Source organism: Orcinus orca, chromosome 17 (genome assembly GCF_937001465.1).
Source record: "Orcinus orca chromosome 17, mOrcOrc1.1, whole genome shotgun sequence".
NCBI classification, from domain to species: Eukaryota; Metazoa; Chordata; class Mammalia; order Artiodactyla; family Delphinidae; genus Orcinus; species Orcinus orca.
This window is the reverse complement of record NC_064575.1, coordinates 19,987,448-20,059,536: the sequence shown is the minus strand read 5'-3', so window position 1 is coordinate 20,059,536 and position 72,089 is coordinate 19,987,448.

Genomic DNA, 72,089 nt, shown 5'->3' with positions numbered 1-72,089 from the left:
ATCTCTCCCTCCGCCAATATATCTATCTTTCAAACTGCCATCAAAGTTAACTTCCTAAGAAACAAATCTGATGGTGTCACTCTCCTGTTTATGATTCTTGTGGGTTCCCCATTACCTAAAAGACAAAGGCCAAACTTATTCGCTGTCAGAATTTCACTCACCTTAGCATCTGTTGCCTTTCTTCCCTTATATAACTCAAATGTCAGTCACAATGAGCTTTTCAATAGTCTCAATGCAAGACACGTCTTGTCGCGATTTGGGAATTTTTACATTTGATTTTTTTTTCAGGAATATCCTTATCTTCTTTTATATCTAGAAAAATACTATTCATCCTTTAAGACTCAGCTAAAGGTCATTTTTCTTTCTGTAAAATTTTCTTGATTTTCTTAATCAGGGTGAGTTGATCTTTCTTCCCTGGAATACTCAATCTATGCTATTATTAAAGGACTTGCCAATTAATGTTACAATCATTTATTAACATGTTCCTCTTTCTTTTGATTATGACTTCCTTCGGTACAGGAACCCTATATTATTTAAGATACAATTAAGTTGCTATAACAAAAAAAATGAAAAGAAATAAAGTGGTTTAAACAAGATAGGCTTTCTCTCGTCTATCTGATCTTAAGCAATTCACGATTGACATGGCAACTCCACAATGTCGGGTCACATGCTTTACCACTTCTAGCCTCCAAATATCACTTCCATCCTGTCAACTAAGAGAGTTGATCTAGCTTCTGCAATTACATCTACACTTCAGACATAGAGTGAAAAGGAGAAATTTGAAGAGGAGGTGCAAGACCCAGAATTTGACTATCTATCAATACATCACTTCTAGTAACATTGGTTTGGAGGCTTGGAGATGGAGTCTTAGATTGACTGTCAACTTCGCCCATTCAAAATACTACAAAATCACAAAATACTGCAATAGCTGGTATGGTGCAAAGCTCATTAGCAAAAAATCTTTTTAAAGCAGTAAAATTACCCTGACAAATCTAAGGGATCTTTAATAGAAGAGTAAGCTTTTTAAAAGGGAGATTACATCTCTGTAGTATTGCACTGAAAGCCTTTCTGTAATATGCTCCTTTATCTCCAAAGAGGTCAGTGGGAAATCAGAACAAAATTAAGAAAGTTTCTGGGCTTCCCTGGTGGCGCAGTGGTTGGGAGTCCGCCTGCCGATGTAAGGGGATACGGGTTCGTGACCCGGTCCGCGACGATACCACGTGCTGCGGAGCGGCTAGGCCTGTGAGCCATGGCCGCTGAGCCTGCGCGTCCAGAGCCTGTGCTCCGCAACAGGAGAGGCCACAACAGTGAGAAGCCCACGTACCGCAAAAAAAAAAAAAAAAAAAAAGCAAGTTTGGACTGAATCTCTATAATGACGTAATTTTTTTCTTAAATGTAATACAAGTACATGACACAAAATTGATAAGGTACGAAATGATAGCTCAAATGTTAAATGCTCTTCCCTCTGCAGCCATCCAATTTCCTTCCTTGGGGGAACCAGTGTTACCAGTTTCTTATGTATCATTCCAGAATATTCTATACATGTAAAGATGGATGATGGCATGCAGTTTTGCATCTTGCTTTTTTTCACTTCATTTATTTTGGAGATCTGATAAGGCATATTTTAAATAAGAAAAGGCATAAATGTGGAAATATGGTCTTATTTTATGTAACAAAATCTTTCTTAATTTAAAAGACAATCTTCAGGGCTTCCCTGGTGGCGCGGTGGTTGAGAGTCCGCCAGCCGATGCAGGGGACACGTGTTCGTGTCCCGGTCCGGGAGGATCCCACAATGCCGTGAAGCGGCTGGGCCTATGAGTCATGGCCGCTGAGCCTGCGCGTCCGGAGCCTGTGCTCTGCAACGGGAGAGGCCACAACAGTGAGAGGCCCGCGTACCGCGAAAACAAACAAACAAACAAAAAGACAATCTTCAAAATATACTACGTTTTCTTCAAACAGTCCTGAGGTTTGTCTTTCCACCTGTAGCTATCACCCCATTTTTTTGTCTGTGCTCTTGATACTTTCTGCTGGTTCCAAGAGCAGGCCAGGCCCTTCACAACTTTCCTCTTTCCTCTTCCTGTTTTTCTGCCTTGAACTTATGTCCCTGGCAATCTGCATGGGAAACTCCTCATTTTTCAGGCTTCAGCTTAAATGTTGACTCTTCAGAAAGGCCTTCCAGACCATTCTCTGTAGCTCACAGTTCACCCTGAGCCCCTTTTGCTATTTCTGCGAGCATGTTGGGTATATACTTCATTGTACTCACCCAATGTGTAGTTGTGTTGTTTGTTTACTTGTTTACTGCCTTAAGCACTCCTCTGAGATACAATCTCTGTATATTCATGCCTCCTCTGTTGAAAATTAATTGACCATATGTACATGGGTTCATTTCTGGGCTCCCCACTGATCCATGTGTCTGCTTTTAGTTTTTATGCCAGTAGCATGCTGTTTTGATAACTAGAGCTTTTTAATATAGTTTGAAATCAAGAAGTATGATACCTCCCAGCTTTATTTTTTCTCAATATTACTTTGGCTATTTGGGATTTTTTGTGATTTTATACAAATTTTAGCAGTATTTTTTTCTCTTTTGTACCAGAAGAAAATACTAAGAATAGTATTTGGAAGTTGGATCACTAGCTGGTCAGTTGACAATGAAGACTGTATCAGTGGTGCTAGGGTGGAGTGTTGAGATTCCCTGACATGCTATAGTAAAGCACCTGCTAAGACTTTCTTTCATCAGTGCTGAATTGGAATAGCATAAAAGAGAAAGGGAATGCACTGGCATGTGTAATATTTCTAGTGTTTGAGAGTGTTGAGAAATATACTTCTAATATTTGGGGGAAGTAGCAATAAGAACTATGTACTTGGTTGGTATTAATGAATTCCACTGATGCTTTGAAGAGAGAAAATGACAGGTGCGGGGCAATCTATCACCAATTAAAACCCACAAGTGAAAGTCAGATGAGACGAGAGGGTCAAATTGGTAGCATTAAAAAAATCTTTCATCTCCTGAAGCTGGAGATCAGGCCAAACTGAAAATCAGCCTCAGGATCTAACTGTAAAGAGACTGAAGTCAGTTCCAACAAATCCTTTATGTTAGAGTCTTAACAAGGTAAGAGCTGTATTCTGAGACTTTGGATAAGAATATCTGGGATATCTGGTTTGAGAAGCTTGAACCACAGACAGCCTGGAACACTCTGAATCTACAGCATTGACCTACTCTCCTGTTTTTGAGGATAACAGTCGTCTTTTGCTTGAAAATTATGTAATGTAGCAAATAAAGTAGGTTTCTTATAAGACAATAATTGTCCTCTATGAAACTTGCCTACACCTCCCCTCCTAGCCATCAGGTCAATAATAAGCAGGACATGACTGGGGAAGTGCTATACTCTCCAAGGTGGAAGAGGGATTATATGCCCAAAGAATACTAGAATGTATATACTTCATAAGAAAACCTACTGGTTAATCTTCAGGATGACATGGAGGACACTTTGTTTAACAAAGCAATAACAAGTGCATTGGTTAAGGGGCACAAAAAATATCTAATACTCAGTAGTGGCTTTCCTCTGTAGACTTGGGTTGCAGGGGAGGTACTTTATAGATCTGGGATTCTAGTAGGAATTGGGATGATAGGATAATACAATAGCAAATGCAACACTTGACCATAAGAACTAAGGTGAACAAAATTACTGTAATGGGTAACAGAGTGAGAATAGCAACCATGGGGTATAACTGATATGAAAAGGACTATTATAACATGGTGTCCTAGCAGAATGACAGATGAGCAGCTAACAAAGTGATGGCTTACTAGATATAATCAAGAGTTAAGAAATGAATAAGTAAAAGGCTGAGATTAATTACTCCAATGGATATTCATGAATCCTTGTCTAGTTTCCAAACCTGAGTCAATTCTCAGACCCAGAGATTATAGCTATTTACTTAGGTAACCATATACTAAGGGAAGGGAAAGGCTTATATCTTTCAAGAGTTGTTAGATTCTAGGTTCAAATTGTCTCTGGTACCTGGGGACCCAAAGTACAAGTGTAGACCCCTGTTAGAGTAGGGTCACATGTGAATCAGGTAACAAATGGAGTGCTCATTCAGGTACAGCTCACAGTGGGAAATTTGGTGGCCATTTCCAATTTCCCAAATGCACCATTGAAATAGATACTCTTATCAGTTGTCAAAATTCTCATACTGGTTCTTTGACTTAGGAGTAAGAAGTATGCAATAGAGTAAAAGATATTATGGTAGGAAAGGCCAAATAAAAGTCCCTGAAACTTCCCTAACCCTCTCAGCCAAGAAGGTAAGTCAAAGAAAGTATCATCCCCTTGGGGAAATGACAGAGTTTAACGCTACCCTCAAAGATGCTGGAGTGTTTCTCCCCATCATATTCTGACTTAATTTACCAGTTTGGCTCCTGAAAAAATAAGATGGATCACTTCACATGACAATGGACTACTATGGACTTAATGAATTAGCCTCAGTTTCAGCTACTGTGCTAGATGTTGTATCTTTACTAGAGAAGGTCAACATAGCCTATGATATGTGGTAAGTGAGTTAGCAATCACGTTAATGTGTTCTTTTTAATACCTATCAAGAATTTATCAGAAACAGCTCATATTCACAGAAGTTCTTCATGGTCTTACCCAAAGGGACTTGAACTGTATTTAAACATTCTGCAGAGTAATACATTTGTGTCATCAATGACAATACATCAACTGGAGAAGATAAGCAAGAAGTGGCAAGTACTCTAGATGCTACACTGTAGTTACTTGTGTGGCCGAGAGAGAGGTGGATAGTGGAAATCTTGTCAATGCATCAAATTGCAGATGGGGCATCTACTTTGTGTGAAGAGAGAAGTGACCTGAGGCAAGGATATTCATAGACTCACGGGAAAGAGCAAATAACTTAGTTAATCAGGGGCCTTGATAAAGATGAAAGGAAGTCTGGGAAAGTGGTATCTAAGTAGACCTATGGAAATGAGCAAACTGTCTTTTAATTTTATTAGAGCAGAGAGAATCCACTGTGGAGGAGACACTAACAGCCAAGTGATCAGGATGAAACCAACAGTTCTAGCTGGAGGGAAGGGAATCTCTAATGGGTGGGGTAGGAAAGACATAATGACTATCAGTTTGGCCTCAGGACCAACTACAATAATGGTAGCCAGAGTTTGCCCAACTAACCCTCCTCTCATAAATTCCCCCCAAATTTTGAACAATCAGAAATTATTCCATGTTCCAAGTCCTATAAATGTGTAAAGTGCACACAAAATTACTATGGTATATTATAAACTACTACTATATGTTCATTCAGGTTCTATGCTAAATACAAAAGACATGACATGATTAATGGTCAATCATTTTGTTTACCTTCTTGAATTTTATATGCATTTGGAGGGATAATTTACTGGACTAGTTTTTAAAAATCATACTTTGCCAATTTTCAAATACGATATGAGGTAGCTTTATAAAATAGAAACATACTTAGAAGAAGATATTTGAAATAAAGATTGGCCACTATGTTTCTTTCTGAAAGTGTGACATTCCTGACAATTAGGCCCTAGAGGGAAATAAAATAATGAGGAAATTTTATGATACCAGAAATCACACATTTGTTTGAAATCTTAAAAATGTATCTCTTAAACCATATTCTTTAGGAAGAGTTCATTATGATAATTATATAGGGAACACTGAGCAAACATAATGGAGTTTGTCTTAAGTTTCAGATCTAGGGGGGCGAGGATAGACCTAATTTTTATTGAATGATTAGTATTTTTTAAGCATGTTTTATAAGTGATCCTACAGAGATTTAGAGGGATTACATAATTTATCCAAGGTTATATAAGTAATATGCTGTGGTCAGAACTTGAATTCAGTCTGTCTTCCAAAGCTCACGTGTGTTCTTTCTACTATATTAAGCTGTAGAATACAGATCATGTTCTTGACATGACCCCACTGTATATTGATTCTTTATTAAAAATGGCATCCATAATTTAAAATTTGTAATATAACAAAGACATACTTGGTGTATTTTAAACTAATGTAGACTAAGTATAACACCCTTTAGATCTAAGTTGATGTAGGTTGTACTACATGAAATTGTCAATATCGATCATTTTTGATGCACATAAACGGTTATACCATGTTTCAAGCTAATAGAAGGATAGAGCTCTGAAAAGGAGAAAAGCAATCCCTAATAGCCAGGCTTAATATATCTGCCTTGAGGTTGCTAGGAGCTGGCCTGGCACTTACATGTTGGCTACGGAGTTTATCTGTGGAACATAAACTATCTTAAAGATCACCAACATCAGACAAGGTTGCTCTGTGGACATGGTGAATTGAGACAAAAACAAGCCTACTTTTGTATTTGAGCACAAACAAATACCAGGTTGCTGTGCAAACCTCAAAAATTACCAAATATCTCCCTCTACCAGCTAACAGGACAGAACGCCGCTTCCTCACTAGTCACAGCTTCATCACTGCTATATTCCTCTCTCTTCCTGATAAAAATTCTTAAGATACCTAATCACAGTATTGTCCCCTTTCTGAGAGCACCCAATCTAGAAGCAAACACCTGCTTCCTTGAACACTCCCCCAAAATCACCTAATGTGAGCCCAAACCCTCGGAGTCCCTTCCAACTCAGGCTTACAGGGACATCCTGCTGTTCCCCGGTAGTGTGTTGTTTCTATTGTTCAGAGGAGGGAATACATCTAACTTTGTCTGACTTGCGCGTGTTGTTGGCAGTCTTAGGCTGCAGGATGTTGGCAGAAGTAGAGGTTCCTGAGATTTGCTGCTTTGGGCCAGGTTCCCGACTGAGCAATGGCGTACATATCTGAGACTCCTTGGATCTCTAGCTGTTTGGGGCACCTCTCTGTTCCTGATGATTTCATCTTGATTACTGGTCATCATTAGCTCAGAGAATCTGGAAAAAGATTTTCTCTCAAATAGGCTATTTCCCTCATCCTTCTGCTGTATTTTGCTTAATTCAAAGCTGACCTCTTTGACAAATGCCTCAAATCATGCTTTCAAGTTGAATACCGGAAGATCCTATACTTTAAAACCAACGTAAATAGGTGCCAAGATGACATTTGGTGTTAAAATTAGGGAGCCTGAGACATTCAAGCTGAGGCCGAGGGCCATCCCACCCCCATAGGAATATAGGCTGTGGGTATATGTGTGGACAGACCCAAACTGAGGAAGTATAATTTTCTTATCTACGGGGACACATATATAAATGAAATGCTGATGTACTGCCTTAAAAAGCATGGAATATTTTATTTCGGCTCACACATAATTTAAAGGTGGATATTATTAACTAGCCATTTGACCATAAGATGATTTCATTATGAAATATTTAAAACATTAGATTTGGAATATATGTCCTCAATAGCTGTGAAAGCAGCTGAAAGCAGTGAATTATTACGACTGCTTTAGCATCTGATAATAATTTGAAATATTCTAAAACGGGGACCTTATTTTTTTTTATAATTTGTTATAAAGCATCTCAAACATAACAGAGAAGTAGGAAGAATGGTATATTGAACCCCCCAAAAGCGGTAGCTATCACTCAACTTCAGCATTTTGCCATCTTGTTTTATCTATTCTCCCATCCTTTTTTCCCTCCCTGATGGATTAATTTAACACAAATCCAAGGCATAATATAACTTTAGCTTTACTTCTGAGGTGGATTATGTGAAGATATCTCTGAAGATAATTAGCTAAATGTCTCCATGTCTTTTCAGGATGCTTATTGCCGTATGTTACTAAAACGATTTCATTAGTCTAGAAAATGCTTTTATGTTTTTCCCTATGCCTCTCTGTTAGGGCAGGCAGTTAGACAGTCAAGTTATTTAGGTATAAACTTTAGAAGAAGTAATTATGTTATTTTTCTGTTTATATTATTTCTTACTTAATTTACAAAAAAACAAAAAGTTTTACCTGGGTAAGTAGCAATATGACACAGGGTTTGAAAAAAAAATTAAAACTCTTGAATTGATTCCCTAATATATAGCTTGGCCCCATAGGTATTGTCTGACTAAATAATCAAAGACTGATAATAGGTCAATAAGCAGTTAGTCACAACCTTTTCTTTTCCTAAAAATTTTACATGTTCATTTAAATTTATTTGGTAAGTAAATAAGAAAAAATTACATAAGCAATTTATATATAGGCATTTTGGAGTATTTCCATTCATGATAAAATCTACTTTGGGCAACCTCTTTAAAATTCCACCTCACAGACCATCCCACCTCCCCACCCCACCCCTTGGTGACATTTCCAGTTTTCTGGCCATGCTCTTCTATCCCACAGCATTTCTCTCTTTTAACTGACTTTTATTTTTTTAATCTTCGCACCTAGCCACCTCCAGCTCTATATTTAAAGCTGAATGAGGGCAGAGAATTTGTAGATTATTTCTATCCCCTACTCTGTTATTTACAGTGATAAACATAAAATAAAATAAATAATAATGATGATCAGAAAAAAAACAAACAAAATAAATGATTACATCACATTATCTATATGTATATATGCATATATATATAATTATGCACTCATTATATATACATATTATACCTATTATACAGTGCTGGAGGTATCTGTCATAGATAGAATGACATGTGGAGTCCCCATCATACCCCAATAGAAGAGTCACAAGACAACTGCTATGGCTCTGGAGCAAGGTCATGCCTTCTGAAGAAGAGAACTATTTGCCATTTGGCATGCCTTGTAGCATGACATTGGGCCCCCGTAGAGACCTGACCATGGGACAGTGGGCTGTCCATCATGAACTGAGTATTATCATATTCTCTGAGTCAAAAATTTGGGTAGGCACAGAAACAAGTCACTGTATGAAGGAAATGGCATGTTAAGGAATGGATCCATGCAGATCAAAGAAGGCACTAATAAGCTACATGAATGCATTGCCAGATTGACATGTCATCTACCTCTGTTGCACTGATGCCTCTCTTCAAAATTACACAAATGAATTCATGGGGTAGGTAGTATACTGGACTGACAATATCACAGTTCAACATAAAGTACTGAGGACTACCAGTAGAAGACGATTTTGCTTGTCTCTAATGGGGGAACTCAGGGGGTCAACTGGTGTGATTTTTGTGTTTCTATGTTTAGTGACAACTATAAGTGGGCAATTGCAGCAAACTTGGTGTAACAAGGTAAAAGAACTAAGGGCTCCAACTCCTTTGGAGATGAAAGTCTGTCATATCACCGAGCAAGCCCAATCTGGACCTGCTAATGTGCTGGTCAAGAGTATGAGAAATCTAGGACACATGGTGAAGGATGCAGATTATGAGTATTAATTATAACCTCAAGACCAGTTGTGATAACAAAGGCTATGACTCATTCTACCAACCATCTTATATTAAATCTTTTGTAGATATTGAGGCTAGCCACTGCCTTGATGTTTCTGTGACAACTTGGACTTAATAAATGCCATGAACAGTCTAAAACCTACTAGTGGTTGACCATATTGAATGACTCTTGAGGCCCACCTCTCAACCTGTACATTACTCTAGCCCGTAGGTTCTCAAAACATGATCCCTGGACCAGCAGCATCAACGTCACTCTCCCTTCTCTGGATGATTCTATTGTATTCTCAAGTCTGAGAACCACTACTCTAGCCATTTCTGAGGCAACAAGTATCAAGCAAGTATAATCTGCCAGCACTTTACTCAAGTCATTAAGTGTCCATTTGGGGTTCCCAAGGGCAGTTCACGTACACTGATTTGGTGGAAGGATCTGTGGCAGCCTCTACCTTATCTGGAACTCCCTATTTATGGGGGCTCTCTAATGATGTAGGAACAGAATAAAATGGCTTTCAAGGCTTAAGTAACGTGTAGATACGTACAATAATCTCAGGTATTTGGGGCATGAAAATGGGGTATTTTTCAAGTTTACTTTTTCTGGTGGAAGCTAGAGCCCAGCATACTTCTGGAGTAGAGAGGTGAAATCTAACATTCCCACCAGGCATTTTGTACCGTTTGAGCAGTCTACCTTAACCTTTATTCAATAGAAACAAAAACCCAGCACAATGTCTGATCACCTGTGCCATTTGAAAAACAAAAATTTATCTGGATAAACAGGTCTTTTTTTTCATGCATGACCACTTTCTGGTATTAATTAGCAGGAAATAATTCTATGGTAACCCTTAAGATGGAGGCAGTGACTTTGCTACAAAATAATGGTCATAACATAAAGCACAGTAAAATCGAGACGTAATAGAAAATAATTGACATGTATTTTAATAACCTTCAAGTCCAGAAGACAGTAATAGAATTTTTCCTTTTCTCAATTCTCAAGTTGAATACTAGGTACATGACATTCCAGGCAGTCACTCTCCCCATATAAAGTGATGATGACCCCAAAGATGTGTGTCTCTCTTGAGAAGATCTCTGGGCAGCCTGAGAATTCTCAGTAGGGTCTACATTAGAGAATGTCAGTTATTATATTAGTTAAAGCTACATGTAAAGAACAACCTTAGCTAATTAGGTTAAGTGTATTCCAAGATCTGCTTTCACTAAAGGAAAGGTTTCATCTGGGATCTTCACAAGGTTGTTTTAATGCCCCACCTATTTGTTTAGGTACGTACAGGGAAGAATAAGATGTGTGATGACATTCACCTCTCATTTTGAAAAACAAAAGGATTTATTGAACATCAGTTTTGCCCTGAATTTCCCTTGGACAAAATTGGTATACTCACTTATTATTTGCTATCATTCTCTTCCACATAAGACAATCACTTATTTTCATATGCAGTGTAATTAGTGATAATTTCTTTTAAAGTTACTTATACTAGTTATATTCCTCACAGTTTCTAGTGAAAACATATGACAGGCTAAGGAAAGAATTTTGGAAGTTCTGAGTTCAATTCAGTTTAGGCTCATGATTTTTAAGAAAAATATAAAGTTGACTATTTTAAGAGGTTAAAAATTACAGAATTGTTTCTTTTTAGGAAAAAAATGAATGGAATTATAATTATAGTGTTAGAGGGAAATTTATATCTTTTTGAGTCTATAAGGGAAGGAAGATGATAGTTGGTAATCTCAAAATTGAGGAACTTATATATAGCACAGCGCAATAGAAGTGGGTTAGATATAAAGACTGATATTATATTCCCCTGTATTATTTTATTTTATTTTGTGGTACGCGGGTCTCTCACTGTTGTGGCCTCTCCCGTTGTGGAGCACAGGCTCTGGACACACAGGCCCAGCAGCCATGGCTCACGGGCCCAGCCGCTCTGCGGCATGTGGGATTTTCCCGCACCGGGGCACGAACCCGTGTCCCCTGCATCGGCAGGTGGATTCTCAACCACTGCACCACCAGGGAAGCCCTTGTGTATGTTTTATACGTAACACTTAAATTGTGATACTTTTTGTGTATCTGAGTGTGTAGATCAAGACTCCTCTACAATTAGGGAATGAGGCAATTAGGAGTCAGTAGTGTAGTTTCAGTAGGGCAGTGAGGAATTATATCGAAGTGTATTAAATAGAGAATAGGAAGTAAGAAAGCTTGAGAAAAGAAAGAACAAATTTGTATCGGAGCTAATAAGTAGAAGAGGCTTGATTATGTTTATTGGTTTAGAAAAGGAACCAACAGAGAGAGGGAAACAGATGCACAGGAACATCTCTATATAAGCAAATTCTATATTATGTAGACAACACTGCTTTCCCCCCTATTTGAAGCCCCCTCACATCGAGGATACATACATCTCTAACTGGGCTTCGAAAGGATATAACCTAAAATTCCTCCACTGCTGGACTTCCTTTGTTGTTACAAGGCCAGTCAACCCTAACCTGTTCTCTTTCTCTCTGTCCTCAGGCTTTTCTCCAAAGATATAAGGTCAATTTAATTCAATTTAACTGATTTGACCTGTTGCTGTTTATTGATTGCTCGGCTACTGATTTAGCACTTCACCATCCTACCTGCTCTACCTCCTAATCATGTGCGGCTTCTTCTCTCCGAGTTGGAAAGAATCACTCTCTGGCCATTCAGGTCTCCAGGTCAGTAGGGAGATCTCTCCTTTGATGGAACCGTGCGTGAACCATAGTTTTTACACTGCCCTTATGAAGGGAGCCCCAGTTCATCATTTTCCATGTATGAATCTTGCAAAGACATCATATCTATGGTATCAAGTCAGAACTGATTTCAGTTTATGACTTATTTGCCAATGAAAGATAAAGATTTTGCTAAAGGCAATACATTTTATTTCGTGGAGGGGGACAGGTCTAAATATCCTGCTGAAACATAGCATCATTTCTGCGTTTTTAATTTAGATGAGTATATTTTCCCTTTTTCTGCTGAGATTATACACAGTTACTGAAATTCGATGGCTTTGGCTCTTTCTTCTAGATTTGTGAGGGGGAAGGGCACATGTCATCTCCAGCCAGAAGAGCTGAGCTGGGAGATTCCTTTCCGTGTGCACAAGAAACAGAAGTTTGGCCCATCTGCTGATACATCCCTGCTCTGGCACTTACTGTGACTCAAGTGTGCCACTGAACTGCAATTTTTAAAGTACATCTAAAATGGAGTGACTAATGCTATTTTGAAGATTTATTAATATAGGCAGAATACCGAGTCTGGTATTTGCATGCTGAAGGAAAAATAACTAGTCTCACTAATATTATTTATCGGGGAGCCACTGAAATGGTGTCTTCAGACACTAGCTATGGCAAGAAAGAGAAAGGGGCAGCTTTGAGAGATTTTGGAGAATGAATTAATAGTAAGAAAGTTATATTTTAATTGAACATTTGCTGTGCTCCAGGTCACATGCTTTATCAGTGTCCACAGACACTTCAGAGGGAGAGGGCGAAGGGTAGAGATATTTCCCATTATCTCTATGATCTACCCCAGATATGCATTCCCACTATGTTTACTCAGTTTAATAAAAAAACAAAAAAACTACCTTGCCAATTAAATCTAAACTCCATTCACTTATTCATTCATTTGCTCATTGAGCAAACGCTAACATTTTAGTAAGTTGCAGGCTAGCTGAGCGTGGCGTGGGGAGGTCAGGAGCCTTCTCAGGGGTCAGGGAGCATTTTAAACATCGGGTTTATCTTGAACACTCGGCTCAGAAGTTTCAAATCCCTTAGGAAAGATTTCTGAAACCTTCCACACACTCACCCCCTCCAGTTCATTGTTTCTTCCTCACTGCTACTCCCATACGTTGTTCTTGCACTGACCCACTGTGTTCCCTTAATTGTTTAGATGCCTGTCTGTCCTTTTACATAATGAGCCTTCAGACCCTGTCCTTGAGCCCTGGGAGGATGCTCAATAATTGAGTGAATGAACTCATAAATAAATGGCATTCTGAATAAATTAAGTAATGACAATCGGGAGGTCCAGAATGGGAATGAAACTGTAGCCTCGTTTCAGTAGAGCAGGAAGCTGACATCCTTGCCTTCAAAGGGACAGCTTGAAGGCAGGCGTGCATGCTTTTAGGTGTTATCTAGAACAACTATTTCACTGGGGACCAAAAACAAAAAGATGGGCCTTAGGGGGACTGGGCTGTTTTAGAGCCCTCTCTTCCTCCACTCCACCCCCATCTCTATTCACCCAACACTCTCCAGCTGAGCATTGTTGCTCAGTGCTGTGAGTGATCTGGTGACTGTAGCAGAGGCTGGGAAGAAAACCCACAGGGCTGCAATACAAAGAAGACCATGAAGTTGGCCAGCGGAGTAATCCTATCCTGTTAAAACAAGCCTGCCCCAGGGGATCTACTCAGTGAAAAGATATCACAGACCTCAAAGCTCCATGTACAAAATAATCGAATTTTTTTCTGGATTAGAATAATATAACGATCCTTTAGGATGAAACTAGGAGTAGCTATGGCAAGAAAGAAAGGAGCAGTTTTGAGAGATTTTGGAGAATGAATTAATAGTAAGGAAGTTATATTTTAATTGAACATTCGCTGTGCTCCAGGTTACATGCTTTATCAGTTTTTATCTTACGCTTAAACTCTGTGATGTAGGTGTCCTCGTGTCCATTTAACAAGTGGAAACTCGGAGGTGTTAAACAGCCTGCCTACTTTCCCAGAGGTTAGAAGCCACAAAGGGGGGCTTCAAACCGGCATCAGTCTGATGTCTATGTCCCGGTTCTTAAAACATTTTACATTACCTCACCATGTGGCAGTGGTCCCCAACCTTTTTGGCACCAGAGACCAGTTTCATGGAAGACAATTTTTCCATGGCGGGGGAATGGTTCAGGCAGTAATACGAGCCATAGGGAGAGATGGGGAGAGATGAGGAGTCCTGTGCAGTCGTTCCTAACAGACCATATGGGGTGAAGGGAGACTAAAGATCACTCCACGGTTTGAGTCATTATATCTCAAGATGATGGACTTTTAAGAGCTCTGGTAGGACGAGGAGAAACGATTTTTTAAAATATATATATATAGCTTGTACTTATTTTTTTATTGGCCACGTGCTGTAAGAGCCCTTGGCAGGGAAAGCACAGAGTCTAAGCACTGGACCACCAGGGACTTCACTGGAAATGGCAATTTGAATAAAGATGATTACTTTAAATTTGTATATATTTGAATATAGGTCTCCAGAATATTATCAGTAGACCCTTGGGAATAAATTACGGCTTAGTTCACTTACCTGTTTAATGAAGATATTTGTAGTACATTCCTCCATAACCTTGTTGTGAGGATGAATTCTGGCATACCATAAGAATTCAATGAATGTTATTATTATTCATTCATTTTTAATTCTGTGTATTTGGTTAAAAAAGCAACACTATATTTACTGCTGGGAATGTACATGCCTTTGTTTTTCAACTGTTTGAATAAACTTCCTTTATCTGTTCATGGTAATAAGTTATTCTTAATTGAGCCCCTTATGTCAAATTCTATGTACACATCTTACATACATTATTTCCTTGACTTATTTCTATAAATACATGTAAATCATGTATTTATATATATTTAATCATTTATTTAATGCTGGAGGCAGATTTCAAAAATACCTTTGTCACTAATATGTAGTCCATGGATGAGTTTCAGAAAATGATGAACTTTTAAAACTTCTAGATATTGTGGGTGCCAATGTGTATTTCATCAGTTTTTCATTGGAGTCTATTACCCACTTTCCCTCACCCAAATGATTAAAAATTGCTGCTCTATAAGTACTGATTCAAATCCTTTTTGGAAAGGAGCAGAGTTCATTAAATGCACTAACACGAAATAATTCTATTGATAAAGAGTGCCTTACCTTCATGCAAATTTGCAGCTTGTTTAAGGGGTTTTGGGAACAATAGCAACTAAATCCTTCTTCCATATTTAAGTCAGACCTGAGTCATTAACAAATTCCCGGTGGGGAGTTTATAGCACATGTTTAATTATGATAGGATTCTAAAGTCAATCCAGGGGCTGAAAAGGTTCAGTTCTTTTTCTAAATCCCACACCAAAATCCTTGGTGTTTCAAAGCAAGGGTTCCTCGGCAATCCTTTGAGTGGTTTAAACCATAATCTGGTGGTTCATGTCTTCTTGTTGTCATTTTGTCTATATTATTTATGCTAATCCTGTGATAATTTTTTTTCTTTTTAACCAAGTATAGGGTCTAATTTAAGATTTAGAACTTGCCAATGATGCACAAAAGTAGGAGACTGATATTATTTGCTCCTAGTTGTAGTTTCTAAGCAGGATCTGGAAAAAATTGGACAAAGGACTTTCAATACTTCTTTAAGATTTTTCCTATGATGAGTAGATAACATGTCAAAATTTTCTGTATTTCTTTATCCATCAAAAAGTTATGATTTCTATCTTGATCAGTACTTTCACAGCACATAAAACAATAGGTCTAGTTTTTAAAAATAAGGTTATGTCGTTTGCCTAATTTTCTGACCTCATTCAATCTGGGGGTGAGAAAGACTGTGCTACACATTATCTGACGGTCATGGTGATGGTCCCACTAGGTCTTCTGGGTCTTTTCTCTGTGAGTATTTCAGTGGTATGTTAAAGGTGAGCTTGAAGTTTCCTTTTAGTTCTGAGATTCTATGATTCTTTATGCATTAGTTGTTGACTAGCACCAGAGTTTTAGAACTTGAAGGTATTTAAAAATTACTTTTCTGTATTAGGGTTATCCATGCTTTTTAACATACCTATTCACAACTAACTCTGTGGTCATCACCTTCTTAGTGAGGAAATATATTTATTGGAGTATTGATTTGGAATAGGGTAGGTTAGGAAGAGGAGGGAATGATACTGGAAAGAGAGATGTGAGGAAAGAGAAGCAGGAATGTGAAGTATAAGGTTACCAAGGTAAATAACTTCTTAAGGAAATTTTATAAATTGGAAAGAAAAATAAAATCGTTATTATTGAAATACTCTTTTCAGGTATCTAGAAGTTAAACATTAAAAATATAGTGTGTTTTTTAAAGAGGATAGTCTGTGACTTAGAGGTAGAACTGGGAATTTTTAACTTTGCTCTATCTTTTAGAATTCAAAGCAATTTTTGCTATGAGCTTTTAGTTTCCTTAGCGATCTTATATTTTTTAATTTAAATATTGTTTCAAAGAATATTTCCCCATCTAATCATTGGCCACCTTCTCTCTTTGAAGTGTGTGACACAAGAAGTGCAGTTTGTAAGAGAAGCTTCTATGAAACTGAGACAAAGATAAATGACTTCACCAAAAACAAACAAACCCAGTAGAAGTACTTTAGGAAAAGGGAAGCATTTCTTGCATGTGACATTTGTGGGGAAATGATCCCAATCACTCATTTTTATATGCATGAAGGAGTTTTGTTTGTTTGTTTGATAATACATTTAAAAAAATTAGAACTAAACCTTAAGAGCTAGATGTGAAAAGGTAAATTTGTAGCATTTATTTCTCATACACAGGTTCTGAAAGATTTCCATTCATAAAGTTCTTATAGATCTCGTTTTCAAAAAAACAATGCACTTTTTCACAAACAACATGTAGGAATCATTTGCCAAACTTTGAGAGTGGTATGACTATTCAAAGATAAAGCAACATGTTGCGGCCACGGGTTGAAAGTCAGTCTCCTTTCTGCAGATTGGAAATGTTGAAGTGTAAGAATAAATGGGCAGAGCCAGAAATACTTAAGAAACTGGGGTCCGTGGAGTGTGTACTTCTAGTTGTGCTGTTCTGTCCATTAACAACCTTAGCATATGCCTAAGATTTAGCTGATTTTATTTTCAGAAGATAAAAGGCACAAAATCATCCACCACACTGGCACTTTTAATGAGCCGGGGTTATCTCACCTCTTAGCTTACATGTGAAAATCAATAGAAAAGCTCACCCTTTAGCTTTCAGTCAAGTCTGGACACATTGGGAGTTGGGATGCAAAGTTTATCTGTGGTCCTATCATATATAATAAAGATCCTGTAATGGTTGTTTTTCTGTCGCCTTTGCTAGACCTGAACATTTTTAATAGGATCTAAAATATCTTATGCTTGACCTATTACTGTCAAATAGCAATCAAGATGCTGTGCTTAAAACTGATTTTAAAGCAGAATAACAATGCATTTGCTAAGCAATATTGAAGGAAATGCAGATTTCTCAGTAGTTTCTGATAGAAACACACATATTTGAAATTTGGTTACCTTTAGACATGTGCTCTTTGAAATAAATAAATATATGTGTACCTGTGGTATGAATTTAAAACTATATGTTCACTGATTTCATGTAATACACAGAGTAAATTTTGAACTATTTTATGCTACCAAGTATTTATGAATAGCATTCATAAAGCACCTACCTGTGGAACATATTTATTAGAAATATATGATCCAATCAATAGCAAATATCAGTTTATTTTAAAATAAATTTGGGGAATTTACATTATGCCATATTGGTAGGAAGACAGACCCTAGAGATTTTAAATGCTTCAATCTATTACATTTTATTGTTCAAACATTGTCTAAGTGACACGTAATGTACAGACTCTTGATTTGCAGAGGCTCATCAGCTTTTTTCCTTGAATTTTACAGAGGTTATATAATGTTTGATATTTAGATTGCTCATTTTCTGGAAGACTGTGGTTAGCTATAGGTTAATAAAAATAGTGTAGCCCGACCGCATACAGTAAGTTTTGAATCTGCTTATAAAGACATGTAAAAGTGCACCCTGCTAGGAACTCTACTATTCATGCTGAGGTTTAAACACTGGAATCGGGTTCCCAGTGGATTTTCACTTTCACAAGTACTTAATGCAGCTTTAGGTGTCTCAGGGGCAAACTGAACTGGCCACTGAATATCCTTTTTAAGGGGAGTTAACAATGGCTTAGTTCTACCTCTCTTGAAATACAGGATTCATGTTTTTCTCTCTTAAAATTTAGTGTTCCTAGAGACAGTCGGGAACATTAGAGAATGAGACTGTATTTATCCATCCCAAGCTAGGTACAATGTAGGTGAGGGCAATCCAATGTTCCCTGCAGTGCTTTGTCAAAGCTTTTTAACCCTACGCTGAAAGGATAACCACTTCAGAGTGAGGTTACAATGGAAACTCCAAACCTATTAAAAACCTGGGCCTTTACATTGGTGCAGGCTTTTGATTATAACAAATTCTATGTACTTTTGAGGATGTACACCTCTGTACTAGAGGTTATATTGTGAACCCTGGACTTATTACAGGTGCAGCCAATTCTAGGATTAGAACCCAGACCTTAGATCCTTTCTTTTTTGAAAACATTGTGATTTTATTTTGGGCTAGAAGAGTTATGGGGCAAACCCACTCAAGTTAAACTCATGAAGTACAAATATAAATGGTGCTAGGAACACAGCTGCCATAAAACGTAGAAAAATTATATGTAGGCTCTGAAATATCTCATTCTAAATCACATGTATACATATGTATATGCATAAACAGATCATATAGACGAAATCATGGTAGAATTGTGTTTTGATAATTTGAAAATTAAAAAGCCCACTTAGAATATATTAAGGATAACCTAGGATGTACTAGGGTAGCAGAAACTCCAAATCTCAATGAATTTGAACAAATACTGTTTAATTCTCCCTCACAGGAGCCCTGAGGAGGCTGTAAGAATCTGTCTTCCATTCTTAGTGATCCAGTTTCCTCAACATCTCGACACAAGGTTTTCTCCTTTATTTCTGTGGCAAGGGAAGAAACAGCTCAGAGTCTCACAGGGGTAAATAAATACGTTCATCTGGAAATGACACATCACTTCCACTCATGTTTCACTGGCCTAACAGTATCAAGGGGGTGGGGAATTTAAATGACCACCACCTCCCATTCCCACCATAAACTGAAGGAGGAGAACAGGAAATACAGGTGAGTCACCCAAATGTCTGTCACACAGGAGATGACAGAATTGTAGATGGGAAATCCATGAACTCCTTAACTACCTTGAACAGGTACTGCTGAATTAACAAATATCACTAATTTTGATTGAAGGGGATTTTCTGAAATTATTCTCAATGATTTCTCTGTAAAAATCAATGACATTTTCGTAAAAACCACACAAATATACATATTTATAAAGTACTGTTTCATTAAATATTCAAATAGCATTTCAATATTTAAACAAAATCCATAGACTAATTTCATTATTGTCACAGGCAGAATATTATATTACTTGAAAAGTGCTCAATAAGATTGATTTGTGTTCTCTGTAAAATGTAGTCTCCACTGACCACTTGCCAGGTTGGGTTACAAGAGCCTTTCAAACCACAAACTGTGCTGTGGTCTTTCCAATGCAATGCCTGGAATACTTACACTAAGCTTTGAAACACTACGAAATATCAATGACCAGTTCACAGCCAATACCTATCCAGGCGGAGGCACTTTGCTGCTGATCGTTTGAAGTAGCTATTAGTGCAAATCAAAGGTTTAGTGTGTTCTTAATTTTTCCCCTTTGCCCTTCTAGAATATTCATAAACAAATTGTATATCTCTGCATCCACTGAGAAAATATCACCCCCTGATAAACCTTTAGCTGTCATAATTTGATCCCCTCTTTTAAATAAACCTCATCAATACCATTCATTATTAACGAAAGGTAGGATGATTCCTGGATGAAGTTTTAGTTCAGGTGGCGAATCGATACTTCTGACCATGTCTGTTTCATTATTGACAATGTCTACCCACATTTACTCTTATAATTAAGTTTTAGTCCAACTTCTAACTTTTCTCAAGTGTTTGAAATGGCTATATGGTGTTCTTAATTTCAGCTGCTGTTTCATCTTTCTCAGTAGGTGCCTATTTCATTGTTAAAGGTCATACTCATTTGTCTGCTCCAACAAAGGCAGCCCTTAAAGTTGGCTGTGGTTTTGACAGACAGTGGTCCCTATAAGTGATGGCCTTAAGGACAGAGCTGGCACTGGGAGACAGTCACCACAGCAAGGGGAATAACAGATAACAAATCATGCCACTATTTTTCCTCCTGGCGTGATTGACGACAGCACAGCGGGTGTAACTTTTCAATGTCTTCAGATTAAAAACCCCTCAAACAAATGAGTTCTGAAAATACTGTCCAGAGGCATTAAAGGGAACGGTTGGACTCAAAATACTTTTTAAAAAATAGGCTTTTAAAAAAATGCACAATTTATGGCCATTCAATGCAATTATCTAATTTTCAGTGATACTTTCAATTTTATACACACAAAGTTCAGCTATAGATTTGAGGGGCTGTCACATCACTGATGTAAAGCTTTACAGAGAGAAGTATGCAATGCTTTGCAAGGCATAGTAAACAGTATTCTAAAGAGGAAATTTGGTGTTTGTCAAAGCATCAGATGCATTTCAGTGTATTACAGATTATTTAAAAAATATTGTTTGTGTGATTCATTAATTCTTTTCTAACTGAATGGTGGAAATAAAGATAATCAAATGACCAAGCTCTGGTCGCATGTTAAATCACCCCTGTATTTTCCTGGTCCATGGTTAGCATACCTAATGGCAGTGCAAAATAAAATAAATATTTCCACTTAAAAATATGAATTCCACTTTTCCTGACATGTTACATTGTCACATAATTTTTTGATTAACTGAAAAGTATAAAATGTATAGATTGCATACTTCCAGTTTAAAAATGCACTTAGGTGTATTTGTCCTATACCTATAATTACTGTATACACTTAGGTAAATATAATAGTCATGATTTTGTTGAACATAAAATATTGTGTATTTAACATTGATGTGTGTAAACCATGGGAAAAGGATAACATTTGCCTGGAAGTTTCAGCTATTTTAATAGTTTATACCTGGGCAACTTGCTGCAAACAGTGATTATGGGCCTCTCTCCCAGGAAGATTGATTCAGCAGTTTTGAAATAAAGCTTGACATCTATGTTCATATGGTTTTAGGTGATCGAGATATATAACTTGATCTAGCTATAATTGGGCAACCAGGTTAGGCACGTTAGACTTTGGATCATCACCATCAGGCCATGCGGTTTTGTACAGAAGCACTGGCTTTGGAGCCAGGTAGACAAAGGTTTGAATCTTGCTAACGATTCTTATTGTCTATGTGGTCATTGGCAGGTCACTTCTCAGAGCCTCAGTTTTATGGACAGTTACCTGTGAATAACAAATCATATCTTGAAGGAGTATTGAGAGATGAACGAAGTTGCTGAATAAATGCAAGTGGTCTTTACTTACTGATAATACAACTGAAGTGCTTAAAACGACACTATCAGGTGCTTGAATTAAAACAAACCTTCTAAGAAGATAAATGGACTCTCCCACTTCTCCCTGCCTGCAGCCCAGAGGCTGTGGGTCATTCCAAGGCACCTTAGGAACCACCTGTACACATAGATGAAGTCATCAGTCTTCAGTTACAAAAGTAAGTGTTGAGATGACCTTGACACTTAACCTAAGCCCTAAACTAAGTCTAGTTGTTCAGATATAGCCACCGTCCCAAATCCTGTACTTTTCTTGGGGTTCAAAGTGAACCCAGGCCCTTGGCAAACACTCATTTAAAATACATACTGCATCCCTCCCCTACACCAAGGCTGAGAATTTTCTCCTTAGAGGACACAATGAACCATACTCTCCATGGATTGTGAGCTATTCTATATTAGAAGAGGATTTGCTTTCCTCATCTCACACCTCCAACTTTTTAATAACATGGGGCAGGATGCTCTGATTTCTAGTAGTACCTCCATTTCCTCATCTTTAAAATGGCAGTAATAACAAGCTTACCCATTGGAACAAGGATTAGACAAGTTAATATATGTGAAATGTTTAAAACAATATCTGGCACATGGGAAGTGACTTGCCCAAGGTCACACTGCTGAAAACTGTTTGTTGGATTCGGACTCAGGTGTTGGAGTCAAGGCACTGCAACACTGCTCTTACTCAGATTGTTTATAACTCCTTCTTCTTACCCAACAGTATAAATTCAACCAGAAGGGAGAGCAAGTAGGAAAATATTTGAAGTTATGTAATTAGACTTGTACCAATGCAAGGAGATTAAGGAGACATTCCAAAATAAAATGAAAAACTGTACAATATATAAAACTTTATTTTTTTGTATACAAATAGAAAAGAATAAACTAAAAAAGAAAAAAGAATCTCACTTTTTTTTTTCTGTTTTCTAGTTTTCCTATTTTTATAACACAATGGCCAGTACTATTACCAGCTTCTAGAGTCCCTTCAAGAGGCGCTGAAAACTATTCAGCATACATGTGTATAAATACCATCCTATTAAGTGAAATGGTAGCATTCTATACTCACTCTTCTTTCCCCCCTCTTGCTCTTGATGCTATGTTACTTATTATAAAATTATTAAGAAATTTCTAAATGTAGAAATAAATATAATAAAAATGAGTCTCTCCTTCAATCTTCTAAAAGTGATTATTAAAAATGACATGATCAAAAAATTGTCTTTACAGAAAAATGGGATTATGTGATATTCTTTTTCTGTATCTTGCTAATATTTAACCATAACATGTTTTCAAAGTAATGTAAGTGCAACCATCGTTCTTTTTTTAAATGACTGCCTTGAATTCCAATGTTATGCTAAAATTTATGTGTTCCCTCACCTATTGGTGGACACTGAAGTTGTTTCTAATTTTTCAGCCACTTTTTTAAAAAATTAATTAATTTATTTATTTATGGCTGTGTTGGGTCTTTGTTTCTGTGTGAGGGCTTTCTCTAGTTGTGGCAAGCGGGGGCCACTCTTCATCGCAGTGCACGGGCCTCTCACTATCGCGGCCTCTCTTGTTGCGGAGCACAGGTCCAGATGCGCAGGCTCAGTAATTGTGGCTCACGGGCCCAGTTGCTCCGCGGCATGTGAGATCTTCCCAGACCAGGGCTCGAAACCATCTCCGCTGCATTGGCAGGCAGATTCTTAACCACTGCGCCACCAGGGAAGCCCCCAAAGCCACTTTTTAAGTAATATTTTATTAAGTATGTTTGTACATGTATCTTTATACTCTTGTGTTTGTATTTTTGTATGATAGATTCCTGGACATTAGATTGCTAAGTCACAGGGTATATGGATTCATTACTTTGATTCTTCTGTCAAATTTCTTTCCAAAATCTGTACCAATTTACAGTGCCACCAATATTGTAGGAGAATGTCTACTTTCCATACCCTTCCTGACATTAGGCCATATAAAACTTTTAAGTACAGAATTCATTGATTCTTAGATGCAATTTTTTTTTCCAGTTTTAGCAGCTCTGAAATTTGAATATGTTTTATAATCAACAAGGTGTAATAGGTGAGTCAGAGCATGTTAGCTTTCTCCTTGATACATAAATTCATGATTGTGCTTTGTCACCAATGATACCATAGTTTCAAGAAAATATGGCATTTTTCCAATCTAACAGGTGGTGAAAATCAGATCTTAATGCTGTTTATGTTTTATGGTGTTAATTTCTAGTGAAGTTGTGCATCATTTCAGTTTTATATTTTCCAGACGTAATTTTTCCTTTAAAAATTGTCTGTTCATATCTCCACTCATTTTGTAATGATAAATATAAGGAAGTTACGCAAAGGACGCAGAGTGCTTAGGGACACTGCGTGGTAGACAATCCTTACAAAACTAGGAACATCAAAGATTTACCTTGACTCACCGTCTCACTAGGGCAAGTCTGTTTTCAATATGTGGCTCTGTTCTCACACAAAAGATTATATGCATCTTCACAATACCTAACTTGTTTAAAAGAACTTAATTTTTTTGTTTGTTTTTAAATCAACAGTAAGCACGTTCTTCAGGGCAAAGTGGGCAGTCCTCTCTTTCACGAGAGACAAACTATGTGTCCTAGGGTTAGAACTTTCCGCTCCAAGTTAGAGTAGAACGAACACAACTATGCTTGTTTGCTTTTTTCCAATCCTGACAAAATACACTGTGACTGTTGGAATCAGCCTTTTGTCCCAGTTGTTGTCTTGCTCCCTAATTGTGATCATTTATATTTAATTAAGATGTCTCCAGCCTAATTCGAATCAGCATCCTTCTCCCTGTTCATATCTCACATATCTTTAGCTCAGCGGGTTTTGTTTGTTTGTTTGTTTGTTTTGGCTGTGCTGTGCAGCTTGCAGGATCTCAGTTCCCCGATCAAAAATTGAACCCAGGGGGCTTCCCTGGTGGCGCAGTGGTTGAGAGTCCGCCTGCCGATGCAGGGGACACGGGTTCGTGCCCCGGTCCGGGAAGATCCCACATGCCGCGGAGCGGCTGGGCCCGTGAGCCATGGCCGCTGAGCCTATGCTCCGCAATGGGAGAGGCCACAACAGTGAGAGGCCCGCGTACCGCAAAAAAAAAAAAAAAAAAAAAAAAAATTGAACCCAGGCCATGACAGTGAAAGTCCAGAATCCTAACCACTAGGCCACCAGGGACCTCCTGTTTACCTCAGTGGTTCTTAACAGGGGTGATCCCTCCTCCCCACCGACCCCACCCAGGGGACTTTTGGCAAACCTGGAGACCTTTGTGATTGTACTGCCTGCGTTGGGGGGCAGCGGGTGGCTAGCTACTGGCATTTAGAGGGTAGAAGAGTAGGATGCTGCTAAATGTCCTCCAGTATATAGGACAGCTCGCCCACAACAAAGAATGATTCATCTAAAATGTCAGGAGTGCCACATTTGAGAAACCCTGCTTTAGAATCAAGTTTTAGGACGGTCTTAACCTGCAAATCACAGTGTTTGGAATTTCAGTATGAGCTGCTGGGGTTTCTCAACACCTCACCCTGCCCACTCCTGCCCACACACCAAACACCTGAGTGATATAACATACTTTTTATTAATAATAGTGTCCTCCAGCAATGATGTGGGAGGGTGGAGACAATGGTGGCATACCTATAATTTGGAAAGAGTCCCCAGGTGATTTTGAAATTGCCCCCTCAACCCAATGATTGAGTTACCACTCTAATTTAGAAGGTCTGAAGCCAGTGATTGTCAAAGAACTTTGATTTAAATCCCTCCCCACCACTTCTCCTCCCCAAGGATTGTTCTATGGTCGCTTGGGAAATATATAAAGTGTCAAAAGTAAGGATATTTTACTTATAAAATAGAGTACCTTTTGTTATGTAGTGAATGTGGCCAAAATAGGATGCAAATTTTCTGAGAAATTTAAAAAAATATATATGAATTAATTCTATGATATTACTTTAGGACCTTGGACAAATAATCCTTCCTTTATAAATGTGGATGACTCTGAGAAAGTCGGTTTTATTTGGCCCTATGTACTTTTATTTAAACATTTACTTTGAATATAGCAGTGTGTATAGATAACAAACAAGGACCCACTATATAGCACAGGGAACTCTGCTAAATACTTGTAATAACCTAAATGGGAAAAGAATTTGAAAAAGAATAGATAAATGTATAACTAATCACTTAGATGTACACCTGAAACTAACACAACACTGTTAATCAACTATATTCCAATATAAAATAAAAACTAAACTAAAATAAAATCTCCACTCAGAAAAAAAAAAAAATAAACATTTACTTTGAGATCCCTAGTCTGTGATTATATGGGATAAACCATACTTTTTGATTTTTAAAATGTGGGTCTTTGTTCACTTAGCATTAATATATTCATTCCTATAGTTCTTAGAGAGAGAGTATCCATTCCTATAGTTCTTTCCTGCATGCTCCCAAACCCCTACACCAAAGCAGTCACCTGCTGCAGCCAACCCTACACAGACTTGGAATCTGATGATGGGCATCGGCAGAGACAATGCTGAGCTCTGAAGATACCAGTACTCACCACCTCCACGGAACACAGCTTCTGCCCACAGCCTAGCTGCCTGTGTTCTCTGTAGTCCACCAGCATTTTCCCTTCAGATCTCAAACGTGGCCAGAAAGAAAGGGATGACTGTGGTGCTAGGAAGGAAGAACGGGATGTGAGGGTGAGAGATCTTGGCACTGGTTACTCCTAACCTCTGCTCTCCTCAGTAGCTTTGCTTTCTGCTCTCGCAAGCATGTAATGCTTACTACATTTGTTTTCCCAGTTCTACTTTTGGTATTCATTCTTGTCTATTTACATATGATGGTGCCAACACTTTCCAACCAGTTATCAGAAGTAACCACTTTAAAACATCCTTGAGTCTTTTGAAAACTGTCCTGTCTCTCAAGCAATGTTCACCTAATCTGCAAATATCAATTGTTTTGCCAGTAATTATATTCTTGTATCTATTCCCCTGGTATCTGGCTACTAGAACAAAATTTAAAATAACATTAAATAAAAATCAGAGACCTCTGGAAGTATACTGCAATGAAAGCTGAAATATTTTGCTAAGCTGTCTTCAGAGGAGTGAAGGCAGTATCTCAATGTGGCTTTTCAAACATGACGTGCCCACCAGGCTGTAGCTGGAGTCTATAACAAAACAATTGACATGCTTTCCATTGAATAAGGAAGGAAAAAGCAGGTCCTAAAATGCAAACTCTACTTTGTTTCTTCCCCCCTCCCCCGTTTCATAATCAGTGACAATATATTGTGGTTTTTCTTGAATTATACTTCAAATCTAAATAAATAAAATAATATTTTACATTCATATCGTTAGTCAGAATTGAGATATAAACATAAGGACTCTTCTGATTTAAGGCATTTGTTTTTATTTATTCTCAAGCATGCTATCTGTCAGAGAAGAAAGAAAAACAACAACAACATATGGATGAATTTTTTTTGTTTATCTAGATATTTTGGAATCAATATGCTTCAAAACATGTCACCAAACTACATGACAATTTTGATTGCTAATGCTTGCATTTGGATCTTTGAATTAACCTGCAGAGAATGAAAGGTAACATTTTAACTGTAGAGGAACTAATCTATGTATTAATAATAAAAGATAAGTATAGTAAATTTCCATTCTCTAAAACCAAGATGTTAGACTAATTAGAAATGTTAGCTTGTGTGGTGTTTACAATAGCTGTAAAAGAGGACTTTGTTGTCACAATACCCCTGAAACTACTATAAAATCTTCATATTCCTTTTGAAATTACTACAGAAAGATTCAATTGCACCTTATAGAGTTTAGCATAACATGAATGCTTTTCTGTAGGTTAAAATTGATAAGCATGGTATGGTATGGTATGAAAGTCAACTCTCAAGTTAACCAGTTAGATTGAACCACAGGAAATTGCCATTTTTCTGGGTGAAAAATGATTGCCTATGAGCTATTTCCTGTGGATCAACCTAATTTAATAATGATGCTTCGGGCATCCCTGGTGGCACAGTGGTTGAGAGTCCGCCTGCTGATGTAGGGGACGCGGGTTCGTGCCCTGGTCCGGGAGGATCCCACATGCCGCGAAGCAGCTGGGCCCATGAGCCATGGCCGCTGAGCCTGCGCGTCCGGAGCCTGTGCTCCGCAACGGGAGAGGCCACAGCAGTGAGAGGCCCGCGTACCGCAAAAAAAAAAAAAAAAAAAAAATGATGCTTCACCTTATTGGCCACTTTAAGGAGATGGTTTTCTATTCTATTACTCTAAAATGCTTATCATAGTGCTAGTGATATTCTGAGGGGCAAAATGTGACTTCTTATCTTACTTAATTGTTAGCATAGGATCTATACATATTTGAACTTAATGTGTTTGAAGTATTTGAGATAGAACCTTAAATAAATGTTCATGGAGCAATGACAGTGTAAACACAATTAGCCTAAATGGTCAAATGCATTAAAAAAATCTAGAGATATGAGTGTAGCCAACATACAGGTACATACAAATCTTCTTTTCTTTCTTTTTTTTTGTCCCAAATAATTGTTGCATCTATACACGCAAGTTATTATTATTATTAATTAATTTGGGGTAAGCAAGGGTGAGACCCTATGTGGTTGAATTTCAGCACATAGCTATTTTCATTTGCTTATTTTTCTGCTTTTTTGGAATTAAAATATTGAAAACCATTCAATTTCAAATGTATGTATCAATAGTAGAAGGACTTCCCTGGTGGTGCAGTGGTTAAGAATCTGCCTGTCAATTCAGGGGACACGGGTTCGAGCCCTGGTCCAGGAAGATCCCACAAGCCGCAGAGCAACTAAGCCCGTGAGCCACAACTACTGAGCCTGCGCTCTAGAGCCCGCGAGCCACAATTATGGAGCCCCCACGCCACAACTACTGAAACCCGCTCACCTAGAGCCCGAGCTCTGCAACAAGAGAAGTCACTGCAATGAGAAGCCCGCGCAGCACAACGAAGAGTAGCCCCCGCTCGCTGCAGCTAGAGAAAGCCCGCGCGCAGGGATGGAGGCCCAATGCAGCCAAAAATAAATAAATAAAATAAATAAATTTATTAAAAAAAAAAAAACAGTAGACATTGGTGAGTCATTTCAGTTCAACAAATATTTACTGAGCATCTACTGTTTTCCAAGCAATGTTGTAGGGTTCTGGAATTACACAAATGAATAAGGCACACTCATAAATTTAGGGTGCTTATAGCTTCAGGGAAGAAAGAGACACTTGAACATGCTTTAGCTTGACATGGTAACCTTCATTATTTAGAGCACAGACTTTGACCCAATGTCTGAGTTTGAATGCTAGCTCTGCTACTACAAGCTGTATGACCTTGGGCAAGTTCCTAAACAATCTGTGCCTCAGCTTTATCATCTGTACAGTGGGGGTCATGATAGTACCCATCTCTTAGTATCTTAAGGGAGTTTATATAAGCTTATATATGCAAAGCCCTTAGTACCAGGCACAGTGTAATCTCTCTTTAAGTGCTAGATATTACTATTATTAATAATAATTAAATAGTTTAGGAAGAGAGGATATTTGATTTTCCCTATTCTAAAACTTTTTGGTAGAAGATGGCATATTTTGGGGCTCTGTTAATTTAGCTAGAAAGCCATAGGCATTGTAGCCAATCTACTGTGGGTTCAAATCTTTGTTACTTCCTAGCCATGTGAGTCTCAATTTTCTTATATGTAGAATTAGAGATAACACTACCATATTTTCATGATTATCATGAGAATTTAATGAGATAATGTTCATAAAAGCAGTCAATAAATACTAGCTATTAATATTTATTAGATGAAAACCCATTCACTCAAATATATCCCCAAAGAAAATAAGAAGTACCATGAAAAATGTGCAGTTACTCAATTAAAATAATTAGAGAATAATTTTAAAAATATAATTCAGAGATTAAATAATTCTCAAGATTAAATCTCATTTTAAATTGGTTCATACCAAGTTCCCCTTTTTTTATCCTTGTAGATAGATTTTTTCTTATTTGTATAGCACTATATAAAAATTCTTGTAAACATAAGAGCTTATCTTATTTTTGCATTTTAGAATGGAAGCTGTCCATATAAATTTGTAATGTGATAGAGTTTATGCTAATTTTGCCATAAATTTCATGAGTATATTGGAAGCTTGTTAATAATTAAAAATTTTTACTTCTTCAAGTTACAAATAAGTATTACAGTAAATACTTTCCAATCTTTATCTGACATGACATCTTACCAATACAGGCATCACAAAATAAATAATTTATGAAAAATATTTATTTAAAGAGCTGTAATTTACCTTGCATTTACCATATGCCATTCATCCAAGTAGCAATATAAAATATTCATTAGAGAAACTCATTAAAACAAACTTCTATACAATGAGGTGACGGGCCAACAAAAAACATCAATCATAGCAGGGCTTTAAGTTTTTATTAGTGCATATGGGCACACTAATATTTCAAAGTAGAAAATTATGAATATTTTGCTCCAGCTCTGGAATGACCATGCTGCTGCAAAGACAAATTTGATAAGAGCATAACAAAGACAGGAACGGGTTTTTCTTCATTTGTTTTCATTTTAGTCAAGAAATCAGTGACAGTTCACTGAGATTTATTTTATTAATGGTGAATCAACCTGATGTTATAATTAATGGGAAATCTATAGCTAATCTTAGAGGAAAAATAACTAGGCATATAATGATGTTTAAACCTGGCATAGCTGAACTCTGTGCTGCTGTCTCTTGAGTATGTGCATTGCAGGCAGAGCAGTTATTGTGAATATCAGGGACACCCAAATGCACTTTGAGGCCATATGAGTGGATCCCAAGCTCATTCACGCCTAAGGAGTAGTGTTTACAAAACATCGCGAATGTTGAACTTTAAAAAAATGTATTGCATTGCCAGCTCAACACACACACACACACACACACACACATACACACAACTTTACAGTTCTAATGATACTTCTAAATGTGAACAGTACTGGAATTCAGGGAAAATACCACGCTCAAATCAATATATTTATGGGATTCACGTAAGCAGCATTGTAGTTCAGTAGATCCCCCTCTATAAGCTAATTCACAATTCATTAGGAGGTTCTGTTAAGTCTCTGCTTCACGTTCACTGCCCTTCTATTACACTGTTGATCTGTGATTAAATGTTCTAATAAAATTAACTGGCTTTGCTACAAACAGAACATCTGGAGCTATGTTTAATTTCATGTCAAACATACACAGGAAACACCTGTCTAGGTGAAGTAATTTTTTTTTTTAAATGACATTAATCCATCTGTTTTGGAAAATGGTGTCATGGTTGTCACATTAAAAGGTAATATCAACAAACACAGAAACGCTAAATTGCTTTGGAGTGTAAGTTTTCTAAAATTAACAAAAAAGTGGCTTATCCAAATGTTATTGTGTCAGCCTTATTTTGTGCTGAATAATAAGGGGACTTCTTTTCTAACTCAGCAACTTTCAATACCTGCCCTGTAAAACTTCCAGATGTTAAGTTACTCTCTGTGCTTAAAACATAAAAACCACTGGTGTGATTCTTTATCTAAATACCTGTGCCAAAATCAAACTAACACCATTCACTGATTTCCTCATATGGTAAGTAGACTTTAAATGCCTTTTAAAGTATACAAAAGTATGCATACATGATTTTTATATGATGCCAGTGAACAAGTATATGCTTTTTAGAAATTAAATCTTCACATGTGTATATAATTAGCAGTGGCTTCTGGTAGAGAGATGTGAGTACACACAGAAAGCCTGATAGAGAAATTGGCTAGATGTCATTCATGATCTTTTCCTCTTTCATTCAGTTTGTTTCAATATTCTCAGCTTACTGGGCTGCAAATATTCTTTCTCTAAGTCTTCCTTCCCATTTCTATTTGTAGGACAGGAGTAGGCTGCCAAGGCAGTACATAGTTTTTTTTGTTTTTTTTGGTTTTCTCACATTCCTTTAATAACAGCTTAATGATTTACTTGTTTTGAGAGTCATACCATTTTCTCATTTAAGAAATGAGGTAGTTGAAGGGTGAGAAAGGTAAATGACTTGATCAGGATCACCTGATATATCTGGACGTGCAGAATATATTTGGCCATTATGTACAAAATGCCTTTAATATGGATGTTCTTTGCAAATTTTGTTGTTGTTGTTGTTATTGAAGTGCGTCCTGAGGCAAAGTGTGAATTCTTAGTGGGAGTGGGGAGTGGTTGATAAGAAGGTGAGGAGAGGGCTAAAGGCACAGTCCATCAAGCCTATCTTTATCTTGTATATTCTAAAAAAGTGGTGTGAATTTCTAATTCTACTCCCCAATATTGTTATACATGTAGAAGAGTGCTGCGTTGTTTTATGTTATTTTTCTAAAATATGTTTTTAAATAAAATGATATTCCAAGAAGGGAGGCCTTTCACCTCCCACCTCTCCTGCTCTAGGGCTTCACCTACTCACACACCCAGTTTTGTATCCTTAGGATATAGGCAATGCAGGAAATTATGAGAAATATCTTTTTTTCAGACCATCGTGTCAGCCCAGAGTGTTCCGGAAAATTGCCAATAGCTTTTATTTTAAAGTATGGTTAGTAGAATGAAATGATGCAGGTTTGTTAACTATATCTAAGAATAGATTTGTCACAGATAACGATCTTAGGATAATTTGAAACTTAATTTGAAACTTTAGTGTTTAACTCTTGGTCAATAAATTGTTGGTGTTAGGAATTTTCATAGCTGTGACAAAATTTTATGCTGTTTACTTCTGGGTTAGCAGAGAGGTGAAGGGCCCATGCTTTTGGCTGAATTCTAATAGATGCAGTTAGAAGGTATTGAAAAAGGGAGATTGAACACATCTCTTATTCCTAAATGATTATGTATATTAAAGTGGACTAGAGGTATACAGGCTGGGAAAGAGTGGCCAAGTGGAGAAGTAAGGGTAGAGGTACTGAAAAGAGTGAAAATCAGGTTAACGATCTATGTCTGCTTGTAAGGTGACAGCTATTCCTTGGGCCACAGTGATGGAAAGTTCTTGTAATGGAGTCTCTGTGCCAGTGAGTATGTCATGTCAGTCTCTAGAGCCCTGAGTTCCACTGCCATATACCACAACTTGTCCCTGGGGATGGAAGTTGAGATAGGTAGAGTCCTGGACCTTCTGTTTCATGTGTCCATTAGAACATCTCTGCCTGTCTCTGTCTTTTTGCCTCTCTCTCTCACTTGTAGTATTAAGGATTGTGGCAAATTCTAAATCTCTAGCTCTCATTACTCTCATCTGTTGATGTGGTCTTGGTGAGAGTGTGATGTCTCTTCTCTCTCTAAATTTCCACGATTCGATTATGTTTTATGAATCCCAGGAGAGGGAAAAAATCAAAGCAGTTTTCCAGAAGAACACAAACAAATTGACTTAGGAACTAAAATAATTGAACACTGATGTCTGAATGCAGTGATATGTAAATTTGGGGAAACTTCTTTCATGTCCTGATATGGAGAATTATATTCTTTCACTTGTGTACCTCTTTTGCATCTGTTACTCTGCAGCACTTAGAGACTGGCAGCCAGTTCCAGACTGCGTCATTCTATCCCTTGCTTCTATCAGTTTTCACTATGCACCCTCTGCTTGGGACACCTTTTTTCTGGTGTCATAGCTATACAGGCAGCTCATCCTCCAGGACTGCTTAAACATTATCTTCTTGTTGAAACCTTTCCTAGGACCCTCTTCCTCATTAAGGTTAATGTTGATCAATCTCTCCTCTTTGAATCTTTTACATGTTATTGTTGTTGTTTTTATTTTATTTTATTTTAACATTTTATTTTATATTGGAGTATAGGTGATTAATAATGTTGTGTTAGTTTCAGGTACACAGAAAAGTTATTTGATTATACATATACATGTAACTATTCTTTTTCAAATTATTTTCCCATTTAGGTTGTAGCATAATATTGAACAGAGTTCTGTGTGCTATCAGTAGGTCCTTGTTGGTTATCCATTTTAAATATAGCAGTGTGTACATGTCAATCCCAAACTCCCTAACTAACCCTTTTACTAAGTTTTTTTATTGATTAATTTTACGTATGAGGAAATTGAGGCTCAGAGAGGTTAGATAACATGCCCAGGGCCACACAGCTAGTTAAGTAGTGGAGCTAGCATTCCAAGCAAAGTCTACCTGACCCCAAAGCTTATACTATTTCCACTGTCTTGTGAGGGACCTTATATGCCTATGTAAGCAGATAGGAATAAAATCAAATTAACGGAGATCGTGACTTTTCTTGTCAAGTTATGGAAGTAGGGCATACTGATTGGAAAATATTTGGGAATATAAAAAAGTTTAAAAATGAAAAGGAAAACTGTATATTTCTACCAACTACTTCCTTAGACTCTTTTGCTGTTCTAATTTTGCATAGTTTTCTTTTAATATATATAATGAATATAATTTTGTTTCCTACTTTTCTAACCTAACATATGATGAACAATTTCCATACTGTAAAACATTCTACATAAAATAATCTTCAATTTCTACATAAACATAATATGTGATGGGGGATATGGCATGATTAAATAGTTTCTGAACACTATGGTTATCTTCAATTTTCTCATGTTAAGTAGTGTTGCAATGAATATATACATATCTCGTATTATTTTTATTTTCTTAAGATATATTCTTAAAAGTAAAATTAATAAGTCAGAAGCTATGACCATTTTTATGGCTCTTGATAGAAACGATAAACTTTATACTTGAGCAAATACATGGATATCACAGATCCTAGAAGATTGTAAGCACTCAATAAATGATACTTATATTTTCAAATTACTTTCCAGAAAGGGAGTAATAGTTTACACTTCCATTCCTCTTATATGAGCACTCTTATCACAATGAAGTGGCTAGTACTGACTGCTTAAATGTTAACAAACATTTTAAATGTTTTCTTAATTGATGGGTGGAAAATGCTTCCATTGTTATTTTACTTTGAATAAATTATATAGGCCAGAAATGATATCAAACCCCCAATTTTTTTATGGTTTTCTTTTCAGTGATCACTATTTATTCCTGAATAGAAAATTATGTATGAAATTTCCCATTCCAATTCTGTAGTTTTCTTTTAAAAATATTTATCTTCTCTGTTTGGAGATGTACTCATAACTGGAATGTTCCAAAATGCATTCCTGGATGATTTTAGTAAAATTTTTAGTAACTTTGAAACATCTTTATACATTTAATTTTCTGAATTAACTTAAAGACAAAAATAGTTGGACACTTTACTTATTATTTTTGAGTTATGTACATAATATTCGAACATTGTTTTGACTGTCTGCTAATAACAGAAGATGAGGTGGAACCATCCTGTTTAAAATTATACTTTCTCTGAAATTAACTCAGGAATCTTAATTTCAATTTGCCATGGTTAAATCTGAGAAATCATCAATATTCAGCAGTTAATTATAAATAGCCTCATGTTCTTTGATTACCAATTTGTTATTTGGATTTGCATATGTTTAAAGTGTTTAGCTTTGTTTATTACTCTTTTATTACTTTTTTTCAAATGTATTTTTCTCTCTAGAGTTTAGGAGTCTTAATATAATTGATGTTTGTAAGATTTCTTGATCAAGGCAGCATTTGTTTAAAATAAAGGTGAAATAGCTATTGTCTTATTGGTTTTTGCAGGTGCAGATGTCAATCTACCTCAGCCTGAATAATTCTCCAGCTAGTAGATGGCCAGATTACCCCCAACAAATAACTGTGTTCTAAGGCTTTATGTATATCATTGAGTTTTCCACAGTTGAACTTGCAAATTTATACTCCAACAAATTTGATTCCATGCTAATCCATGACATAGTCTGATCATCCCTATGTAATAAAGTTCTCCTTTCTTATGTGGGAGGAAAACAAATCTCCTGTCTAATACAGACAACATTATCTGTAAAACTGTGATACATCATCATACATGCAAAATCAAACCCGTGGTAGGCTAGACTGGCAGATAAGATGAACCACGTCAATTTTCCATCAATCAAATTGTAGTTTATTGTTCAGCTGAACTACCTCAGGCAACACAAATCTAAAAAACTGTCATTTTGGAAACATTACATTTTTTTTCTTGTCACATTATAACCCAAGCTATAGTCATAAAAAAGAATGTCATACCATTACTGACTCATAATATTCCTTCATTTAAGAACAGCTAATTCATCTGTAGATTGGGCTTGGTGCCTACATATAAAGATGATAGCAGAATTGTGTTGTAATATTATCCAACCACATTGCTACTTTAATTATTTCCAAATTAATAGTGACAAAAATATTCAATTAAACAAAAGGTGGTTGCTTAAAATAATACCTAAATAACCAGATTAGAGGGAAAAATACAGTTTTAATCTATCTAATATTTCATTTGTTTTGTTTGTATGCAAAAGAAATTGGGCAAAATTTAGTTAAAGATTTGATCTCTGAAGATAGAATAATAACTTTTATTTTTAAAAAATTTTGCAGTAGGGAAAATGTGATTCACCTGTCAGACTGGACGTTTAACAAAAACAAGCAACAAAACACTCGAATATCCAGAACGTTAAAAGGCTGATTATATTCTGTCTCCCACAAGTGTATCAATAGATTTTCTGACATTTATTCTGTGAAGTCCCTCGCAGGTTGAGGAATTATCATCGATGCTGTTGCATTTTAAAAGCTTTTCTCTCAGTTCATCTTAGTTGTATGAAACAAGCTAATGGCATTTCTATAGCTAGAAATATTTAGTCCAATGCATGCAACAGTGTTGATTGCTTCCCTTTGTGGTATAGGTATTACAATTTGGAAAGTGAGGAGGGAAAATAACTAAATAAATTTTATTCTCAAAATACAATTCTCTCCAAATTGAATGAGATATTTGTGTAAGAATGAACCTTGTTAAAACCATGGTGGTTTCCCGTTGCTATAGACTCATATTTATACTTAAAATGTGTTCATGATTACTTGATGAAGGCATAAACCTGCTCAAGGAATAATACTCATAAATAATACATGCTAAAGCCAAAAGATAATCAGACAAGTTATAAGAATATACCTCCCTCCACAATGTATGTCATTGTTACATTTCATGAAAGGCCACTTAATTGACTACCAGATAAAGGAATAAACCTGCTAAAAGAATAGATTTACTGTGCACTGAGGCAATGCATTTAAGAGGTCTCCACTGAATAAAAACTAGTTCCACTGGCTGAGCTAAGATGTGTTCTTGAACACGTTGGGACTTATTAACTGAACTTTTATGTGCCTTTTATGCATCATTTATTTTTGAAAAATCAGGACTTTTCATGATAGCAATTACTTATACACCAAAGTCATGCAAAATTCCTGTGGTTGGTACCACAAAATCTACCCCAAAGAAGGACCTTGCCCTCTTTTTAACACCTCTGGAGTTTAGGACAAAAAAAAAAAGGAAGTGGAATAATACCAAAGGAGAAGTATATAGCTCCACTAATTGCTGTGGGTTTTCGGTAAAAAAAAAGTAGCTCGAGGGCCTTACACTAACCCTTCTGTAGATTTTACTTCATGGGCCTGGAAGCAAAAAAAGAAAAAATACTGAATCATTTTTTGCAAATATGATGATGATAATAACACCTAACATTTATTGAGAGCTTACTATTTGCCGAAGCAAATTTGTAACATTTGGTTATTTGTACCATTTTTCGGTGCAAATATGTCTATGTTTGGCAAGACCATAAACGTCTTCATTCTGTCTTATTTAGCCAAGATTTTGTATTTGCCTGCTCTGAAATTTATTCCTCAGAAGTACAAAACCTATTGGCAATAAAGCTCTGTATTTGGTTCAGCTTTGCTATAAAATCCAGTGTTTCTCAACACTGTGTAATTAAATGCAAATGCTAGGTTATAATTATATTATGGGTGTCACTAAAACAGAGCGAAGGAAATTCTTAGTTAAATCTGCTTCTACCTTGTTGTTTCTAGGTTTCTTGTGGTTTCTTCTCTCAACTTTTAAACTGTATTTGATCCAAAGAGTCTAGCGTAACTCTACAAGGCTTCATTAAAGTTTAGCTGAATGTGCAGGTTTTCATAATCCCTTCTGCAGACCCCAGGACAATAAGGATAAAATAGCATGCTTCTGATGATACATTGTCAAGTTCTGCTCTATTCTCCTGCTTACGTTTTTTCTTTTCCTTTTTCATTGATGGACACACGAGGCTTTGAACGTACCAGCAGTGACTCTGAGATCGGGACTTTTTATAAAGAGCAGTGCCTGATGTGGCTTCCTTTTAAATAAGGTTCATACCTTCCGACTCATCCTTCTCTCCCATCATTTCTCCACACCTCAGTGCCTGCCACACTCCCTTCCCCCTTCCTCCTCTGTTGCCTTTTTTTTTTTATATACAAAGATAGTAGCAATAGTGGCACTGGGAATAATAGTTACCACGAAAATAGGGTGACTGATAATGTTAAAACACATAGTCCCATCCAGTCTGACATTTTCTCTCATGAAAGACAATTTAAAAGCTACTGTGAGCATTAGTTACAATAGCCAAGATATGGAAGCAACCTATGTCCATCAACAGATGAATAGATGAAGAAGATGTGGTATATATACATATATGCAATGGAATATTACTCAGTCATATAAAAGAATGAAATTTTGCCACACAGCAGCCTGGATGGACTTGGAGGGCATTACGCTAAGTGAGACAGAGAAAGACAAACACTGTATGATGTCACTTATATGTGGAATTTAAAAAATACAAAAATTAGTGAATATAGCAAAAAAGAAGCAGACTCATAGATACAGAGAACAAACTAGTGGTTACCAGTGGGGGGGGGCAATATAAGAGTAGGAAATTAAGAGGCACAAATTATTATGTATAAAGTAAGCTACAAGGATATATTGTACAACACAGGGAATATAGCCGATATTTTATAATAACTATAAATGGAGTATAAACTTTAAAAATTGTGAATCACTATATTGTACACTTATAGAATATTGCACATCAACTACACTTCAATTTTTTTTAAAAAAAAGCTACTGAGGACTTCTGTGAAATGTTCAGTGTCAGGAAGAGCAACTTTAGGCCATTCCTCACTTGCCAGCGTTTTATACTGAGGCTTGAGAGGATGAGACATGGGAAAGGGGTTTTCTGAAGGAGCCAGTTTCTCAGGAGCATCAGATGAGTTGGTCTGTTTCAGAGAGTTCACTGCTCTTAGAATGCTCAAAATACAGAGCTGGTCAGAAGGTCTTATTTCCTAAATGAGCGAGTGTGAGAGCCAGAGGTGTGGAATGACTTGGTCCATGTCACACAATCCTTGAGTGATAGACTAATGCCCAGTTCTCTGACCTCAATTTGTGGCCTGTTCCTACATACTGGTAGTTCTAGAATATTGGCCATTGGCCTGTAGCTGGTCCATGATGAAGGATGTGGTCGTCCCCAGCTAAATGAAGAAAAGCCACAAGAAGGTGAATTTTTCATAGAGCTGACTTCATTTCATTTCAAAGAATGTCTTAAACTTTGGTAGGGCAGTATCTGTTCCTATGTGAAATGGTGGTGAAAGTCGTTTATACTTGTTTTCCCTTTGTTTGTTTTTAAGTGTCTTCTCTTGGTAAAATTAAATTGTTGGCAACTCAAAGGGGGAACTTATATACTTATTTGAAATTTTACTGCCCCATTAAATCTAAAAGTCTGGGAAGCACTACCGTAGACCCTTTCCGTCTCCTTCCCCAGTCCCAGATGGGCACTCCTGTGAATCCCTCCTCCTTCCAGTTTCCTTTTTGGCAGAATATCCACTATGATTCTTGGCCACAGGCTGTGGAAACTTCCATGGGTGGAAGGTTAGCATGGGTGGGTTTACACTCAGCTATACCACCAATTAAGGTGCCATATTTGTCAAGCCATTAGCCTCCTTGGATTTTATTTTTCTTATTATAAAAATGAAAGTGTTGGTCAAGTTAAGTTGAGACTTATTTTAGTTCTCTTTCTCTCTCTCTCTGTGTGTGTGTGTGTGTGTGTGTGTGTGTGTGTGTGTGTGTGTGTGTGTGTTTAGAAGTTTCAAGTTCTGTTTGTGAGGCAGTGCTTATAAAGTAATGTTTGGTCAGTTTGGACTATAGAGGCTTGGTGTGAGGACGTAGACATGGGAGAGACGTAAAGAGGTAGAAGAATCAGTCTTACTCCCCCAAAGAGGATGAATTCTAACAACCAATATACAGAATTCTGAATTGTTTGCTCTGTTTATTAATGTACCCATGTCTCTTTTCGGTTCTTCCTTTATTCACATTTTGATGCTCAGGCTGTTCAGCATTTGCTTACATAAACTAAATCTGAATTTATGCACATTTTAAGTTTTCCCTAATGTATCTCTCTATGTATATATTGTTGCATTGATAGAAAGAACACTGAAATTTGAGTCTGAGATCTGAGTTCAGAATCCAGCTCTGTCATTTAGTTGTTGGGTGGCTCTGAGTGAGTCCTCAGACTTCTCTACCTACCTAGAGATAATGCCTTCCTTCAAAGAAACTCTAACAATTAAATGAACATAGATTGTAAACTATAAGGGTCTATATAAATATCAGGCATTAATATTATGCATCTGATCTATATTTTACACATGGTACCTGAGATGGATGGATATTATATACGTAGGTATGTATATGTATTCCATAATTTTATGTAGTAATTACATGCTTCTGGAATTGATTGATTCTTTTTTTATTATAAAAAGTAATCAATAAATCTCTTTTATTATACAGAGTCCTTGCTGTGTAGCCCCTGTAAGCTTTTGTCTACATATTTCTCATTTTTTGACTTTCTCTCCTAGCTCAGAAGTCACCCAATATCCTTAACTCATTTAAGCTGTTATGGGTCACCTTGTTGTCTGCAAGATAAAACTCAAAGTTTCTTAGCCAGGCATGTCAAACTTTTCATAAATTTATGCCAAAATATATTTCCTGCTTTCTGTAACCCAGACATATTTCCAAAACTCTGCCCTTCTAAACACATTATAAGCTGAAATTCCTACCCTCCTACCTCATCTGGCAAAATCCTACTCATTTTATTTCAATTTTCCACTTCTCAACTCTCCTAGGCAGCATTAGTCTCTCCTCTGTGAACCCCTTGCACTCTTCCTTCCCATATATTTACGTTGCAACACACATACACTATATTGTAAATATTTAAGGTATTACTCCTTCTAAGTGAAGAATAGTATCTTACGAGACTTTTGTCTATCATTGCCTATAAAAGTATCTGGCAGATAGCAAATACTTAGAAAATGTTTGTAGTTATATCAGTACAACTATAACAGTACAAATGTTGCTATTTTGTCGTTAATTTTTATCTAGTAAATTTCAACTATGATATGGTCAGGGTTTTTTTTTTTTCTTTCTTCCTTTTTACTCCTTATCAATAAACATACTAGAATTCGAGCAATCATTTACAATGTAGTATATCTGATCTTATTTCATTGTTAAATCACTGAAATACAGGACTGATTGCTTAAGTTTATCTTAATTGTTCAACTGGATCAATTGGGCAGCAATCCAATTGCATGGTGAGCAATTTTCAAAAGTTTATTTAGACTCCTATAATAAGGTCATCTTAGCATCTCCTAAGGCTACTCTTCATTATTAAGTGTAGTTGTAGTTAAATGCATTACCTTAACTTTTGTACTATTATGTACTTATACTACACATATGTATGAAATCATAGAAGAGACGGAGAGCGGAAGATAGAAAAAAATCCAGGGATTTGTAGATTCCTGAAGAATCTGTATCGTTTTTGAAAGATGGTCAAAGTTAAAATTCATCTCGCCAGCCCACCAACAAGCTTTTGCCATGTAAATGAACCAGGTTGTAAAGTAATTAAAGAGTGGAGCAAAGAAGACAATATTGAAAAGTGAATAACAGCAATACAACTATATTGCATAATAATTTGTAACATTCCCATCCGCTGAGTTAAATTTGGGTCTATATACAACTATAATTTTCAACTTCTCATTTCTTAAAATGGATTTGGAATGGATTTGAATAGTGATTTCCAGACATTTAAATATTTGTTCCAGCTCAGTTTCTTCTTAATCATCACCTGCTCAATACTAATTGTTGCAAACCAAGTTGAAGGCCAAGTTGGAAAGAAAATCATATCTTTGTCCTAATTTATTCTTTGGGATTTTTTAACTGGCTTGACTTCTGACTGCTATACAGGGGTGTATGTATGTGTGTTGGGACAGAGGTGGCATCAATGATTAAAGAATTCTGGTCTGGGTCTCTCTAAGAGTTTCCAAACCTCAAAATCAATGCCTTTAATATGACTGTTTATCCAACCCTTCCAAAAAGCTTCAAATCCTTCATGGAATGTGTGTGAAAGGACAGCACTACTCAGTATTTTATTTATTTATTTGTTTATTTCTCTATAAAGGAACACCTCTGTCGTAGTTCAGATTCCTTGAGAAATGCATGCAGGATGCTTTTTGGTAAGTGCTTTGAGGCATAACTTCTGTGAGGGACTTAAGGAAGCAGAATTGGGCAGAAGGAGAAAAACTGTAATACATTTGACATAGAAGCCATATTAGATCTCATAAAGAGCTCTATGTTGAGTTGAGATGGCCTTTCAGAAATGTCCCAAATGGGGAAAAGGAGTCAGCACTTTGTCCCCTGCATCATCCAACCATCAGTTATGGGTTTCTCCTCCCTCCACAAATCTTCCCCCTAGTTCAGGTGACATAACTAAGGCAGCTCACTCGGCCAAGGACAATTCTTGAGGAGAAATTAAGTATTAAGTCATGGATAGGTAACGTTTCTAGCATCTGGGAAGATGAGTACTTTGGTCCTCAGGGAAGAGATATCTAGTTCATGCACCAGAGCACCCACTGCAGACTCCAATTTGAGTGTCATCCTTGATGAAATGACTAGGTGGGGCCAATAAACATGATAGACTAATTCTGCTTAATACCTATTGATTCTTTCAACTTTAGAATATCCAATTTATACCACTTCTCCATTGGTACATTTGGGCTGCTATAACAAAACATCATAGACTAGGTGGTTTATAAAAAACAAACATTTATTTCTTACAATTCTGGAGACTGGGAAGTTCAAGATCAAGGCACCAGCAGATTCTGTATCTGGTGAGAGCCTGCTTCCTGGTTCACAGATGGCATCTTCTCACTGTGTCCTCAAATGCTGGAAGGGATAAGGGAGCTCTCTAGGGACTCTTAGGGCTCCACCATCATGACTTAATCACCTCCCAAAGGCCCCATCTCCAGATACCATCATATTGGGGAATGAGTTTCCACATATGAACTCTGGGGGGAATACGAACATTCAGTGTGTTGCAGATGGAAAGTTCTTAAAGGCTGAATTAGATCTATTCTATTATTTTTTTATTTCTTTGAATCTGTCCCATGATGAATAGCTGAGTGACTATATACATAAATGTACAATTATATATATAATTTTATATATATATATAATCTGTTAATTATATATCTAATTTGAAAGTGCTATGCTGATGGATTTGGAGACAGAGGAAGAAGCCACAAGCCTATAAACACCCAGTGGCCTCTAAAAGCTGGAAAAGGCAAGGAAATGGATTCTCACAAGGAACTTCTGAAAGGGATGCAGCCATACCAACACTTTGATCTTAGCCCAGTGAGAATGATTTTGGACTTTTGACCTCCAGAACTGTAAGAAATGATGTTTTAAACCACTAAATTTGTGGCAATTTGTTACAGCAGCAATAGGAAACTAATACAATGGGTTTTGCCTGTTTGAAAGTATATACTGGGATTTCTATGCTTCTATAACCATTTGACTATACTTGTAATTTCTTGTAATGATTTTCAATGTCCAAATAAGGAATAAGACTTATTAGTCAACAAATCCATTAAAATATACATGTAGATACATAGGTAGATAGATAGATATGAATCTCATAGAGGAAAATGTTTTTAGTTTGATAGATATTTTATATTTATAGTACTTAGTGTTTTTAAAGTTTGAAACAAAATTTTAAAATCATAAGATTTAACATATAAATCTGGATTTACACCTTTCTTTAAAAAAAACAAAAGTCAACACTGGGCCTAGATTTCCAGGTGGCAAAATCTTTTTGGAGTTGAGTGGTAGCTGTGCTTGTGAGCTAAAACATGACCTCTCTAGATGGAAATGCTCTCTACTGACTCACACAGGTATGGTTATGCACTTAGGCACTTGCCTGGTCTACCACACCCAGCCTGGCTTAGTTAAGGTGCTGCATCTTCCTTTTATTTAGTTGCTAGTTTTATAAGAAATGGCTTGTTGACTTAGCATTGTTAAGAAGAGTTGAAAATTATAAATAAAAATGCTATGTGTAAATTTGTTTTATATTAATTCCTGGAAATAACTGTTCTCTTTAATTCTCTTCTACTTCTATACCTTCTAATTAAAACAGGAAACTGTTTTCTTATTCCTTATTATGGATTCATGTTTCTAGTTAAAATGGTGTCTAGGATTTGGATATGGGATTGGGAGGGATGTCAAAGGTAGAATTTGCTGTAATATTTTTAAGCAACAAATCCACCAACAACTTTCTCTGAAAACCTTCATGTTGAAGGCCTTCATGAATGTCTGAGTTTGAAAGGTGGCCTCATGTAGTTATGAGTGTGGACTCCAGAGTTAGCCTGCCTAAGTTCAAATCCAAGATCCACCCACTGATTTGGATCCACCAAAATCTAAGTTGTGTGTCTTTGCTCAAGTTACTTAATTTTTCTATCCTTCAATTTCTTCATCTGCAAATGAAGGTAATAATACCTGCCTCATGGTTGAGCATTAAATTAGTTGATATCTGTAGAATATTTAGAACAGACATGACACAAAGCAAGTATTTACACAGCATCTACTTGTACTATTTACCAGCCTTTAGCCTGGTAAATCATCTAGTACCTGTGTCCTTCTTTGATTCTAACCAGCAGGCCATGTATCTAGCCAACAACCCAAAGTATGTATTTATCACTAAACATGGCAGTTTACTCATCTGTCAATCTAAGCTCACATTTAGTGTAAAGAAAGTTAACAAATGATAAAGTGAAGATTAGGAAGAATTGATAATTCCCAGGAGACCAAGTGCTATTCTTGGTACAAAAGTTACTCACTGTTCCAAGATGGGTTCCTTTTGAGATTACCTGATCACTGCAACCTCTGTCTGACTTTCCAGTTGGGATTTTATATGGTATGAGAGAATAATTTTTATGAAATAAGTATAAGGTAATTCATAGCAAGCATGATAAACTGGCTATTTACACACATTTGTATGTACATGTACGTGAATATCTGCACATACACATATATTTGGTCAACTAATCATAAGCAAGATGGGATGAATGCATAATTTATCCTATTTTTCAGATGGCAAAGAGTGAACCAAAAGATAATTAAAGTAATATACCATACTATCTACAAAATAGAAAGCTTAAGAGTTTTCCCACAAATGTCTCCCTATAACATTCCAAAAAAAAATAAACCTCTACAAAACATATTATTAACTTGGGTCAAATAAGTTTAGATTTTCATATAAATTGAAGTCATAATTTATTCTAGAAATGCATGTGCCCATGATGACTTTTTTTTTCACTCTTCCTTTTAGAATTTCTGCTTCTGAGGATTTCCCATAAAAGCTATGAAACTTTTAATTTAGATTAGCCACATACCACATAATCTAACCACTTTCTTTCCTTTAATCTAGTAACTAGTTTCTGAGATGTTCTTACAGACTCTGTAAGGCTATTGCAATAGAGGGACTTTTCATTTTATTTTTTTTTATTTTGTGATTTACAATAATACGTCTGGAGTCAGGGACAGGGTTAATGTGGTGAGTGCGTTTGGATTTTGTGTACTTTGGACTGGTGATTCTCTGGGATTCACTCAGTGCATTTGAGATATAAAAATGTAGCAGAAGTGGGAAAAAGCCTTTGTGTGTTCCCTTAGCCTTAAAACATTCGCAGTCCACTAGGCTGCGTGGGGTTGTTTTGTTTTGTTTTTTTTTTTCTTTGATTTGTTGTGCACATAATAAAACTGAATTTCAAGTGATAGCTTTCAAGTAATGTCTACTTTTAGTACATTATTTTAGGTGTCTGTCACATGGCTGAAATAATGTAACTGAATGTATAATTTGTCTTCTTTAAAAATGGGTGATTTTAGGTATAGAAGTCGAAGACTAATCTGAAGTAATTTATAAATAAAAATCTGGGGTCCACATGTTTCTTGGCTGTACAACTTGGAAGAAGACAGCCTTTTAAGTGTTTGTTGTGTAATCTTCTATATCTGGAGATTTTTAACTTTGATTATGAGCCTTAGCTTTATTTCATTTAATAAGACCTTAATGTTCTATTAAAGGAAGAGGTACAGAAAAATCTGTCATTACCTTTATTACCAGAACAGACATGACAATTGTTACTTATTTATAAGAATATGACTGGTTCTCCCTGCCATCTATGGAATCTTTAAAAAAAATTAAAAGCTTCCATGCATATATTAGGGATACAAAATTACTTATATGGAGGTTATAAGACTTACTTTATAATTTGTAGCAAAAAATTTTTAAAGTTCTGACATTCATATAAAATAAATTGTTCTTCTAATTCCCAGGTTAGCTGCTTTATCACAGACAGTAGACATAAAGAGATGGGGCAGTAGATATTCTACTTGTTAAGAGTTAGTGTCAGAAAAGACAGAGCAGAAAGAGCTAGTTTTAAGAGTCCCTGAATTCTGGATAATTTATGCTTCTAAAGATACTCCATTGTCAGATTATCTTGACTTTAGGAAACTAGAATTTTCATCAATAACCCTAACAGTGATGTGCTTTTATAATGTGATGAAATAGCCTCAAAGAAGTTAATTAACATGAACAGCTTTAGCAGCCACAAAGTTTCAGTGGTTTTTCCCTGTTTTCTGAACTAATAAAATGTATATAAATTAATATGGAATTATTTTGAACAATGTTTTCATCTTTGTCATCTAAGTAATAAATCTTACACTCACAGTAAGTTCTTTACTCATGGTGTTTCAATTCTTGTGGCTCCAGTAATACACCAGAGAGAAACATAACTACAAAAATGTCAAAATAACTTTTGGTATCTTTAACAAAGTGCATGAAAGAAAGAGGATTCAAAAAAAAAAAAAAAAGACTGAGCTTTCTGGTAATTTATTTTAACTAATTCAGTCTTTACTAAAGATTGAGTTAAGAATTCAAAACTAAACTTGGCATCTTATGGACATGGTAGAAAGAAAACTAATGAAAAAATACTTAAGCAAATTACAACTTAGAAATGTCTTAAACGATTTCTTGTTCATGGAGCTTTTCACTAGACTGAATTTTGACTTAGTATAGTCTACAGTAGCTTTCAATAAAGATACATGTAACTGACACACAATAAAATAATATTGTTTTGCATACTGAGCAACAGAAAAAAATAGGTTTTTCATAAAGGATGAGTGATTCTTACATCCAGCTAAGCACTCAAAATGCTGGATCTCATTGTGATGAGGGAAACAAAGGCAAAACAAAAAAATCCCATATTTTCAGCTATTTAATTTCTAATATTCTGTTATTTTGCTGTTAACCCATTTATTACTTATAGTAGGTTTCAAGGACATAAAAAATGCAAAACATGAAAATGATTGAAAAGACCCATCATAAAATGCAGACTGGATATAGTAGGAAGTAAAGATAGCAGAGTACTAAGACATAGGAAGAATATAGAAGGGTAAATGACTGCAGCTACCAAATAGTCAAAAACAGGTGCTGTGACATAATGATGTTAGCAAGTTGGAGGCATAAGAGATTGATTCTATTTGAAAAATTTGGATTGAAATGATCAGGGAGAGTGTATGGTCCAGATATAACTAGAACATTGAGTGACTGCATCACAGTGGACATAAGGGTATGAAATTTAGATGCTAGTGTGTAGTACGGATGACTCACAAATATGATGGTTTCACCAGGGGCTGGCAAGATTTGGAATGGGCCAGAAGATTTGACCAGTCTCCAGAATCTTAATAGGTGAGAGGATGGCAGCACCTGAGAGTGTTCAGATGGTATAGCCTATGGCCAGGGACCCCCAAGAAAACTAGGAGGATAATAAGCTTTAAAGATCATAAGACTGAAACACCTCCTCAACTTAGAGGACAGATTGAGTAAGTACATAAATAAGCAAGTCTTAGGCCACATAGATTTTGTTGCCTGACAGGATGTCTCAGCTCTCCTGAGCTTAGGCAGTTAATCATGTGTAAGAGATATACCACAGGTTTTCTACTCAAGAAAGTTTGCTCCCTGAGTGGATCCAGTTATTTATGACTGCTGTTCAATGAAGGGCCAAGCTGTTGATCTAGTAGGCCTAACTCAGTGTCTACCTTCTTGCCTTGATATGTCAGTGTGGTTCCTTCAAGATTCAGACAGACATTAAGACAGAATTAGACATGAAAGAGATTGGTGGAAATTTCTGTAAGAATAAAGGGAGAGGGAGCAGGAAAAGGCAAAGAGACCTCTCTGACCTCAATGCATGTGTGATACCTTAGAATAGAGAGCAAAAGAAGGATTGGTTAGAATGAGACTGAGTCCACAGGGAGGCTCAGAAAATCATGACCAGGTCGATGGGAGGTCCCAAAGCAAAGGTGGCGGGTTTGAGTAGTCCTGCCTTGGGCCTACCTGGCCTGCTCTAGGACCTCCATCTCCTGTGCTCAGTAATGGTTACTAGCAGGGCTAGCATAGCATAGCCTCAGTATTAAAGCCATAGCTGATAGATGGGTGGCAGCTGGAGGTCATCAGTGGACTCTGCTGGTGTAGCATGTTCCCTCAAAGGCAGATCTCAAGGGCTACCACACTTACTGCAACATACCTGCCTAACTTCAAACACTAAGCCTGCTGGCACACTATGGATGGTCCCAGAGCAAACTGTGTGGTATCCTCAGAGTCTGAGGAATGCAGTTGGAGGTCAGATCTCTGGTCATCTTCAGCTATGACATTTTCATTCTGTGAGTCATTCAACAAATATTAATTGAGTACATGCTACTTCCCTGGCACCGAGGATACAGCAGCACACAAATCAGAGTGAACACCGTGAGGACTGTACATTTAAATCCCATTATTCCCATTCCCAACCTTCATGTCATTGTTATATAGTTTCAACTATTTTTAACTTTTAAAAATTTATTATTTTTACTGATTTTTAGTGTTTATTTAGCTTTTTCTTTTTTCCCCTCAGCATTGGTTCATGTATCTTACTGCCTTCTGTGTTCATTTATTTCCTTTGAATTAATGAAGTGTGTACTTCAATAATTTTTCAGTGACGAACTGTGTAGAAAATTTTACCCCTTTGTGAGAAAAATGTTTTTACTTTTGAATGGTAGTTTATCTGGGTATAAATTTCTTATCTGATCACTATTTGTTCTTGGCAGTTTGACATTGTTATTTCTGTTATTGCCTCTGTTATTGCGGCTGAGAATCTGCTGTCTGTATGATTGTTGTTTCCTTATTAAATCTGCCTTTTAATTCTCACTAATTTTAATATTTTTGTCTTTGTTAATTTTCAGTTTCACTAGATACATGAGTGTGGATTTACTTTGATTTACCCAACACATGATTTGTATGCTTTTATATCTGAGTATGTGTATGTTTCTTCAATTCTGTGAATTTTCATTCTTTATTTCCTTGATACCATTTTCTTTATTCACTTCTTTTAACCATCTATTAAATAGATATTGTATCTACTTATTCTGTCTTTCACACACCTCCAACTTTTTCATATTTTTCATGACTTGAACTAGGTAAGTTTCTCAGACAAATCGTCCAATACTGATTTACTCTATAGCTGTATTTAATCTGGTATTTAAATCATTTATTTAAATGATTTAAATACACTGAGTTTCTAATTTCAGTGATCTTTCTCTAGAAATTCCACTCTTGCCATAGTGTGCTGATCTTTCACTAGGTGTTTGAATTCTTTTATATCTTAAATTAATATTTATATAATATTATCTTTCAGACAATTTACTTCATATTCTAAGAGTACTAATGTTAAATATCATAACTCCTTTTTATTGTGTAGTTTGTTTTTAAACCTCTCTCTGTTTCAATTTCCTCATCTCTAATGTTTGAGCAATGATAGTAAGTTCATCAGAAATCTGTTGTATTAAGTGAATTAATATATCTGAAGTTCTTAGAATAATCCTTTACATACAATAACTAACTTCAAGCATTAGCTATTCTTATTCATTATTACTACTTCTACAGCTATTATTATCTTAGTGATTCTCAAATTTGGTATTCTACAGAAGCATAAAAAAGAAAAAAATAGGGAACTGGAATAAGGTATCCAGCATTTTAGTGACAGTAGAAAAATAATTACTACCATCTACTACCAAGTATATGAGATAAGTATTTTAAGACACAAAAAGAGAACAAAAATGGTTTTATACAAAACTCCTTACAATGTATTTATTATTCTGTTCCACCACGGAGCAGTAGAAACTGTCAAGAAATAACACCAGTCTGAGATGTGAGAATCATTGTTTTAAACATCACTGACTGAAAGACAGGACAAATTGCACACCCAGGGTGTTTTACAATAGCATCAAAGTAATAGAGAAATAGCCTCTTGTAGTTTAGGAATAGCAATCAAAATGATCTTCCTTTAAAAAAAAAAAAGTCTAAATTAATCTGCAAGGACCATTTAATAAAGACCACTTAAAAGAGAAATAAATTGTTCAAGTATAATACAGGAAATGACTGCGTATAGGCCTAATGAATAATTAATATACTATTTTGTAAAAAAAAAAAAAATTATACTAAGAACACTCAAAAGGAATTTAACGTGAAGAAGGAAATCATTCATCATGGCTCTAATTCACTAGAATACAATGCCCCGCTCTGCATTCTTCAGCCTAAAGAACAATAGAAGAAATTGAGGACTCAGATGAGCAATGCCAGAATGATTAAGAGATAAGAAAATAAAATGGAAATCTTAAGTAAAGGACATGGAATTTAACTTATAATTTTATCTTGGCAAGAATATGGCTAAGGATCCTTTTAAGAACTATTTTCACCTACAAAGAGAGATTATGATATGCTGAATGGGGGTAGTTTTTTTTTTTTTTCTTAGATTCCAAATGGACTAGAGTTTAATCTTCAGAGGGGCTGAACTATTTATTGCCATTTGCCCACACATCTATTGGACTTTGTTGGATAAATTCTCTGTGTAGGACACTAGACCAGTGTCCATCCTGGGACATGTGTAGTGATTAAAGACGTGGATGAAGTGTTTGTGTCCTACTTTCATGGCACTTCTATTTATCTGTTAGGGACATTGATTTGTACACACATTACTATAATAGAAGACATTGTAAAACAAGGACTGTGCTAATGAGATCAGAGAATGAAAAGAGTCTTTCAACTGAAGCAGTTAGAATAGAACTTGTGAGGACATTTCAGATCCATGGAAACATAAACATGGGCAGGGAGATTTAAGAGTCAGAGTTGGAGTGAGTATTCAGGAAGAATGGTCACTGAACAAGAGATAGGATTAATTTGCTTTCAGTAAAATGGTATCATAAGGAAGTATTGAAATACATATTTGAAAAGTTAGATTAGAACCAGAATACATGTTGCATGAACTTTAATATCATAAACTTGGGAGAACCATTTATTATTTTCTCATATATTTTCAAAAATATTATTTAAAAATTCAATTAAAAGAGCAATATATTTTACCTAAACAATAATAGAAAAGTGTCTACCTAGACAACAAATGCTAGAGAGGGTGTGGAGAAGAGGGAACCCTCTTGCATGGTTGGTGGGAATGTAAACTGATACAGCCACTATGGAGAACAGCATGGAGGCTTCTTAAAATCTAAAAACCCTATGATGCAGCAATCCTACTACTGGGCATATACCCAGAGAAAACCATAATTCAAAAAGACATATGCACCCCAACTGCATATGCACCCTAGCTATTTACAATAGCTAGGTCATGGAAGTAAGCTAAATGCCCATCCACAGACGAATGGATAAAGAAGATGTGGTACATATATAAAATGGAATATTACTCAGCCATAAAAAGGAACAAAATTGGGTCATTTGTAGAGACGTGGATGGACTTAGAGACTGTCATACAGAGTGAAGTAAGTCAGAAAGAGAAAAAAAAATCATATATTAATACATATATGTAGAATCTAGAAAACTGGTTCAGATTAACCTATTTGCAAGGCAGAAATAGAGACAGATGTAGAGAACAAACATATGGACGCCAGGGAGGGAAATGGGGGTGTGGTGGTGGTGGTGGTGGTGTGCTGAATTGGGAGATTGGGATTGACATAGATACACCAATATGTATAAAATACATAACTAATAAGAACCTGCTATATAAAAACAAAATAAAATAAAATTCAAAAAAAAATTGTCTACCTAGAAACATCTTAATGTTTGGCATTGAATATACATAGTATCCTAAAAATGCAGAACAACTTTTCTCTTTTCAACAGTTAGGGTTGCCAGATTTAGCAAATAAAAAATATTATATTTTATCTGGCTGTCCTATCAACAATATATTTTGGTTCTGTTCTGAATTAATGCATTCATGGATTGAAATATTTTAAAATACCTTTTCTTTGGTTTTACAGGATGCTAAGCAACTAATGATAAACCGATCCTTTGTCAACTTGTGTTTTTTTTTTGGGTGGAGAACATATCAAGGATTTGTCTTATAAATCTATAAATCTTCTTTATTTTACATTAGGAATTAACTACTGTTTATCTTAAAACTAGTCTAGTGTACCCATGTGTTAAAAAAAGCAAATTATGTAAAAGTATATTCAGTGAAAATTGTTTCCCTCTTGTTAACTCTTTAACTGTTTTCATCAATTTGTGATTTTTCTGTCATTTGTATATTTAAATGTATGTACACTTCTTTACACACCTGGGACCATATTATACACATTCTTCTGCACCTTGCTTTTTCATTTGATGTTTCTTGGAAATCACTCCTCATGAACACATTAAAGCTTTGTATTATTATTTTTAATTGCTACACTGTATTCTATTATATTGAAACACCTTAATTTATTTGAACAGTCACCTAATGATGGCCATTCAATGGCCTCTGCTCACTGTTAATTTTGTTTTATGTATATAATTGAAATCATAGCATAAAACTGACATTTGCTATCCTTATTCAATGTTTTTCACAATCATGTTTCCACATTACTCCATAAATGCAAATGTCTGCAATTTAGTTTTAGGGATAAACGTGAAATGCTCCCGGGAAACCAGTGTGCATTGATCACCTCCTATGGGCCAGCATCTTTTTGTACTGTCATTTCTCATTATCCAGAGGGCAATTAAGCAGTATTGGGAGCACAGCAGTGACCTGATCATGTTTGTATGTACTGTTCACACGGCCTTCAGCAACCTGGAGACACTGGATTCGTCTTCCATAGAGATTTAGAAGCACAGTCATCTGCATGCACCCAGGTGGATTGCAAACAGTGAAGCCCAAGTTCCAGAGCATTGTTGGTTTAAAACACACTCTCAGTGATAATAGGATGTCTCTGATTTCAATATCAGATAGAAGGGGATAAATTTTGTTGTAAAGGAAGTTTAAAAGATTATAGCTATGCAAAGGAGGATTCTTTATAAAAAGGGTTCCCGATACCAATAATTTGCTGTCCATTCACTGCAGAAATAAAAACAATTTCTTTACAGGCTAGATAATTGTAATTATATTTCTGTCTCTGGAAGACCTCTGTTTCTATAATTTCAATAATTGCAAACAAACATAAGTTTCCTTTTCTTCTCTCCCTCCCTCAACATAGCTTTTAAGGGTTTCTTATTAATATATCAGGATGGATTACAATTAATCATCTGGGGAGGAAATCAATCTCCATAAACCCCAACTCCAAATTATCATAATATAAAGTTATTAAAACAATCTCATTTTTGTTTCATGGAAGAAAACACAAAGTGTTTCAGTAGATTTTATTAAATATCTTACTTAAGGGGTTTAAATGGCTGATAAAATAAATAGCTTCTATAAAACTTTCATCTGTAAATTTGAGCAATGAATTAGATTTTGAAGATTTCAATATAGAGTGTGAAGACACACTGGCATGGAAAGAGAACATATACATTAAGAAAATCATGACTGCCGAAAAGGGAAATACTTTTATTTCTGTATCAAAATCATATAATATTACAGTTGTAAGCAAAACAAGAGATCATATAGTACTTCCCTCTCATTAAATGGACGAGGAACCAAGACGAGGTGATGTTAAATATTTTCTTAACTTACATAGCTAATTTGTTAGCATCAGGGCTAGGAACCAGGGCTTCTGTTGGTCTGATTAAAGTCTTATGCAAAAGCCCATCATAAATTTTAGGAATTATCTTGTAAACTACTGTTCCCTGTATTCGTGTGCCTCCTAAGACTTAGATAAGTTCTTTTGGTCAACACAGTTGCAACCAGTATGTAGTCAATCACAAAAGTATGCTAATATACTCATTTTGAAGTTTGAAATAACTGGTCAGTGATCCACTGAAATGGAGATATTTGGGGGCCAATATAATGACCAAATCAGTCATTATAGCAGTTAAAGAAAACTAACTAGGTATGTTAAGGGACCTCACATAACTATAGTGCAATTTTGGATTGTGATGAAATAGATGTAAAATTGGACTTCCATGCCATAAATGATTTGGAATGGGAATAAGATTTATACATATACTGTTCTCATGGTGCTTAAATAGAGACTTCTATCAAGCTTATGGTACAGGACTTAGTCACTATTCCTTAACTTAGAGGAGGCTGTAAAAGAGTTATATTGAAGAGCTATGGTAAAATGAGAACTCTGGACTTCATAAAATCTGGATACCAATCTGGATTCTGTCATTTACAGGTCTCATGACCTTGGAAAAATCATTAACTGCAGCTGTAATTTTCTCTTAGAATATAATAATAGTTTATTGGCTTATTGAAATGATCAAACAAGATAATATATACAAAATTATTTGCAAAACAATTTGGAAATGTTAGGTGTTATTGTAGGTGGTAATGAATCCTAGTCAACCCTTAGATGATACTGAATATCAGATAATGATTAGTGAACATCTATGGCTATGCTTTAGGTTCTTTGAAGTTAGTGGTTCTCAAAGAGTGCTCCCAGACATCTGAGAAACCCTGAGATACTTTCAAGGAGCCCTTGAAGTCAACACTATTTTTATGTTAATACTTTTATTATTTTCTTTATTCATTTGGGCTGAAATTTGCACACAATACTGGAGCCTTAACAGTTTTGCTTTCTTAGAATAAGTCAAGTAGCACCAAACTGTACTGGAAGTTATCATAATCTTTAGGGTTATACACTTGAACTAAAAAAAAAAAAAAAGTCCTTGATCCTTGATGAAGCAATTTTCCTTAAATTTCCTCTATTAGTTACATGTCTTTTTAATAATATCTATGACAAGATGGGAAGTACAGTATAGAACTTTTGCTGCATACTGAAGTACAAATTATAATGGTTATCTCAAGGTAAAGCACTTACGTGATTGAGTTTGAGCTTGAACTATATACAGTAGACCCATTTTTCATGGCCTACAAACTATGATTATTCAGACTTAGGTATATACAGATATCTACTTGAAAATTAACAAAGTGTGTCTGTAACATGAAGGGAAACAATTGACAGTATGTGTTGATAAAATTTAACTTTCAAGGAAAATTAGAATTTGGGGAAAATTTATATCTGCCATCATGAGCTTGACAGATTCCCAATACGTAATGATATTTCTGACGAGACCATGATGGTAATATTAATGAACGTGATTATTTTTTTGATACTGCATAATGAAATGTGCCAACATTTGAAAGATTTGCATAACTCAGTGAACCAATGTTTTCTAACAGACCAGTTCTTAGTGTTATAAAATCATGCATGGGTCAAAAATCTATTAAGAATGCAAGATAAATACTAGATTTTAACATAAAAAAGAATGATAAGTTCATTGACATGGTTTCAGATTCCACACTGCAACTAACTTTTAAAAAACTACCACCTGTCAATATTTGGTGTATATCAAAGAAAAATATCCACAATTAGATGAAAAAGCTACTAAAACGTTCTTCTCTTTTCCAATTACATATTTGTGAGAGGGTGGATTTTCCTCGTATCCTCAACCCTAATTACATATTGCAAGGCTGTACATAAAAGAAGATATGAGAATTCAGTATCTTTATTAAGCCACACATTAAAGAGATTCACAAAATTGTAATGCAATGCCCTTTTCCTTGCTTTTTTAATTTGGAATATATGATTATCTTAGTGGAGCATATTATATATGTGAACATTTTTAATGAGTTTGTAGTTGTTATTTTTAAAGAATTAATAAATAATTTAGAAACATAGTTTCTGCTTTACTTGAGAATATGTTAAATACCAATAACTATAACATACACAAATAAAAGCTGTTGTCACCTTGGTAATTTCTTATAGTGGTTCTGAGATTAAAAAGTTTTGAGAACATCTATTCTAAGCTGTCATTGCTAAGGATGTTTGTACCACCATAGGATTACCAAATCAAACGGGAATGGGAAGTTTATATTCCATTTAGGAAATATTTCAAATTGTAATGCAAATCCCCAAAGGCCATTCATATATATATGAATGCACAAAATGCCTAACTGCAAGCTTTTGTGTATCTTCCTGGGCAGATTTTCCCATTGCTTGCTGCTTTAAGAATTTGTATACCTTATCTGTCTAGTTCATCTTTATAGTCATATAGCTTCCACAAAAGTGCATGACACAAAATAGGGCCTCAATGAATCTGTATTGGTTGGATGAATAACTGAATGAACATAGACATTCACACAAAGGGTGTTCTGCAATCAGATATAGATGAAAGTCTCAGAGTCACCGTAATGATGTGGGTAGATGTAAATGAATAAATACATCTTGAACATTAGCTCATGATTGCTGAAAATTTTGCTGTTTGAAAGTGGAGGAAATAGTGTCACCTTATATCCCTTGATCAGTAAATGCTTCATGAAAGAGGTAGGATTTTAAAAGTAAAAAGGGCAGTTTCAAGCATCAATGACAGTACGAAGAACAGAAGACTAAAGGACAATGTGAAATAATGTTCAAAACAGTCAATAGTTTAGTGAAGGAGGAAAAAGGTAAATTCATTTAGGGAGAGGACTAAGGAATGAAGAGCACAGTCTTGGTCAAAGATGTACAACTGTGTCAGCTGAGAAATGATTACCTATACAGACAAGGGAAGGGTCACTAGCATCCCCAGAAGGAACCATGAAGTTAGCTGCATGATATTTTAAAATTTAGGGCACGTACCTCTGAAATCATTGCTGACCAACTTAGGCTAATATCATGGAGGTTAATCAAAATAAGAAAATTAGGAAATTTGTTTTTTGACAGGCAGTAAAGCTCAAGTTGAATTCTGAAATTGAGGCTTGCCTACTAATGTCAGAATATCCAACAGGTAAGAGTGAAGCCAATCCATGATTATTTTATTGAATTAAACTTAGGTGAGTTTTTGTGGGGAGTATACAGTTAGAGATATTTGACCGTACACCTGAGGTAGCTGGGAAAGAATGCCTGTGGTCCAATTTGAAAAAGATAATAAAAATAGGAATCTCTAGCTGTTTCCTTACAGTCAACAAGATGAGTGCTGTGATGCTTAACAATTTTTAGTAAAGTCAGAAACAGTAGTATAAAAAAGACTATTTGAATTATTATGTAAATTTTTTACACCAAAATTTGGTAACATAAAGTAGATAAATTCTCACTCCAATTTATTGGTAACTATAGTATTAAAAGGAACTCTTAAAGCAGCGAGTTAAGTGCATATTAATCTAATTCACTTATGTCATTTTAATCGTCACAAAATATCATGTATTACTTCTTCATTAAAACAAAATCCCCCAATAATCTCAAAATTACTGCAATATTATTAAACCTTTCCATTAATTCTTGGAATAGCCTCTATTGTGAATTATCTATAAAAGGAACAAACTAAGTATTTAAATGTAAAATTAAACCCAGGTTTTAAATTAAGTATAGAGACCATCAAGTGATACCATAGGTAAGAATAATTTTTCACTGATATTAAGCATTTGGTTTGTTTTTTTCCCTTATCTCTTTATTTCATGATGTCTATATAGATCTATCATCCATTCTAAGTATCAAAACATATTTTTGCTGTGTATATGTATGCAAATACATAGGGCATATATGTATACACACATTTTCTATTCTTAATTTAAAGAGTTTGTGGTTATGAACTGCTAATATTTCTCTAAGCAACAATGATGGATACACTTTGAAATTAGAGAGGAAAGTGATATATATCATACATAGATCTGTAATATCTATACATACATATTTTATATACATATATAATCTTTTCTTTCAAATATAGGGAGACATATCTATATCATCTCTATGTTTATATTTATAGTTCTAGAAATTTGCCCTTCAATATTTGTCTAGAGGAGTATGAAGAAAATACAATCAACGGCATTCTGTTGCTTGTTCCCCTCTTGAGTAGAAGTGAAAATCTTGAACTGACTTTACAGGTCAAGTCATAAGCACAGATGCACTCCGTGATGTGGTTTAAGTCTCACAATTCTGCCTGCCTCATAAATATGGCAAAGCTTTCAGCCATCCTATTAAAACAGACCAATGAAACAGGTTGATTTTAAACTCAGCGAAGCCCAGTTTCTCAGGATAACACACACAGGGCTGTGCTACTCTAACCTATACAGGACAAGGACTCGCCTGCCTGGGAGGCTCAGCCCTGTGCTTTGGGCTTTGTGCCAGTGGCTGACAACCTTGTGCATCAGTGTAACAGTGGCTATAGAAGTTATGGTGGGGCAAACCTCACAGTCATGTGCCTTTTTACCATGTAGTAAAATAAAAAAAAATCCTCTAATATAAATAGTAACAGGACATAGTGTAATTACCCTGGCACATGTCATTTTGCTATTTTCTTATTGTAGGGAAAAAAAGCATTCACAACTCCACTTGTTCCTTTATCAAACTTGGATAAAATACTTAAATTTAAATGTGTTTTATTTGTTCTTGGGTTTAGTTTTGATTTCCTGGTTTAGAATATACATCCACGTGTATTCCTACCCAGAAGGAAGAGACCATAGTTAATAAATGAGAGCCTTGTCTAAGCAACACTAAGAAGGAAGGCAAGAAATAGTACACACTTTTCTGTGTGGATGTTAAAGCAATGTCACTAATATCATTTTGGATAGAATTCTCACTCCTGCTGTTTAGAAAGCAAATTAGCTAATGCTATAATTTCTCTTCTTGATAAGATTCATCAGTGGTTGATTCCCAAAACTGCATGGTAAGTACATGCACAAACGTAATCAACCAAATCATTAGCATTTATTAAAGAAGACAGTTTCAAATTGATGGGCAGTCCTGAAGAAAGGTATAAGTATAAATCTCTTCCTTTCTAAATCCTATTTGAATATACAACCAAAATGTATTTTTGAACACAATCAAATGTATTTTTATATTTTCAATGAAAAAGGGATCAGTACATATCCTCCTCCCCAGTCCACATTGGTAAAACACCATTTTGAAGCCTATTAAATTGAATCTCAGATTCATGTGAAATAGCAAGTATGTTAAAAAAAAGGTGCATCGATGTCTTTGCTTGACATTATAAACAACATTGTTTCCAATTAATATATCACTCTCTAACCTTTGCTTGCATTTTGTTATAAAGTTGATGGCTATACTTCATCAGAAGTTGCTATATCACTAAGTTCCCTCAGGAGGAGAACTCTACTTAAATGTTGTTTATCGATGATTGCTCTAGATCGAGGCAACTTAATGATAGTCACCATGCTTTCATTTTTTCACATTAAAGAGTAAATATAAAAGTTAAATTTTGCCAGTTAGTGGTAACACCCTTGTTTTTCAGTATAGTTACTATTAGTATCAAATTATCTAATAGTTCATTTCCCTTAAAAATGATGAGTTTGTGGAATGCAAGCATGTCATGATTTGCATTTTACTTTTCAGTTTTTAAAACCCAGATACGATTAAGATATCTAATCCCTGCTTTAGAACAGACTACATTGTGATATATTATATATATTGGCAGGATTCTTATAAATATTTTTACAAGTTTATGAAAACTGATGAAATGTTATCCTTCAGTCTAAATATTTACTGGTATATTTTTTCAAAAAAAAAAAAATCCAGCATCTTCCAAGAAACAGCTCCCATTTCCCCCACACAATTAAACCTTACCTCAACCTAAAGTAAGAGTTATTTAAGTCAGTTACTTATGTTAGTTACTAGGATTTCACAGTTCCTTATGATATACCATAAAGAAGTGTTTTTATAGTAGAAACAGTCTACATTTCATCATTTACACTATTTAAATAAAATAAAGATTTAAAAAAGGAAAGCCTTGTTCAGATGTCCATTGTAAGTTTGTTGCAAGGCTGATCTCCTAACACATTTTATTGTTCCCTACTAGTGAAGTGAGAGTTTGTTAATAGGTCATAGATTCAGGCTCTGTTTACAAGATTCTGAAACTGGAATAATGCATGAAAAATTAAGTCATGCACAAATGTTTCCAATTACTCACTTGTTTGGCATCATCACATAGACTGGACCAAACACGGAAAGTAAAGTCTACATTTTTCACTCCATTGTTTACTGTATTGTATTCAATAGATATATTACTATATAATAGATATAGATATAATACTGTATTATAGGTCATATTTCTGAACTTATACAGAAGTAACTATGACTATTCCTATTTTACCATTTCAGAATCAAGCAAAGCTAAGGATTGAGTTAGTCAATCCATAGTGACATTAAAATAAGGCATTTCAAGTATTTTAAGAATGGGTATGAGTAGATGAGTGGCAATGACTCAATGGCATAATTGAATTATTTCATGAGTAAAGAGCTACACTGGTCCTCCTATAACCTTTAAAAATGTTAAAAAATGAGTGTGAACCTTTACGAGATTAATATATTTTGAATATACCAGGAAAATCAAACCTTAGCCCACACATGATAATTAATTTTCCCACACCCTTTAATTGCTTAAAGGCGCCTCTCTCATGGTCTCTGGGCTCTAGAGTTAATTCTCCAGTGACACGTCATATTGTACCTTCAGCCAGAATACCTACTACTGGTTTTTCCCTCTTCTGCTTGAAACTGACATCACGTACAGAAAGATGAAGGGGCCAATGCAGTTCTGAAGAAGCTAGTAGTCATGAGACTTCACCTGCCACCACAGATAGAGAGGAAAAAAGGAGGGGGGCACTTAGCAATTTCAAGAGCCACAATTTACCATGGAAGCCTCTACTTAATATTCCGCTTGATCTGCCAAGTTTATAGCCTGGCAAATCTGAATACAAATGTCGATGCAAATGAGGATTCATTATTCTTACAAGGTCTTTGTGTTGAAGCTTAATGTAACTTGGTTCCTATGGCTGCTCAGGGAATGTAGATTGCAAGACAGCAAAATATGATGAAAAGAAGAAAACTAAAGAAGAGAAAGAAAATAATAGAAATAGAAGGAAATGTTTAAAATGCACTTCAGCCTGAAATGTGAGGAGGCATCAGAACAAAGCATTGTCATTACAATCTCTCCTTCTTGCAACTTATAAGATATTTACTTCTCATCAGCAACAGAGGAGTTAACCACTCAAGAACATTCTAACTAGAGAGAAAACATAACAATTCTTTTTTTACCTATTATAACACGTTGTTCCCATTATAAAACCAATTCTTCAAATTGTCAAAAATTTTTACCATTTTTAAATAATTATAGAGCTCATGGGCTGGTGGGACCTACACATTCCGATCTCTAAGAAGACTGCAAATGCATTTTAAAAACCCCACCCAACAATTCCCTTCCTTTCATTATGGATTAATTGCCAAATAATTCTGAATCAACATGTTAATAAAGATAAATTAATAAACTACACATTGAAAAATCACAACAGTTTAACATCATTCATTTATTGTTTACCATAACCCAATGCACGCAAAGCTTGCAAAACCCCAAGTTAGGGGAAACCCTGAGAGGCTGCAAAATTATGATTATATCTCATACACCATAGTATATTGTTCCGATGAATCTTTCGCATGGTTAGCTGTTGTTTACATATAAATACCTTCTCTGGAAATAAAAATGTACTGAAGGTAACAGGAGCTGCAAAGCTTAGCAGATACGATGATCCCAAGATCATTGCAGTAAAGCTTGCTTCTTCATCCATAAATAAAGCACATTTGCATCCATTCAGTCAAATTAGCTCCATTAAAAAGGTGGTTATAATTAGCTCCTTTTTCTGGTTCACGGGTAAAATTCTTGCATGCCTGCTGTCTTGATTAAATCCACCATTGTCTTCCAATAGCTAGTGCTAATTCTTCCAAGGAAATCTTCAGTTGAGGTGTTATTTTATTCTGCGCCTCCGTGAGTTGTCTAATTTACGCCAAGTCCCTGCAGTGTTTCCTTAAGCCATCCTCTTTGTCTTGCTTTGAAATTTACCAAATCTTACAAGAAATCAATACTTAATTGATTATTCACTTTTCTGCAGCTTCAAACAGCAAGCACGCATAAGATCCTGGAGTAGTCCCCCGATTTCCAATGCAGGAGGTTGTTTGGTGGCAGAGCCCTGCAAGTGTCCAACAGCAAGCATTCCATGGAGCCCTGCACTGGCGTGGGGTGCCGGCGTCTGATAAAGAAAACGAAGATACTCTAACGAAGCAGAAAAAGTTCCTGGATGAGGCAGATCCATCTCAAGGCTTTGGATAAAAAGCTGAAGCAGGAGCAATTGGATACCAGAACATTATATATATGTATATATATTTTTTGCATTAATCCTTTTGCTTTTTCCTTACCCTTTTCTTCCCATGGCACTGAAGTGGAATATCCCAAGTGCCACCGAACTCAGAGAACTCCACGCAGGAATGGGGGTGAGACTGGTGGTGTACCTCTGGCATAGGATAAGGATGGCAGGCACGTAATATTACGAAATGTAGGACAAATTCAAGCGAAAGAGAGGGAGAGGGAGAGAGAGGGGGAGAGGGAGAGCTAGAGACAGATGGCGGATCTGGCTAGGAGCCAAAGCCAGTGAAATGAATTACATTGCTGAATAACTGTACACCATTGATTCTGCCACTTGTTGATGCATGGCAAAAAAAAAAAAAAAGGAAAAAAGGAAAAAAAAAGCCCCAGTGTATGTATGCTGGAATCTCCTTATTTGTCATGTGTGTAGCAGACAACTTTCACACACAACTCAATCCTGACATGATATGCTCTGGGTGTCTTTGGTGGGGTGTGTAGGTGCAGGAGAAGGTTACATGCACATATGTGTGCCCGAGAAAACAAATGTGTGTGTGTGTGTGTGTGTGTCTGCATGTGGGAGAGAGGAAAAACAATCCTTGCAATCCAGCCATTTTTGTTTAATGAAGAATGGAAGACTGGCATTCAGAGATGTGGTTATGTGTCGCATATTAATGTGTGCTCACCAGACAGCCTCCCACCACTTTAAAAATGAGTGGCTTAGGAGTGAAGCCCTTATAGATCAACCATGTGGAAGAGGCAACTCCTGAGGAAACCTATCATCTCTAAACCTACAAATGGGGCACAAGGAATTCCTCAGAAGAACAAGTTGCTGTCTGACAAGAAGAAAATCTGGTCCCAGGGATACCATGTTTGGGTGTTTTCGAAAAGGCAGCCAGTCTCAGCAGATTGTTCAATAAATGCTTCATACCCAGGATGAAGGGAGACATTATGGGGTGCCCAGGGGGCTTTGGAAATCAAATACAATGTTTGAGTAGCATAATTTGAGGTACATTATAAAAAAGCAATTTGAATTGCCAATGAGGTGACACATATCTGCATGCTAATTAGACCTGTGCCAAGCTTAGTCTGCAGGCTTCTGTTGATGGGGAGGAATGTGCGTATAGTTCTGCTGAGAGATTGTTTCTGCATAAATTATCAGCTTTGTCCTACTGATCATTTTCCCAAACAAACATGAAATACAAGATCAAAAGGCGATTCTAAAATTAAAATTATTGATTGACAAAGCCTAGATTTCAGAATCTAATTAGACGACTCACAAACAAAAGCTGATATTATTACTGACTATGCCTGAGCTAGCAGCCAGATTGTGCAGGGTTTGTAATTTATCTTTGTTTATGCAGCCAGGATATTAAAAATGTAATTAAAATGGTAAAATGATCTGATCAGAAATAGCCACCTAGTGGCAAGTATATTATTTTAAATGGATTATAAAGGCATTGGTCTGTGAAAATAAAAAGCTTTTTGTTTTTTTTCATGACAAACCTAGCATGTCATTGAGATTTTGCTATGCAATTTATCTTTTGCTAATAAGTTGTCTTTTGTGTTTTGTTCCACAGATAAAGAAATATTTATAACCCTCATTTGTACACTAATAAACATTCTGTTATTACAGGTGGCATCCTGTTATTATAGGAACATCTTTTGTAAATTATGGTATATTTTTTGTCACAAATGGAAGTAATTCAACACCTATTTTGTGTACTCATCACAGATATTAGATACAGCAATTATATGTGTTCAATATCATCAGCAGGTAGTCATTCCCTCAGCTTTTGCGCACTCTTGTTTGAAGTGGTTCTGGATACCTCTGAAACTTGGCATTAATGGGTATCTTCAGCCTTGAAAATAGGGCTGCAAAGCAAACCCACTTGCCCACTGAGTGCCTTCTTCAACTTACTATTGCAGAACAGATATAGTTGCTTAAAAGCATGTAATACGGTGATTCTAGTGATTTATAGGCTAGATCTTCTCTCATTTAGCAATATTTTGGAAGTGCCAATGGATTATTTTAGGAGCAAATTGTCTAATATAAAATTTATTAACCAAAATGCATCTGCTGTCATCTAATTGTGGATTTTGCAGCCATCTGCCAGAAACAGCCTTGTGATTCTCTAATAAAATATCTAAAAATGCATGATAAATACTTTTAAAAAAAAATGAGAGCTCTGGCTGGTGAGGTCTACATAAGAAATGTTGGAACCCATTTATTTTCCTTTTTCTCATAAGATCACTGTGGACCTGCTCAATTCCTTTTAAAGAAATTCACAATTTAGGGTTCTGTCAGCAGCTCTGGGGTCTTTTGTTAGGTGCACTTAAAATGCCAGATTAAATATTAATATGTGGTTAGAGTTGTGCTATTTTGCAAGCCCTGAAACCCTATTAGTAAATCATGATCTGGTGACTGATGCAAGAAATTTCAAGGCGCCAACAGTGCAGATTGCTTTATGCCCATCAATCTGATGGATCGCTAATTTTTAGTAAATTGGGCCTTTGTAAGGCCCAATGTAGCTGTAAGCAGGTACATGTTTTCCATCAGTAAAGAACGTGGTCCAGCTACTATACCATTTTCTGCACAAAATATGCACCCAAACAAGCAGTTTTTTGCATAATTAATAACCATCTTTGCATGCACAGTGCTCTGCTTCAAAATATATTTTAGTTGTGTTGCAAAGTGCCCAGAAAGAAATAATTGTAGCTTTCTTAGGTTTCCAGAAATGTTTTAAAGGAAAATAAAGGAGGGGAGAGACTGACATGAGAAGGACTGTCAATCCCATTAGCATCCTCTTTTAATCAGAAAGTGTGAACTAACAATGTTGTCCTAGAGAGTTTCAACAGTACCTCTGAAACTATGGTGAGCTAGAAGATAGAGCTACCCCACAAAAGATCAGTGAAAAGGCTGGAAAATAAAATACTAGAAACCAATGAAGAGTTGCATGAAAATATCCTCTCTAATCTTTGTGAAAATATGTCCTTATAACATGTTTATGCCCTTGATAAGTGAGAGACTTTTCAACATATGGCTTGTTTCTGAAATGTGGTAAAAATCACTGTTTGATGCTTTGATAATCCAGGTGGGAAAACATCTTTATTGGTGGCATTTGTTTCACACAGATGGGCCTTGACTCCTAAATCCTTGTGATATGAATTAACATATTTCATTATAGTATTTACCAATTATAAAGCTTTTTCCTCCCACTGGATACTATCCAAGCTTATGTTGGGTTCTGCTTTACCATCTCTTTTTATTGTTTTTTCATCTTTACAGATCATCTTACAATTCAGATAGTAATGGATTTAAAGGGATGAGCATGAAGGACTATTGGCTTCTCCTTTCTCTCCCCAATCTTGTATTATTATTGTTATTATTTTTATTATTGATTTAGGAATAACTGGTAGAGTTCAAAAGTTCAAACGAATATTTAGGCAATATAGGTTTTTAGTCACGTTTTAATATAGTGTCTTTACTGAATTTTCATGTCTAGAATATAACAGTCATTATTATAAGTTATTTTAAATTATTGAAATCAAGTTTTAATGTATAAAATTAGTCAGTTTACTATAATGGCTACATCTTACGTAAGATTCATTCATACACACCCACACACACAATTTCATTTTTTAAATAACCCTAAAACTCAAAGTTGTGACAATCGCACACTCAAAACATTGCATAATTGTGTTTATTTAACCTAGAAAGGGCTGGTTGGAAGCCAGACATTATTCTGTGGGTAACCAGACTAAAACATCTCCTGTGTGTTCCTCTCCCTCACTTCTGGTTTTGATTTCAGTTATTCCCCATGCCTCTCCTCCTGCCCTACATGAAGAGGTGCATGAGATCTTATTGCTGCTTTTTACCATAGCTATGGTTCTTTACGCCATACCATGAAAAATGATGTCTTGTTTTTACATTCCTCCCCATGCTTTCAAAAATTTTAACTGACTTGCTGAGGCAAAGGGAAAAATAAGAGAACTTTATGGACACAACAGATTCTGTGCTAAAAAATTCTAGATGAAGTGTTTAGCATTCTCAACACCAGACTACATTAGGTCCTCCTCTTCCATACTCCAGTGCCACTCTGTGCTCCCTTTTAATAATGATGCCTAGACTTGCTAATTTCATTATTTTTAATGACTGTATTTTTTATCAAACGTGAGGACAGGAACACTGTCTATCTCATTGACTAAGCACAGTTCCTGATATGTAGTGATGATTCATTAACTATTTGTCAACCAGTGTTTCAATGAATGAATAGTTCTGAGAACAGAATTAATAAGTAAAATCTGGAAGTAAAATTATACAAGCTTCAGAGGAATAGCAAGTAGTGCTAAAGCATAAATTTCTCTGACATTTTAGTTTGCTGCTCTCATTGGCATAAATTTTTTTTTTTTTTTTTTTTTTTTTGCTGTACGCGGGCCTCTCACTGCTGTGGCCCCTCCCGCTGCGGAGCACAGGCTCCGGACGCGCAGGCTCAGCGGCCATGGCTCACGGGCCCAGCCGCTCCGCGGCATGTGGGATCCTCCCAGACCGGGGCACGAACCCGCGTCCCCTGCACCGGCAGGCGGACCCTCAACCACTGCGCCACCAGGGAAGCCCCTGGCATAAATTTTTAACATGATATTTCAGTGGAGGAAAACATTACAACTCAACTTTAAGATTATCAGTTTATGAGATGTTTTCTTTGAATTGTAAGGTACTCTGCATAAGTGTACATCTATCAACAACAGATAAGTGGTTGGAACAGAAATTCTTTAAGGTCCTATTGACCGCTAAAAGTCAATGTTTCGTGTGTCCACACAGTTGGCCTGAAGACTGTATTAGGGTGTAGACTAAGCTGCAATAACAAAGAGATCCAGAATATAGTGGTTCAAGCACTCAGAAGATTATTCCTCATGGAATAGTCCAGATAGGAGGCAGTCGAGGGTAAGTGGGCAGCTGAACAAGCTCAGACTGGCTCCCTGTTTCCTTCTGTCATGTTGCTCTAACATTTTCAGTTTAAATCAGGTCTGTATTCCAACTGGTGGGAAGGTGTGAAAAGAGAAAGGGAAGTACAGCATTTTAATCACATAGCCACTCCTATTATAAGGACCCTTCAAAATACAGCTTTTAATTGGGTGAGCACATGCAGCTACTAGGAAGAAGGAGAGAATGAAAATCAGGGAGAAATTAATATCTATTTCGAAGACTCCTCTCAAAGTGCTTTCTCTTTTCTGGCCCGTGCATCCCACTGGTTTCTCCTTATTGCTATTCAAATTCTGGCTCTATTTGGCCTTAGAAGTCACTGCCTATTTTTGTGTTCGTTTTCTCTTTGGCAAAATGAAAGGTTTGAACTGGCTTTTTACAAAGTAAATTTTATTCTGTCTTTTAAATTCTGTGATTTTCTTTGTATTCAAGTAAGAGAAATCGAAAATGTGTTAATTCTACAGACAGAGAATAATTTTACACAAGCATAAAAATGTCTCTAAAATGTAGTCTTAAGCAACTTTCGAATGTCTTAGGAAAGGCAATTTTTTTTTCTCAAAATTCATCAAAATGCTACAGTTCACCAATAATTCGCAATCTTCTTTGTGACCTTCAAGAGCTCTGATTCATCATTTCTTAATACCAAAGTTACTTTAGGAAAATTTTCAGTCATAGACCCATCATGATCAGAATAACTGTACCAAATTCCACTCTAAGTCAACAGGCAGAAAGACAGCTTCAACCAAGTTATGGTGGGGCAGAGGTAAAAAGAGATGATGAAACAAGTATAATACTCATTTGATAAATATTTGAGTATCTTCTTTGTATAAAATACAAATTATAGTGAATGATACAACAGAGACCAAATCATACTCTTTGCCCTTAATAAGTTTATAATTCCATGGGTTCATGGAGGCTTGTTATATCTGTTATAATAACCAAATGAAACATGTTCTAGGATATTTTAGCAGAAGAAAGATATATGCAGACATAGTCAGTTATATTAGGGTGGGCAAACAGTGTAAAGATGAGAGCTGGTATTGAATTCACCCTCTTGGCGGAAGCAAAATTATTCCTGTGCTGAAAGCAAAGTTCAATTTGGTGGGCAAGTACACCTTGGTGTTTGAATTTTATAGTATTTTCTGGTCATGGTGATGCAAGTAGAAATAAATTTACAGAGTGAGGTAGCAGGATTGCCAATTATTAATTAGGGAGTCCAAGCTAGTAGTACATTTTCCTTGGGAACTGCATAAACTCAGATTCACTGCCTTAGAGTCAGAACCAAAGGTCTAATCTCTGGAAAAGAGGTTGGGAAAATTTAAATGAGAATTTCAGTCTTGGTAGGGACTGAAATATTAAACAATAGCAGTAATTCAGGAGTGGAGAGTAAGATAAGTGGGATTAGAGTACAGAAAATAAGGTTAGTTTTGGGAAAGATTGTGGAATACTACACCAATAATTGGGATTTTTATTCACTAAGTAATGCAGAACCATTGCAATGTTTGGTTTGTTCTTAGCTGAAGAATGACATTATCAGAGCTGTTTGTTTTTAGGAAGAAAAATTCATTATTTTTGGTTTGGAAAATGCTGAGGCTATGTAGAAAAATTAGTTAATTTCCTATACTTTCTATTGAGCAATTGTAGTCTGCTATACAAAGTGTTTTGCACCAGGGGTTCAGGGAGGTAACTAAGTATATGATTAGAAGAAGGCTCAGAGAGAATTTTATTGTTGACTTGAACTATAGTGTTGGCAATGCCAGTAAATAGAAGAGAAAATATAGAGACAGAATCTTCAAAACTGCATGTTTGAACAGAAAGCGAGAAGTTCAGAATAAAACTGAGATGTGAAACTTTAATGACCAAGGAGATAGTAATGTCATTAACAAAAACAGAGAATGTAGAAGCTATTTGGTGTTCTGATGGTCAGGAGTCATATTGAACTTAATCTATTGGTGATGAAATTGTACAGAGAATTTTTTAAAAGGCATTTGGAATTAAGGATCTGGTATTCAGTAATGAGGCCTGGAGAAGAAAGAGTTAGATAACTGAGCATCACCTATAAAGGCAGAAGTTAAAGCCATGGCCGTGCATTATAAGACAGAGAAGAAGCACTTAAAAATGGAGAAGGTAAATCAGGAGAGTATAAGCATTCATTTGCTCATTCAGCAAATAACTATCGAATGCCTATGAAAAATAGACAATGTGAGAATTTTAAGAAAGCAGGAGTTGTACACGGAAAATGCTAAAAAGTTACCAAATAGACTAAGGCTTGGGAAAGACTATTGTACTAAGAAAATTATTGTACAATTTTTATAGTACAATGATTAATTATTATTGTACAATTTTTATAGTCCCATTATTGTACTAGGAAATAATTGGCTATGTTTAAAGTAGATATTTTGGTCAACAGAAGGTGTAAAAGCTAATTTGCAATGATGCAAAAAGAGGGAACAATTAAGAAAGTGAAGTGACAGGGTAGAATCCTTTTTTTTTTTTTTAATAAGTTGTTTGAAGAATATAAGGACATTCATTTCACAGGCTAAGAAAAAATTATCATGGCTTAGGGAAAATGAAAGTAGCTTGAGTAGGTAAATAAGAGTAGTTCAACATTTAGTTTCAGGGGGAAATCTCTTATATGTGAAAAACATACCCAGGTTTTAAACAAGAATTTCTGAAAGCTCATTTTCATAATCTTGTAGGTTGCCTTCCTTTTCAGAGCAAAGCAGCACTGAAAGACGCTTGACCCTGTTAAAGATGTTCATGGAGGCTTATATCTTGAGGACAGGCTTTGTCATATAATGTAGTAGCCAATGGCCTTGAAGATGCAGGGCTTCTAGTCAAATTCTCTCATTGGATCCCTGTGAGAAGTAAAATATCTCTAATCGGTCTTTGGGAGAGGAAGATCCATCCATGCCTTAGCAGTAACGAAAATTATTATGAGTTTTATTAGGTTGCAACTACTTACCCCCTGATCTAAAAAGTCACCTTGCACCCATGTAAAGAGGATTATTTATGTAATTATCTGCACATATGTCCCCATCAACCACTATACATAATCATTTCATGGCATTCAAATTCAGCGCAAAACATCATGACCTAAGTACAAATATTATACTATAATGGGTTTTCATTTCTAGAGGTCGTCAGGGGAAGGGATTAATTTTGCTACTTTATTGTACACCACAGCACTGCACATGTTAGAGTCATGTTACAATGCCTCTATCTTGAAAATTGTATTTGGATGTAATAAGAAAGGCACTTTTTAAAACAATTTTACAATTTTAGATGCATTAACTGCATTTCACTCCATCTTGCTTTGCTAACAGATCTGAGGTCTTTCATTCAGACAACAATGAATCTTGTCAATTTTAGAAGGAAAATGTTGCAAATGCTTGCTCAAAATTCTTTTACCATCCTTTCTTTGCTGACTTTTAGATTACCCATCCAGGTCAGTCTTCAAATACTCTGTATCATGGCATTTCTCAGGAACAATTTTTAATTTAACAACATGGAGAATTAGGCATGACAGAGACCTGACATATTGCTTGAGTCACAGTTTTCATCAACATGTATTTCTTAGAGCTCAGGTAATAGGTAAAGTTTAGTGCTATTCTCTGATCAGTTTCAGCTCAGGAAGCTTTGTGGTTTCGATTTTTTTTTAAAGGTGTTATTTCATTAGAATGTCAAATTGATCTTGCAACTCTAAGAAATGTCTAATTGACGTACGTGAACCATAATACTTATTCCATGAAGCATTAAGCTCAGAAGTGGTCTGTCTGAAAGGGATTGTCTATCTTTTCAGAGCAAGGGCAGCTTCTTGTAAAGCTGCTAGTCTCTATGAATTAACAAGATATGGCACTAAAGCAACCGGGCCCGGAGTGGCCGGGCCTGTGAGTCATGGCTGCCGAGCCTGCGTGTCCAGAGCCCACACTCCGCAACGGGAGAGGCCACAACAGCGAGAGGCCTGCGCACCGCAAAAAAAAAAAAAAAATAATAATGTATTGGTGACAACTCCTCCTACAAAATTATGATTACCTCCTAAGTTTCCACAACAAAAAGAAAATTATGAAAGTCAGAAAGTAGCTTGATTGTCAGTCGTATCAGTTTCCTTTTTTTTTTTAAAGATCAGCCTATGCAACTACAAATTTATGCTAACCAAAAAAGATGTGTACATATATTTTTTTTTCATATTTGAATCAAACTAGTTATTTTATGGTTATTTTATGTCAAGTTGAAATTTTTAATCCTTTTTTTTAACCCATTATGCTGTTAAATTTAAATCAGAAATAACTTCCTTAGTAAATACTAAAAATTACTAATCACAAAATTGGAAGACTCCTTGGAAATCACCTCCCAGTCAACTCAGGTGAAGAAACTGAGGCCCAGGAAATGAGTTTATTAGAGGTAGAATTGGGACAGCTGAATATTGAATTCCTAATCCGGGATTCTTTTCACATAGCGTATTGATATAATTATGAAAACTATTCAGGTTGTTGATGATTTTGAAAATATTCATTACTAATGTATTTTGCATATACAAGAAAAGCATGTTCTTTTGACAAAAATGAATTCAGAATTTTCAATATTTATCAGAACACACTTGTCAATTTTAAACATTTAATGAACATTTAGAA